The sequence below is a fragment of the Gekko japonicus genome, unplaced genomic scaffold (assembly GCF_001447785.1).
Source record: "Gekko japonicus isolate JY-2015 unplaced genomic scaffold, Gekko_japonicus_V1.1 scaffold862, whole genome shotgun sequence".
NCBI classification, from domain to species: Eukaryota; Metazoa; Chordata; class Lepidosauria; order Squamata; family Gekkonidae; genus Gekko; species Gekko japonicus.
The window spans coordinates 1-54,913 of record NW_015173699.1 but is presented as its reverse complement, the minus strand read 5'-3'; the positions used below and the strand labels follow the sequence as shown (position 1 = coordinate 54,913).

The window sequence follows — 54,913 nt, the reverse complement described above, 5'->3', positions numbered from 1 at the left end:
ACCAGGATGGTGAGAGGGTTGGAATCCAAGTCTTATGAAGAAAGGCTGAAAGAGTTGGGTATGTTTAGTCTGGGAAAGAGAAGGCTTAGAGGGGACATGATTGCAGTCTTCAAGTATTTGAAGGGCTGTCATGTAGGAGCAGATCTATTCTCTCTTGCTCCGGATTGCAAGACTAGATCTAATGGGTGGAAATTACGTCGTTACCAGCTAAATATCAGGAGAAACTAGTGGTTGAGCAGTGGAACAGTTTGCCTCGGGAGGTGGTGGACGCTCCTTCACTGGACGTTTTCAAGCGGAGGCTGGACGACCATCTTTCGGGTATGTTGTAGGTATGTAGAGCTATCTTTCGGCAGAGTGCAGGGGGTTGGACTAGATGACCCACATGGTCCCTTCCAACTCTAACATTCTATAATTCTATGATTTTTATGAACTATGAAGTACAGTAGCCACAAATCACAGTGGGGCTGCTAAGAGCCACTGTGGGCTTCCTGACAAAGATTCCCATGTGACCCTGATCCCAAATAAATAAAACAAATCACTTGGGTTTCTGTTACTGTGAATAGAATAATGTTCATTAGGCAAGAACATGTAAGGAAAATGAGCAGGATGATTAAAGAATAGATTTTACTTAATTTTATGATTTATACAGTGCACATTGGAATAGGATTCAGTGCAGATCTCTCCCGGAAACCCACAGCAATCAGGAGCAAGGAGATTCAGGAAGACTCCTTACCAAGGGCCTTGGTAGAACACAGGGTTGCCATTCTCCAGGTACAGCCTGGGCTTCAATCACAGCTTACCTTCAGTCTTCAGAGGTTAGTTCCCCTGCAGGAAATGGCAGCATGGGAGGAAGGAATGGAATCACATACACGCTGAATTCCCTCCCCTCCCCAAGTGTCACCCTCCGAACCGCTGAACTACTGACCTTCCACAGCCTGCAATTCAGCGTCTTAACCACTTGAGCCACCGCAGCTCCACGATTAAAGAATAGATTTTACTTAATTTTATGATTTATACAGTGCACATTGGAATAGGATTCAGTGCAAATCTCTCCCGGAAACCCACAGCAATCAGGAGCAAGGAGATTCAGGAAGACTCCTTACCAAGGGCCTTGGTAGAACACAGGGTTGCCATTCTCCAGGTACAGCCTGGGCTTCAATCACAGCTTACCTTCAGTCTTCAGAGGTTAGTTCCCCTGCAGGAAATGGCAGCATGGGAGGAAGGAATGGAATCACATAGACGCTGAATTCCCTCCCCTCCCCAAGTGTCCCCCTCCCAAGGCTCTGCCCCCAGATCTCCAGGAATTTCCTGAGTCAGATCTGGCAGTCCTACCAGAATACTTAAATATAGGTGAGACAGAAATTACCTGAGAATAAACCCTATTGAATAAAGTGAGACATCACTTTTAGATACCCTGATCCCAAACCATGTAGGGCTTTAAAAGTCAAAATGAACACCTTAACCTGGGCTTGGAGTGGGGTGGGGGGGGGGGCGGATCTATAGCAGGTATAATTGATGTAAACTTGAGGTCCCATGCTCCCAATAGCTGGTCTCGACTGCAGTCTAGTCACCGTGTTCTGCACCAGCTGCGGCTTACTAACACTCTTCACGGATAGCCCCAAGTACAGAACATTGCAGTTAGTCCAGCTTAGATAACCAAGGCATGGATCACTGTAGCTAGATCAGACTGAGGCAGGAAACGGGCACAACTGGTGCGCCTGCTGAAGCTGGGCTGAAGCCCTCCGAGCCATCACAGCCACCTGGTTTTCTAAAGTGACTGCTGTGTCAAGCAGCACTCCCAAGCCGCAAGCTTGCTTTTCAAGGGGAGTGTAACCCCATCCCAGGCAGGAGAGATGTCAAGTCCTTGGTCTGCCTTCCTGCTCACCCAGAACACCTCTGTCTTGTCAGGATCAACCTTGAGCTTGTCCACCCTCATCCAACCCACAATTAATGTCAAGCATCAGTTTAGAACATCAATAGCTCTGAGAGATGGCCCAGTTGGGTACATAGTTGATGTATCAAAGGTCACTGAGAGGTGGAAAACCCAACCCCCTCCTTTCCCCCCCCCCCCCCCCGCTGCCACAGAAAGAGAGAGGGAGAGGGGGAGGGAGAGGGAGGGCGAGGGAGGGAGGGGGAGAGGGAGGGAGAGAGAGAGAGGGAGAGAGGGAGGGAGACCGAGAGAGAGAGAGAGAGAGAGAGAGAGAGAGACCGAGAGAGAGACCGAGAGAGACCGAGAGAGACCGAGAGAGAGAGACCGAGAGAGAGAGACCGAGAGAGACCGAGAGAGACCGACCGACCGACTGACCGACCGACCAGGGGCAGACTGGCCAACTGAAATGACCCTGGATATAATTTCCAGAGTAGCGGATCAACAGTTACAGAATGGACTGAATCTTTAGGGAGCAATCCTAAGCAGGTCTCCTTAGCAATAAGTCTCAGTTTAGGCAATGGAGCTTATCCCCCGTCTTCTGTTTCCCTTTCATATGTGCTTTCTAAAATTTCAGGTATGATTTTAATTAATTAAAAGGTACCATAGCTGCATACTACACCTTTTAATGGAAATTATAACGGCGTTCCTTCCTTGCAAACATTGGTAGACATCAATATGTGTCTGTAAATATAAAATTAAACACTACACATTTGGATACAGAGAGGCACAGGCTGTGAACGCTGAGTAGATAATATAGGGCATTCTCAAGGGCTGATACAGTGAGGACAGGGGAGTTTTCAGGATCTTTAATAAACAGAAGAGGAGGGCATTTTTGGCAGGGACAGTTAGGACAGCCAAAGGAAGTACTATATCACATGCTGCAAAGTTAATTTATTGGTCAAAGTACTATAAGGGGTGACATCCACTGGTTTAGAAGACTTTAAAAGGGAATTAAACAGAATTAGACAGCAAGTGGACAGGTCCATGAGTGGCCATTACATATGACGGGCAAATAGAACCTCCATATTCAGTGGCAGTATACCCCTGAATGCCAGCTGTTTGTGGCAGCTGTGGGGTAGCTGTTGCCTTTATATCCTGCTGGTAGGATTCCTAGAAGTATCTAACTGGCCACCATAGGAAGCAGGCCATTGGACTAGAGAGGCCTCCAGTGTGGTTCAGCAAGCCTCTTAATTTATGAAAGGTACAGGGCATGTACCCTTATCCTCATTTTTATTGAGGGATTAAAAAATATAATTCAGTTATCCCATTGCTGCTTCTGCATGTTTAAGTATGCTACTGCATGTTTAAGTATGCTACTGAATTATGAAAGTGTGTGGAAAGAAAAAAGACTGCAGTTTTTCAATGCTGAGGAAAAGGCATTCTGTGTATGGCTAGAAGTATTTTTCTTCCAGAACTCATCTTGTGCTGAAAACAAACTCTTGGGCTAACCGCTAGTGCAGTCTTGGCACAAACTGAGTAAACAGAAGAGACAGATTCTAGTTGCCATGTTAATCTGTCGTCAGGGGTCATTTGGGGGGGGACGCGGGGGGACGCCATCCCCCCGGGTGAGGTGCGGGAGGGCGGGGCCTGGAGCTCCCGGCTGGTGCCCGCTGGAGGTCGCCGCCGGCTGTGGGGAGGACACACTTCCGGTGATGTCAGGGTGTGTGGCATAGGCTAATGAGTTATGCTAATGAGTCCCCCTAGCTCTTTTTCTACGAAATGACCCCTGTCTGTCGTAGTAAAACTAAAAAGGACGCTTGTGCCACCACCGTAAAAAAAAAAGATGTAGTTTCAGCTTTTTGGGGGCTAGAATCCATTTCATCAAATTTTCAGTCTGCAGATACAGCTACCTATACACATACTTTTAAAAGCCTCTTAACTTTGTTTCAGTGTTTGCTGCCTGCGCACAATTCTAATTAAAATGTGGTTCATTTTGGCTTGGACCTTAACAGTGCTATGCAGTTTCTGCTTAGCAGGTAAGTTGTACCATTTCTATATTTATTAATATTAAGCTTGAATTCTAAGCTGAAGAAAATTGTACTGAAATAAGTGTTATTTGCTTCAAAGTACGGTTGCTTGGTTTAGGCAGTAAGGAAACCTTTTGCTTGCATCTCCTGAAAAGCAGACTATGATAGGGCTGCCAGATCTGGGCTGGGAAATACTTGGAGATTTTGGGCGGTGGGGCCTGAGGAGAGTGGGAAGTTGGGGAGGGGAGGGAGCTCAGCTTGACGTCATGCATAGAGACCACCTTCCGAAGCAGCCATTTTGTCCAGGTGAACTGATCTCTGTCGTTTGGAATTCAGTAATAATTCCAGGAGATCTCCAGCCACCACCTGGAGGTTGGCAACCCTAAACAGTTAGAAACTTTCTAATTTTTCCCAGCTGAATCTCAAATTAAGGTGCCTCTTGTCTCTTTTAGGGACAGAAGAGAGGCCTGTACTTCATTGTATATGTTATTGAAATCCATTTGCCATTTCACTTGTTTAAGCTCCATTTAAATGAAAGGGGAGCTTCATGGGAGCTTGAGGAAATATAGCTATGGGGCCCTAAACATAGAAGGAGGAGGAGGAGATTGGATTTATACCCCGCCTTTCACTACCCAGAGGAGTCTCAGAGCGGCTTACAACCTCCTTTCCCTCCCCCTCCCCACAACAGACACCCTGTGAGGTAGGTGGGGCTGAGAGAGCTCTGACAGAAACTACTCTTTTTCAAGAACAGCTGTGCCAGAACTATGGCTTGCCCAAGGTCATCCAGCAGGTGCAAGTGGAGGAATGGGGACTCAAACACGGTTCTCCCAGATTATAGTCCGCTCACTTAACCACTACACCAAACTCGCTCTACACCAAACTACACCAAAGTAGAAGTAAAACAGACTCCTAATTTAAATAACATGTCCTTAATGCTTATAGCTGAGTAGTGGCTATATCTAGGGTCTGATTCTTCACCGGTTTCTTCACACACACTGTAGCCAGTCAATAAGCATGAACAGCATAATGTGAAACTGGAATCCCACTGATAGCCAAATCATCACCTGCAGCCACTGTTTAGACTTCACAGGGTATCATGTAAATTATAGAAAATATAAAAGCAATACATGTGAACTGCAGCTCATGTATGACATCACTCATAAGTGCAGGGTGTTTGTGAGTATCTGGGGAAAGGGCTGTAACTCAGTTGTAGAACCTCTACTTGACATGCAGAAGGTCCCAGTTTCAGTCCCCAGCATCTTGAGGCAAAGGGATCACATAGTAGCTGATGTGAAAGACCTCCGCCTGGAGAGCTGCTGCCAGTTAGACAGCACTGATAGGGTTGCCAACTTCCAGGTTGGTGCCTGGAGATCTGGGATTACAGCTGATCTCGAGACTACATAGATTGCCTATGAGAGCCAGTTTGGTGTAGTGGTTAAGAACACGGACTCTAATCTGGGAGAACCCGGTTTGATTCCCCACTCCCCCACATGCAGCTGCTGGTGTGACCTTGGGTCAGTCATAAGTTCTTTCAGAGCTGTTCTCTCAAGGACAGTTCTCTCAGAGCTCTCTCAGCCCCACCTTCCTCACAGTCACAGGGTGTCTGTTGTGGGGAGGAGAAGGGAAAGGAGATTTTAAGCCACTCAGAGACTCCTTCAGGTAGTTAAGGGCAGGGTATAAATCCAATCTCTTCTTCTCTTCTATTATTTATTTATTTAAAACATTTATTCCATTTCTCTGGGAGAAAATGGTTGCTTTGAGAGGTGGACTGTATGGCGTTATAACTTCAACCCCACCCGTCCCAGGCTCCACCCTCAAATCTCCAGGTATTTCCGAACCCAGAGTTGGCAGCCCTAAGTACTGGCCTTGGTAGACCAGTTATGGTGTGATGCCGTATAAGGCAGCTTCATGTGTTCATGTGTGTTTGACTTCAAGAAAGCAGGCGAACTCATTCAGCCGAAGTCTAAATGAGTCCGAAGCATTTTCATGGCAACATTTTGCAAGATGCAGTAACTTGGGAGTATATAGTGAAGTCATGTTTGTGCCAAATCAAAAGTTATGTTTGTGCCAAATTTAGCCAATAAGGAGTCTTTCATGGGGAAAGAGTAGACCCAGGTACACATAAATGGAGCGGATCCGCGTCACTGGTGTAAGTGTATTTGCATGTGTGTGTTTGTTGTTACTCTAAATGTTTCTAATCTAAGTGATTTTCTTTCATAGATGAAGATGTGGGACATCATCAAGTGTTCCCGTTGTCCCCTGTGATCGAAAGAGGTTCAACCCTGGAACTTTTTTGTAGTCTTGGCAAAAAGCTCTATCCCTATAAAAATGCAAGTCATATAATCTGGACACTGAATGGGGATAGGATTGCAAAAGAAAACTATATAATTGTCAATGATTCCGTCTCTGGAGTTGTTATCCATAATTTCACTTATGAAGAGGCTCATGTGAAATGCTATGTTGATTTTCCCATCGAAAAGCAACATCTGGCTCGCACTGAAATTAAATCAGGGTGTAAGTAAGCTTGAATGTTTTGAATCAGAGATGCGTGTTATAAGAAGTGTAACATTATTTATGAATATTTAACAAAAGTATGTGTGATGGAGTAAGGGCGGGAGTAATGTTTATAGCCGTGGAGATAGTAAAGGTTTAAACAGTTCCATACAATGAAGTGTTTTCAATGTGAAACTGTCCATGCATTTCTGTTATACTAAATACAAATTAGTGCCGGAAATATCCACTCTGTTCCTTGTTCCTTTGATTATAGTTCCACCATCAGCACCTGAAAATATTTCTTGCATTGATAATGGGGGCAAAAATATTACTTGCAGTTGGACTTTTGGACGCGATACATACATTGAAACAGATTACACAATTATCGGAAAACAGTAAGTGCTAACTGATCAGCCATTATGATATACAAAACAATAACAAGTCATTTATAGGTATGTGAACTGGACTCAATTGGTTACGGACTCAGCAGGCAGTCCCATAATTATCATGTTGCTTGTTATTTATTCATTTATATATGAATTCGCTTCAAGGTGCTGGGGCCTCCTTACCTGAGGGACTGCCTTTCCCCACATGTTCCCCAGAGAGCCCTGAGGTTGGGGTCTCAAAATCGCTTGGCCCTCCCTGGACCCAAAGACGCCAGGCTGGCCTCTACCAGGGCCAGGGCCTTCTCAGTAGCAGCTCCATACTGGAGGAATAAGCTCCCAGAAGACATCAGGGCCCTGCAGGACCTTTACAGTTCTGCAGAACCTGCAAAACGGAGCTCTTCCACCAGGCCTTTGATTAGGAGCCGCTTCCAATAACAACTGAACTGTGGTAAGGCCCTCTATGCCATCACCAGTAGCCTGTGATATACTGTTCATGGCTCCAGTATCTGGATTTAAGTATCCACAAATGGGGCCATGTTGAAAATTAGATATATTGCTGTTCAACCTGCATTGTTCTTTTCTTTCTGTTGAATCTGGAATAATTTTTACTCAACAACGTCTTTAAATTTGTTGAGCACTTTTATCCCACAGATAATGTTTATTAATGTACTATTTTTCAACAGAGGCCGCGAATGGAAAAAAATATTTTTAAATAACACCTGGAAAAGCAAGAATGGTTCAAGATCTCATAATTTCCAAACTACAGTGTTTTATCCTTCATTTTGTATTCAGTTGAAGCTAGAAAATCCCTTGGGGAAAGCAGAGTCACAGTGTGTTTCCCAAATATCAGAGGAAATATGTGAGTTATAAAATAAACTATTTCAAATAGTGATGTAAGAAACAGACAGAATTTGTACACTTCGACAGACATATTCTATGCAGAGCTTTTGTAACAGAAGAACTTCAGCAAGATTTCTGTGTGGTAGAAATTGTGAGGCAAAAATCATAAGAGCACTTTAAACCACTTTAATTATCAGCTGATCATTTCTCCCTCTCCCCCTTCAATCAATATACATTTTCTTTACACGTAAGTCATACTTAGTTTACATATCACCATGTACCCCTTCCAGCAAGTTCAGGAGAACATACACAAAAGTAAGCAGCTATATTTTGATGTGTCATACCATTGGTCCATCTAACTCAGAATCTCAAGAAGAGTGTGTCATTTTAATCCTTATGCTTCTGGTTGGTTCTGCAGTCCTAATCTATTGCCCTGTTTATTGAATATCCCATCCTGTCATTTCTGTGTAATGTGCCTTGAATCCAAGTGAGAAAGGTGGTCTATAAATAATGTAAATAAAATATATTTTTTTTAAAGTGGAGATACCAGAGATTGAACCTGAGATGTTCTGTATGGCAAGCAGATGTTCTGCTACTGTCTGTCTGTTCCCGCTGCCGCACGTCTCTTTTGATGTGGCTCAAAAAAGCCGCACTTTGGCCACGCCTATTTCCCCCACTGTGACCAAGGCCCAAGGTGATCAAGGGGTTTGGAACTTTAGGAACGGCTGGGGCTTTTAAGTTCAAAGAAAAGAATACTGGGGAGACACGATAGAGGCTTTTAAAATCATGCACTGGGCGAGGAAAGTGGATAGAGAACACTTTTTCTTCTCTCCAGTAATACAGAATTCGTGGCCACCTAGTTTCAGGAGGGTAGCCATTCTGGTCTGCAGTAGCAGAGCTCAATCTGATTCCAGTAGCACTTTAGAGACCACAAGATTTTTGGGGGTGTAAATATTCAAGAATTAAAGCTTCCTCCATCAGATATTCCCATTAAAGCTGATGGGCAATAGATTCAGGACAAAAAGACTCCTTAAGTCAGTGTGGGAATAAATCTCTGCTAGTGAATGTTGTGATGGGCCACTGGGACCACTGGGCATCTCTTACCTTATGTTCTTACGCAGTGGCAGTAGTGACAAGAACAGGCAAATCTGCAGAGAAAGAAAGCCCTTGGTTCAGCCCGCTCATTTGCCTGCCCCCTCATTATAGTGGTGGAGCAGCCACTGTAGCTCTGGCTTCCCTGGTGATCCATCCTTTGACTCCAGCACTACAAGCTTCCAGCACTCCAGCTTACTCCAGCTTCCTAACCAGTCTCTGTCTCTCACTCTGCCACCCCAGCCTCCTACTCCATCCCCAACATGGCTGTTGGACCATGTCCCTGCCTTGGAAATGGATAAAACATCAGACTAATTACTGAGTAATGCTACCTCAGACCTACAGGTGTCCCCCCCCCCCCATACATCTGGATATACTCTGAGCAATTAATCTGGATGGCTGGTTCTCTACAGCTGAACACAGAAACCAGACATCTTTGATTTGTTGAAATCGGCATCACAATCTTCTGTTGTATTCCTAGTGCTTCCAGTTGTTCTTTGGTTGGCTTTGGTTAGCTAAGGATACCTGGGATAAGCTGATATCTAATTCTCTGACTTCCAGGATGGTATAGAGAACCTTTATCACACACAGCAGGAGGGCTGTGACTTTGTCTTTTTCCGTCCTCCCCAAATTCTACTTTGATGGAGGCATCTCAGGGAAGAGGGGGACAAACACCCCACTCTACACCGAAAGATGGAGGGAAGGAAATTAGATGGCATGATTTGCAAAATCTGTAACTCTGTAGCCATGCCCTTTCAATATGGCCTTCATGACCTGCTACCAGGACTTCTTATGGGAAAAAGTGTCACCCACTCTCAACCACCACTTAGAAAAGGTTAAACGGATCGTCACTGATTTTTAGAGCTGAGGCACTTCATCTCACCAAGCAACAAATTCTAACATCTAAGTATGTTATGGTATGTAGCTCTAAGACTATGGCCACTGCAGCTATTTTCCGGCATCATACATGGCTCTAGTCCTTATCTCCTGAGGCACTGGCTAGGATAGAAGACTCACCTTTATTTGTTCAACCGCAAGACTGATGTAGAGCAGCTACCTGGATCCAGCCTTCCACCTTTGTGAAGCATGATTCCCTTGATGTCAGAGCCAGAGCAGATGCATCCTTTGACAGGGCAGTGCTTAGGTCCTAAATGTACCTTCTCCCAGACAGGTCAAACTTTCTAGTTTGTATGCATCAGAGTAATGAAGAAGTAAAACAGGTTGCTTAATATAAATGTTGTTCTTTGAGTGCTCACCAGTGCGTTCATATAACACACCCACCTTCTCTGCAACAAGTGCTTTTAACTTGCTGCATTGTACAGTCAAGTTTTGAAAGGGACTGGTCAGGAAAGTACAATTCCTCTCCCTTGACCATGTGTCATTGGAGGTGCATCTTGGAGGGGACAGTACTTCACTAGGCTTGCCAAGTCCCCCCGAGGGGCGGGGAAACCCCTACCCCAGAGGCCCGTTCCCCGCCGCCAGCGGATCGGGCCCCAGGGGGAACCCCACCCCCAAAGCACACTATGTGCACATCACCCGGAAGTGACGCAACCACGCCGGGCACGCTGGGGGCGGGGCCACGGTCATCCGAGGAAAAACTCTATGGTTTCCCCTCGGATGGTCATGGCCCCACCCCCAGCGTGCCCGGCGTGGTCGCATCACTTCCGGGTGATGTGGTTGCGGCACTTGCGCGCTTTGCGCACGTGCACTCTTGGAGCAGCACTGGAGTCCCCCGCTCCAGCGCCGCTTCGGACTTGGCAACCCTATACTTCACTTAAATGCTAGCTTTGGGAGTTTCCAAATTGCTGTGACTCAAGAACGCACAGATGACCCCCTAAAAAAACAACTGGTAAGCAATTTGGTTTGTTTGTTTTTAATTGCCCTGAAGAGCAAAATTTGGTTTTGGATCTGTTTCCAGGACTCTCTGAGGGATCTAACTACTGACTCACTGTGGTATTTTTCCCCTGTACACTTTGATGAAGAAGTTGCTCAACTCTAGTCTGACTTGGATTGTACAGGAAAGGCAGGGACAGTAACAGTTGACGTTATCTGCTTGCTGCATTCACTTGGTTCAGTATTAGTTTGAAGTTGGTGGGGAGGCAGGATGTTCAATCCTGCTGTAGTTCTTGCAATGTGAACAGGGGAATCTGTTTGTGGCACAACTGGACCAGACCCTTTCTTGAGCACATAGTTCACCTTTTTTGCTGGCATAAGGTTACTTTTGTACTAGGTGAATAAGAAATATCCACTGGTTCTTGAGATTTCACACTAAGGATCCTGGGCCTACCTCCTCTACATACTCCCTACCCAAACAGAGTCTTTCCTGTTGCACGCACCCATTAGATTAGTGGACATGGTATGTTGCTTAATATTAGAAGGCATGAGAGCTTTGTTTTTCTGTTCCAGTGAAGCTTGGACCAACTCCTGTGAAAGTGGGAAAAATTCCAGGGATGAAGAAAATGCTAAGAGTTTCCTGGGAAAGAGATATGGATAGAAACAAGTGCCGGATTCGATACAGAAACATGAAACAAAATGACTCTGTGAGTTGTATCTTAATTATGTGGTATTTTTCTAGATTTTGTAATCTAATTTCTGTAGGTCAATTTTCTGTTAAGATATGATTCAGAATGCTGATATTTCTGCCTGGGAAATGTTAAATAACCCTGCTTATCCTCTCCTTGATGCCTTAGTGCTTTAGCTTAAGCGAGCAACAGAGGGAAGAAACCTACAGGCAAAGTTTGATCCCTGTGTTGCCTGGAGAGTATCTTTGTTGAGCACTACCTGGACATGTGCAGAGCACAATAAAAACCCTACAGCAGTTAATTGTTCGGGGGGGGGGTGTTATTCAGTGTGGAGAAGGGGTACGGGCAGGGCTCTTTTTGTAGAAAAAGCCCCGCAGGAACTCATTAGCATAATAGGCCACACCCAACAGCAGAAACTCATTAGTATATTAGGCCACACCCCTGCCAGCACAGCTTATTAGCACATTAGGATACACCCCCATGTTACCAGAAGTGTGGTTATCCAGCCACACCCACCTTTTGCTTGTTATTCTGTTTACCTTGTTTGTTCTCAAAACCCAGGGGTTTTTTTGTAGCAGAAACTCCTTTGCATGTTAGGCCACACACCACTAATGTAGCCAATCCCAATGAATTTCTGCTGTTGGGTGTGGCCTATTATGCGAATGAGTTCCTGTTGGGCGTGGCCAACTTGGGAGACAGCCGGAACTCTGTTCCTGTGCGTTCCTGTCCAAAAATAGCCCTGGTACGGGAGATGGGAATTATACAGGATATCATTTTGATTAGAAAAGAAACCAGTTATTATACACATCCCAGGGCTTTTCCACATGTTCAACTTACTCCTCATTTCCTTGGCAGGCAATCCACAGCCACTGGAATCAGTCTGGGTAGTTTTTCAGCATGTCTGCCCTTCCTCTGCATTTTCACAGTTGTGGAGTCAGTTTATTTTTTTCCACATGTGCCTTCAGTGATGAGAATTTTTAAGGGAGGGTGCTGTTGTCATTGGTGGTATCACAGTACTGTCCCCTTTTTAAAAAATGGCACTAAAATATTGATATATCACAAATCATTGTAATGATAAACTTAGCAAGTTCTGTGAATTCCCAGCTCTCTCTGTGTTTATTTAAAGTAATGCTAGGTTGGAAGTACCGGTAGGTGACAGTGAGTGGGACAAAGAAAACCAGCAGAAACATGATGCACAAGGAAGAAGCTGACTCAAAATCAACTTCCAGAAAAAAGATCAGGGTAAAAGTGGTCTCAAAAGAACTAAAAAAACCCTATGGGAAAACTGGGGAAAAAACCCAAAGTGGAAACCAAAGGCCCAGAAATGCATGTGGAAATCAGGGGATAAATGAAGCAGTATGAGGCCAGAACTGACTAAAAAACTCATGTGGAAAAGCCCATGGTCAAGAAAAACAGACAAAATAAAATTTAAACAGGCCTGACTTTTACTTCCTGAAGCAAAATGCAATACCTACATCTCCAGGGTCTTCCTATCTTTTGGGTGTCCACCCTGGGATATGTGACTAAACTGGTTGCTCATCAGCAACACTACATAGAACAAGAAGGAAGGATTCCAGTCTGGTGTAGTGGTTAAGTGCGCAGACTATAATCTGGGAGAGCCGGGTTTGATTCCCCACTCCTCCACTTGCACCTGGCTGGATGACCTTGGGCAAGCCGTAGTTTTGATAACAGCTGTTCTTGAAAAAGAGCCGTTTCTGTCAAGAGCTCTCTCAGCCCCACCTACCTCACAGGGTGTCTGTTGTGGGGAGGGGAAGGAGTTTGTAAGCCGCTCTGAGACACCTTTGGGTAGTGAAGGGGGGTATAAATCCAGTCTCTTCTTCTTCAAAAAAAAGAATACTTGTGGAATTTCTATAATTGGTTTAAATCTTAATGCATTAGTATTGAATTGGGTGATCTGTTCTTGGGTTTAGGGTCCCACTAGAACTCCCTCATCCAGTAAGGTGTGGGTTTTGTTACAAGCTTGTTACAAGGTATAAAAATACAGATATCTATATTAAGAGCTCTGGCCAATCTCTAGTACCCCGATGTTTTTCCCAGGCCATCTTGCTCCACTAGTCCTTTTTCATTGCCCAAACTAAGCACAGCTGAGATTGAATACATGCATAAAACAATGGGGTATGTAGGGATATTTTGTCAAACATCAGAAAAGGAACTTCTTTGGGAAAAACTTGGCTGGATGTTTTTTGGCTCATCACAATGACCCATTTGGTCTTTCCCTCACAGAGCTACTATTTCCATTCTTACCTTTGGTCCGATCATCTGTAGTCTCTAAAAGTTGATCTTTGAAATTATCTGATCCCATGTTACATCTTATCACTTCTGTCACTGAGAACTAAGCCTTTTTTAACCTTTCTTTTTACTCTTCTTCCATTTTAACATACCTGTCATTCTAGACAAGATCATACTTGGGGGCTTCTTATTTTCTTTTTGTTCTGCAAAGTTTGTTTAGGATTTTCCACACCTTTCTTTAAGATTCCTTTCTTGTACCACTTCCAGAAGCATTTAAAAATATTTTGTCCATTGTCCTCATGAGATGAGTTGGCTGCAGAAATAGCTTTATGGGATGCTGTTCATCAGGCACTTCTATACCAAATCCATTCAAATTAACAGTACCTTGTTCTGTAGATTTATCAATTTTTTGGAGAAGATTTCTTAAAACCACAGTATTTACTTAATATTTACTATTATACCCACTATGGTTCATGGTTTCCTCAGTTCCTTTTCATTTGATAGTTCCGCTAAGAGATATAATTCCAAAGAAAGAAAGAAAGAAAGAAAGAAAGAAAGAAAGAAAGAAAGAAAGAAAGAAAGAAAGAAAGAAAGAAAGAAAGAAGGAAAGGAAGGAAAGGAAGGAAAGAAAGAGACTAACTTTTGATTTTGATAAGTTCGCACCAATTGAGAACTTCTTGTGTTGATATGCCTTTTACCAAATTAGTTGAACTTAATCATTTAGAGGCATCAGATGATTATATCCTGATTCACTATGTATTGGCAGATGCCCCATTCTTCTTCAATTGGTTCTTTTCTTGAACTCTTGCCTTCCTAGGATATGTCAATATCTTACCCATTTGTGCTACAAGGAATGATCTAATTCCATATTGAGTACTTCACATACCATTTTCCTGTGTCATTACAGGGTCGGTCTGACTTGTGTAAAACCTTATGCAAGAGGTTTCGATAAAGCCCTTAGTCATTAGCTTCCAAATTAATTTGGCCGTTAATTAAAACACTCAGCTCATCACCACCAGTCTTCATTAACATGGCTCTTATATAGGTTCTTTTTAAAACCACAGTTACAAAATATCTGTATAGTAACTGTACAATCATGAACAGAGCTACACTCATTGTAAGTTCATTAAAGGCAAAGAAGACCACAGCGCTGGCAGCAATCTGGCTTTATGGGCTTGTGTTTAGGTAGAGCTTGGAGATATGCAGCCAACACTGATTCCGCAGACACACATATCCTTGCAAAGATTAGTATTAGATGGGCAAGGAAGGTGAGGAAGAAGGAAAAGCAAAAAGGAAAGATAGGAAAGACTGAAATAGCCAAGAGGCTTAAAGATAAACAATAGAAGCTTGTGCTGAATACCAGAGGGAGAAGGAAGCCAGTGTAAGGCTGGTATCTTCATATGATCAAAGCAATGTTCAGGGAATTGTGACTTGATGTGTCCAGTGTTCCCTCTAAGCTGAGTTAGTGTGAGCTAGCTCACAGTTTTTTAGCCTCTGGCTCACACATTTTTGTCTCAGCCCAGGAAGGATGGCTCCAGAGCAAACTAATTTATGCAGTAGCCAAATCACTCACTCACAACTTTAATGCCAGTAGCTCACAAAGTAGAATTTTTGCTCACAAGACTCCACAGCTTAGAGGGAACATTGGACTGTGTCCCCTTCACATTTTTACATTTTTCACATTTCCACCTTCCAAAGTGGCCATTTTCTGCAGGAGAACTAACCTTTGTCACCTCAAGGTCAATCTTAAACCACCTGGAGACTGGCAACCCTACTCATGTATTCTTTCATATAAATAACATTTTTGCTTTTTTTAAAAGCACAAATGGTGTTCCTTTCCCCATTTTTAGAAAGAAGCCTACAACTTCACAGAAATGTATCAGCAAAATTATTGTGATCTCACCAATCTGTGGAGTTTTACTGAATATGCTGTTGCCATTCAATGCATTAAAGAGGGATCAAAATTCTGGAGTGAGTGGAGCAGAGAGCAGATTGGAACAACAGAGGAAGAAGGCAAGGAAAACACAGCTGTTATGTTTTAAAATTAGCAGATGTTTTTTATTTTCAATTAAATTTAATCCAGGTTAACATTGGGTTTTGTAATATACATGAAAAGGTCATAAAAACAATAGCTTTCATATCATTTCTGTGTACCAGTTTATAATCAACTGAGTTAGTTGTTAGCTGTAGGGGAAGGGCCTAGAAAAGAATATTTTATGTGTATGGTAAATAATAGAAATAAAAGAAGGACAAACTGTAGCAGTGGGGGAAAAATATTACTAAAAGAAAACAAGAAGATCCCCCCCCCCAGTAAGTAATTAAAGCCAGAGGAGGCAGCTACATCTTTAAAGAAGCAGGAAGAAAATTTTGGCAGCTACAAACAAATGTAGAAACGATAGCCGCAGAAAAGACAGTGAGATGGAATGATACTTGTGCTGGCTTCCTTGCCTGCTTATTTTTATTTATAAAATTTATATCCCATCTTTCTGCCCTTACAAAGGCCACCAAGGCAGCTAACAATTTAAAACATACATGATCATATTTCATTATAAAACTATTACATTCAATTCCTCTCCCAAATGTTTATATTAAAACAATTTTTAAAAGAGTTAAAAAGCAAATAGTTACAATATGTACAAAACATAAAAACATTGGCTAGGAAAGAGGGATCACTGAGGAAAAGCCAAATGAAACAGGTCTTCACCCACTGGCGGAAGACATCAGAAGAAGGGCACAGATGAATCTCCCTGGGGAGAGAGTTCTAGAGCTTTGGCGCCATACCCTGTCCCAGTAAGGTTGTCAACATCCAGGCGGCACCTGGAGATTTCCCCCTGTTACCATTGATCTCCAGACAATCAAGATCAGTTTCCCTGGAGAAAACGGCTGCTTTGCTCTGGAAGATGGACTCTATGACATTATACCCTGATGATTATCCTTCCCTCCCCAAACCCCGCCCTCCCTGGGCTCCATTCCCCAAAATCTCCAGATGATATTTGATACCGCTGTAACCATCTTTTAACTTGAGCAGCTTGCAGTGACCAAGTTAATCTCTGGTCAAACCCAACCCCTAAGTATTTAATTTAGGGGACCTCCTCAATATCATTATCATGAATTTTCCACGAGGTATACTTGAGAACGCATCCCTGGTTGCAGCCATTTTGACAAGGCGTTATGAGAAGGCGGCCTGTGTTTTTCAACTTTCTTTTTCTGTTTTATTAATAGTTCCCTCAAAAGAAGTAGATCTATGGAGAGTACTTGAAAAATGTCAGCCAACAGGATCCCGACTGGTTCATCTTTTCTGGAAGGTAAAGATGCCATTTAAAAAAACCTTAATTTTTATTTGTTCAGCAACCAAATGGCAAATTTTGACTGCTTTATTTCTTAGTAGATTTACCTCAGTTTTATTTATTGAAGAATTGGTATTGTTCTCATGTCGGAAATCCACTGGATTGCAAAAGCCAAACCCTAACCGTGTTTTCCTTGACTCCTGTGACCTCTGGATGGATGCCGTGTTGCTTTTGCATGTCCTTTTAGGCAACACTCTGTTTTTGAAAGCAGGTGGGCTGAATATTTGCAGCAATTTAGGATTTCTTTACCTTTGAAAGAACAAAAGGAGGTGTTCATCTAACCTATTTCTCCAGACTATATCCCAGGAAAGGGTGACAGAAACATGGGATGTTTGTTTTTGTTAGAGGTGGGTGTTAAGTCGTGGGCTTAACAAGAGTCGGAGAGTGATTTCAGCAAGAATGCGGCTTTTATTCTTCAGTTTCAGTACTTCTCCAACACAGTACAACATCAGTCAGCCAGAACAGCTTTAACATAGCAGCTGCTCTGTATTTAAACATTCCCGGCTAATGTAGCCACACCCACTGTACAAATAACAACCTATCAGGTTGAACAGATAATGACCAATCACAAGCGCCCCCGCTCTGTCAGGTGATTGGATGACACATCCTGGGCTAGTGCTCCTATTGGTTACATTAGGATCCTAGCCCAGGCCGAAGCTTTACATTACAAGTCAATGCAATGATTCACACACACCAGTGCAATGCATTCAGGTCACTATGAATACATAACAGTGGGACACATGTAGGCAGCACAAGTTCATGATCCTTATCTGAGAATGCTGTCTTTCTCTGGAGATGGATATTGTGGGGAATTTTTCAAAGAAAATTTCTCCATACCTCAGTTTCCATACCTCTCCATACCAAATACTTTAACCACTACACCGGCTGTCATTTTGTTAATGGCTCTAGGACATCTGTCCTTCTGAAGTAAACAAACTGAAGAAATGCTTGCGTTTGTGTACTCTGACGTTCTAGTATTGTTGTCTATGCTCTTTCATTGCTGCCATGTGCTTTTTGTTTGTTTTTTGACAGCAACTTAAAGAGGATGAATCTTTAGGAATAATAAAAGGTTACAGAATAAAGTGCTTCACCCAAAGCAATCATTCCCTTGTGTGTGCAAGGAACACTACTGACGAGTCAGTTACTGTCTGGGTAATGGAGCAAGCCTATGTGATTAGTGTTATTGCTCATAACGCAGCTGGAGATTCCCCGGAGGCTGTTTTGAGAATTCCTTCATGTGCTGAAGAAAGCAAGGGTGAGTATATGTGTTCAATATGTGTCCCTTTCATCTAGTACAGTAGACCCTTGCCATCTGTAGATTTGTGACTCACAGGCCCTATTACGCACGCACATCTTACTGCAGATTTTCAGAGCAGTAAGCCTTCAGTCTTAACTTCATATTCTGTGCCCACCTTATGCACCATTCTTTTTCCTCTGGTGTATTTATTCTGCAGCTACAATTTTTTAAAATGCCCTTTTCTAAATCGGGGTGGAACATCACTTGTGACATGTGGGGGGTGGAGTCCAAAGTTTTTTTAAAAAATTTACACAATATTCCTATCGCAGCTGCGCAGTAGCATCCAGCACCCTTCCATTTAAATCCTTGTGGTTCAGGTTTTGCGCATGCATTTTCTCATTAGTTCCTTGAATACAAGGGAACAGAAAGGTACTCAGGCAAAGGGGAAAACCCACTGTTGAAACTGAACAGACTTTTTCTGAAACTGATAAGCAGTTGTGAAACCCCATTTTCCATATTGCTGAACACTAGGGGATTCTCTGCTGTGTTATCCGCCACTGTGAAAAATGGGAGAGTCACACGATCTCATAATATGGGGAAACATGTTGAGTGTACAGCAGGTGTGTCAAACTCATTTGTTATGAGGGCCAGATCTGACATAAATGGGACTTTGTCGGGCCAGGCCATGTGTGTCATAAAATGTAATGCCAGGTAGCAGAGATACAAACTTTATAAAAGATATAAACACAATTAAAGATATTATTTTTTTACTTAAAATACAAATATGCTCAAAACAGTAACACTCTTGCCATATTTTGTTTATTTAACAGTCTTTGATTACTGTCACCTCCCAAACATTCCCCCCCCCCGGCACTTAAAAGATGCCTACTGGAATGAACCTGTGCTTGTCATTTCCCCAGAAAATGCTTTCCTGGGGACACCTTCTTTGGGGGAGCCATAACTCGAACCCCATAAATTCAATCCTCACCAACCTTGGCATGTAGGTAGAGGAGGGTTAGCCGGATATCCCTTGTGAGTTTGGTGTCTCTATCATGCTGAGGGGTGTTCTACCATGTCACAAACCTCACAAATGAAACTGGTTTATTTGTGATGTTTCATGGTTCATGAAGCTGGCATACCATGAACCATACCACATTTTCCCAGTTCATGCCCATCACTACTCAACACCAGTTCTCTAGGTGAAATCCATCTGGTTGTCCTCATGAATTACCCCTGCATTGACCCATGTGGATCTATAAGAACCAGATCATCACTGAGACAGTACCCTAAGACCACAATTGTACCTTTAAAGATTGACTACCTCTTTCAATAGTCTTTCAGTAGTCATGTATGGCTGCGAGAGTTGGACTATAAGGAAGGCCGAGCGCCGAAGAATAGATTCTTTTGAACTATGGTGCTGGAGAAGACTCTTGAGAGTCCCTTGGACTGCAAGAAGATCAAATCAGTCAATCCTAAAAGAAATCAACCCTGACTGTTCCCTGGAAGGCCAGATCATGAAACTGAAGCTCAAATACTTTGGCCACCAAATGAGAAGGGAGCACTCACTGGAGAAGACCCTGATGCTGGGAAAGATCGAAGGTCAAAGAAAACGGGGACGGCAAAGGATGAGATGGTTAGACAGTGTCATCGATGCAAAGAACATGAAATTGAGCAAACTTCAGAGGACGGTGGAAGACAGGAGGGCCTGGCGGGATCTGGTCCATGGGGTCGCAAAGAGTCGGACTCGACTGTGTGACTGAACAACAACAAAAATAGGCAGGTATATAGATAGTCAGGTAAATAGGCTTGCCAGCCTCCAGGTGGAGGCTGGAGATCTCCTGGTATTACAGCTGGTCTCCAGATGACAGAGATCAGTTCCCCTGGAGAAAATGCCTGTTTTGGAAGGTGGACTGTTTGGAATTATATCCTACTGAGGTCCCTCCCCTCCCCAAACATCACCATCCTCAAGCTCCACCCCTATAATCTCCAGGTATTTTCCAACCAAGAGCTGGCAACCTTACATAAAGTCACCCCCCCCCCCCCGGCTGTTTGCTAGGGTTCGTAGGCAATAGTTCTTTTCTGTTTTGTGGACTCAGACCATGAATAAGGACAGAAGTAAACAACCATGAGATGGGAACCTCACAAGAAAACAGAGTCTTCTCTAAACTATAATAGGGCCAAGTTTCACTCATACTCAGGTATGTACAAATGACCCAGATACGTACACATGACAGGAAAAAGCCTGTGTGGTAAAGGAAATGGCGAAACTCAAGGTCTGCAATCCATCCTAGGCCACCCCCTCAAGTAATAAGTCCTGCTGTGCTTGATCGATCTTGTGCTGAATAAACCAGTTTCGAATCAGGCTTCAGGCTTTCTAAAATACCATGACAGTAGTAATTCTGAAAACTACTGCCAGAAAGTTACAGAATGTCTATGCAAAAATATTTTCCTTTCTCTAGCTGCTGGTACAGTAACAAAAAATGATGGTGGGGATTTCTTTATTGAAAATGAGGGTACTATAAAGTTGCCTTGGCTACATTCCACTGTAATGACAAATTATGACTTGGTGGTCTTGTACGCTCCACTCCTTTTGCATTTGACTTTACACGTTAGTTAACCATTTCTGCATTCTGAGCAAATGATAGGTTTGCTCTTACATCCAAACCACAAGTGATGGATGGTTTGTTCTGCTGCCTCCAAACCAGGATGAAACTCCTTGAGAATATGGAAGCGATTAACTTCTGATCCACAAATGGGTAGAGATGGAGCGTGTAAACCTAAGGACTTCCTTGTTTCTGTAACTGTAAAAGTGGTGTCTGAGTACCAACATTAGGATACCGTGTCCACTTCTGGTTATATGTGAGCAAGGATATTGCCAGTGCCTAGCCGCAGAACCATTATTCAAACTGGGCTTCATCTTCAAATATATGCACTAAATAATCTCGGTTAGCAAGCAACCACTTCGGGTTCCTTTGGCGGGAAAGACAGGTTAAAGGCTAAACATACGAACAAAACCCCCAAGGTGACAGAAGGCCTCAATGTCCTTCTGTTTACATATTGAACTCCTGTTAGCAAGGACTGTGTTACGCAATTTGAACCTTTTAAATTGCACTCTTTTTTTTTTTTTGCATCCTGTATTGGTTATAGATAAAGTGTACAAAAATGCTCCTATTGGTCTGATCATGTCTTCTGCTACCCTGTCGATGAACGTTACATAACTTTTCTTTTTAAAAGATGAATAAATTGTTATATAACTCTCAGGCTCTTCCTGCTTTTCCATGTGACTCACAATTCAAGAATGTTATTAGTCACAAGTTTAAAATGCTGACCTGTTGAAATCAACAGTCCTGATATTTTTTTCATTTGCAAATTATTGTTCTCAGATTATCCAAGGGTTGTTATGCTGAACGCTTCTGCTTTAAATGAACAAATGACTGTGGAATGGCAAACATCAGATTCAGATATACACAGCTATGTTGTAGAATGGTACGATGTGTTAGAGATGAATGCATCTGAAAGGTCATGGCATTACGTAAGAGATGCCACCAAGTGGACATTTCAGAAAGGTAAGTTTTAGTTCTTGGCAACGTCTGTAGGGTGGAACACATTTTATTTACAGTCTTGATTTTTATTGTTATTAACAGCCTCATTCTTCTGCCTTTCCTTTGGTTAAAAATATACATCGTGCTGAGATATTTTTCACTCAGGAATTACTAGTGTGGTCCCTGCATTGGTGTGCTTAGTGCTGTTTGCAGGTATCCTTGAGTAATAAGCATCAAAGAGGACAGGGCTGTTCTCTGGTGCTACAGTTCTTCAGGCGAAGGTTGGTTGAATTATTGTCGAGTGTTTGTTTGAGAGATCCTGATCATAGGGGAAGATACAGGTGTGGGGGTTTGTTTTATTTTTAGTATTATCTGCTTAGAGGAAAGCCAGAAGTTGATATCAGTTAGAGAAACATTTGAAGCAGTTTTGCAATTCTTCGAGTTGGAAAGAAAGCTAGTCTAGAGAGGGAGGAAGCATTCAGTCCCTTAGCCTGTCCTTCTCTGCCATTGCCGCATGTGCTGTTCTGCATGTGTGACTCTCTCATGCTGACCCCTCCCTTTCCCCACCCTACATGTGCACAGAGCAGAGGATGGACCGGATTGCCCTCAAGGTTATTGGAGGCAAGGCCATGCATTTGGAAGCTTTGTGCAGTGCCCCTTTGTTCAGTTTTCCAACCCATTCCTTCTCTTGGGTCCCAACTAGTTAGGGAACAAAATGAGTTTGTAAGTATTTTAAATAAACAAATACAGCAGTCCGGTTTGGGAGCAGGATGCTCCATTCGAGTCTTGGCAGTCTCATGTGCAGCCTACTTTTAAGTGTGTAGACTTTCTCTTCAAACATTTCCTGGAAAACATGGTTCTGCACAGGCATCCCTTTGGCTGGATGGGGGGTGCTAATTTGTGTGGGTGGGTGCTCTCTGGGAATAATGGGGCAGCGTTGAGAGTACTTGTGTAATGCAGTGAAACAGAAGGAGGGTTGCACAAGGGGCTCAGCTGTAGAGGGGCATTCACTGTCAGAGGGAGATAATGTGTTTTAAGTTTTTGCTACATTTGAAAATGTTTAGTGCAGACGATGGAGCTTTGAAGTTGTATAAATCTTTGCTGGAATCAGACTGGTCGTTGCAGATTTCTAAGTGGTGTAATGGGTGGGGCAGGTGTGGGATTGCTCCTGCAGAGTTCTTACTCTGTGTTTGCTTGGGTAGTATCTGTTGTAAATAGTCAAAAAATTGTTTAATACTCAGACTATTTGATGGATCTTGCTCTATTGGAAAGAAGAGATTTCTTTGCTTTTTAAAAATACTTTATTCTAAGGGAAAAGGTACACGGGATTGCTACAAATTAACAAAACACTAAGAGCTACATTTCTAAGCTTCCTATACTGAAGACAAGCACACACGTAATGGTGGAGATTTCCTCCTTCTTCTTGACCCCTAGAAAGGAAGTCACCTGGAACAAATGACCAATCTGCATCAAAATAGAAGTTACTTTTCCCGGGCAAATCCCCCATTGGCTTAGTGCCAGGTATCCCTTCCAGGTCAGTCTAAACAATAGCAAACTAGGAATACAAGTTAACCCTATAATGACTGAATCAGACCTTGTAAACACATACATTTCCAACAGTATCTGCCACCAGGTTCACCATTATTTCAGTTTCATGTGTTACCCTCAGACTCTCCATCAGGTGTCAGTTCCGCTCAAGGAGAATAAAGTACACAGATATATTTATTATTTATTTTATACATATGTTAATGAGTGGTATGAGAGCAATTCTTTCCCATTGTTGCAGAACAAGAATTCTTGGCTCATGTGGAGTTGGATTAGAGACTGTCACAAAGTGTTCATTTCAAATTCTCAAGAGTTTATTGAGCATGCATGCGTATAAGGAAAGGGAAAAGGGAATGAAGTTTCAAAAGAAAATTGAGTTTCTAGCTAGGGCAGGCATTAACCTTGTCATTCTTAGAATACTTACGAAGAGTATTTCCCTCTTTTCCCCAACTCTTTCCAGGGTTTCAAGAGGATTTGACCAACCAAGTCAGGGGGTAGAAGCAGTTTTTCCTACCTAGGAGGGTTAGAGTCCATAGCAACATTTTTTCCAGGATTAAGCAGGGGTTGTACTTGGTTGGGCACTTAGGTGTGCAAAACCCTGACCTGATTTTGGAAATGTGTGTAAAAAAGTGCTGATTTGGACCAGCTGCATCTAGTTGGGCAATCAGTTGTTGATGGATGTTTTATACAATATGGTGGGGGAAAGGTATGTGTCCAGTTCCTCCAGCTTGGGGATGGTGGCCAGAACTGTAGCACCCTCCAGCATTCTTTTCTTCCCTGGCAAGGTCTTAGGAGGGCCTTTGACTGGCGGAGAGGAAGGGTTTTTGCTTCCACCCAGTTCCCTCTCTTTCTGGCCTGCTCACATCCTCCACCCTTGCAGTCTAGGGAGTGGTTGAGCCCTTGCTCCCCAGCCATTCCTGTGGCTGCCTTTCGAACAGTTCTCTGGGAGACGGACATCTCCAACTTCTCCCTCTTCCTTCAGTCAAGGGGCTAGATGCTGGAGACTGGCAGGAGCCAGGGCCAATGAGGCTTCTTCCTGGGTCTTGATACACCTTGCCTTACTCCCTGGCCTCCTCTAAAGGAGTTTGTCTTCAGCTTCAACTGGGACTGCCTTTCCCCTTTGCCCTCTCACCAGGTTGTTAGCCAAATTGCCTTATTTATTAAAAAATGCGGGGAATTATGAATATTAAATGGCAATAGGCATTAAATATAGGATCAGGCCTGTGTATACAGGAGTTTGATTTCCCAGTCCCAGAAATAAACACAGAGGCTGGATTACTAAAGCAGTGATTTCTTTACTGAAGGATTCTTAAACATACAAGCATTCACACACACAATACAGAACAAAGAAAGCAGAGGTGATTGATAGCTAATAGAAGGGTCCGTTATGGGGTGATACTACCTGTCCAGACATGCAGAGGTCCATGAAGAAGGGATTATGGCCTAAACCCAGAGGTTTAGGGGTGGACTGCTAGTTGGCATCAGGGCAAGGCACACAGTCTGAGGCCATGTGCCTGGACAGTTATAGACATTGGAAAACAATGCAGACCAATGGAAGGCCTTGGGGGCTGGTCTCAGGTGAGAACAATAGATTACCTGGACCAATGATGAGACCCGGGGTGCATGACATCAACAAGGCACTCTCCCCTATATCCTTGTCTGGGCTCGCTGGAGTCCCACGATGCCTCCTCTGTTATTGCCATGGCCCTGGGATCCGTTGGGCCTGGCTGCTGGCTCCTGCAGGGCCTTTCTTGCTGCAGCTGGCCCTGGGCCACTTCCAACTGAGTGGATAAGTGCAGGGACACCACCTCCTGACAACACCATAAAATGAAGTTTCTAATGGAGTGCAAAGTGATTATTCTGGTGTTTTGTTGTGCTGCCTTTCATCGCTGTATGAGTACATAATGCTTATGTATAGTGTGTTTGGGTATATAATATGCCATGCTGAAAGAGCCATGATCTCGAAAGAGCCATAATCATGTGTTTCTGTTTTGTTCTTTCCAGGAGCCTTCGAACAATATAAATGTTACAACATCTCGGTGTACCCTGTGTATAAAGATGAAATAAAAGCTCCAAGTTCCATAAGGACCTACTTTAAGCAAGGGCGTATGTATAAGTGGTTATGACAGTCCTGTAATGAATTCATTCTGTTAATAGAATCTGCCCGAGCTGTGGACTCCTGAGGATTTGCAGGGAACATCTCATTTCCCCCTGTATCCCCCTTCCCAGTTCTTCTTTCTCTCCCTCTGGCAGCCCCCTGCTTGATGTCACTCAGTAGTAATGTCATTGGGCAGGGCACGTTGCAGGGGACGCTCTATCATTTAAGGAAAACTCTATGGTTGTTCCTTAAATGATTGACCCCCCCCCCTGCAACATCCCTGCGCGATGTCACCTCTGGGTGATGTCATTGCGCCGATTGCATTGCCACAAACAGGGTGCTTTGGGGGTGGAGTTCCCCCTGCCGGCCAAATCTGGGCTGGTGGATCTGGGGGCCCAAAAGCAAGCAAACCCCTTCCCCCATCAGGGGAATGGCAGCCTTACTTTTTCTGCTCTCCTCTTTTCAGCTTCCCTTTTTTCTTTCCCCTTTCTGTACTGCTTCCCTCCCTCTCATTTTTTTTCTTTTTTCAGTCTCCTCTGCCTTTGATAGAAAGTGAAACTTGAAAGGCTCAGCAATATTGTTGTGGTTGCCTAGCAACCCCCAAAATTGCCACTGAGATCTCAGTACATAGTCTAATGAAATCTCTTTGGGCGTTCTTCTCTTCCAACTATACATATCGCTTCTATTATTTGGGTTTTTTTGACCATCTAATTTTTAAATTTTGAATTTTTCTGCAAACCTAGGATTGTAGACCCCCCCATTTTTGTATCTGGATCCATTTTGTGGATTTTTATATCTACAGTCTAGGTCCTGGTTCAGAATTAGATATGATGATGATGATATGCTTGGGAACGTAATTATCAGGAAGCAGCTGTAATACAAAAAATTGTGCTTAGTCCTTTATGTCTGTTATTTCCATGTTTCTATGATCCCTCCTGCTGCTTCTCTTAGAAAGATGAGAATGAAGGGCCACACCAGTTGGAGCAAATAAACAAACCAATGGTGCAGTGGGAAGAAAAGCTTTATTCCAAATATCGATACCCCTGTGTGTTTTGTGTCAAGGTTCTGTAAAACAAACACAATAGTGCTTCTACTGACCCAGCACACATGTCCATGTGTGCAAAATGCAGTTAAAGTGGTTGAGGTCTGGTAGGCTGCTTCCCTAGATGGAATGGCTGTTTGCCTCACCTGAGTAGGTGGGTGATTAACTGCAGGAACAAAGACTGACATAAAAGGCACTGTTTTCTTTCTTATCATTGAAGAAAGTACTTTGGTAAGATCTAGCAGAGTGTTAGATCTCCTGACTTGCATGGTATGAAACCACAGGTTTGACTTGTGAAATATCAGCTAAACGTTTAGCACCACTGCTTAGTAAAGGGGCATGTCAAAATAATTCAAGTTTTTAAGTGTTTTTTAATGTGTGTGTACTTGATTTAGGTCCCTCAGACGGCCCTGTTGCAGAAGTAGAGAATGTCGATAAAAATGAGGCTACCATAAAGTGGAAGGAAATTGAAAAAGGGAAAGCAAATGGTGATATTATTAACTACACTATATTCTACATAACAGAAGGTGGGAAAGAGATAGGTATGTATACACATGTGAAGCAGAATATACAGACACCATCTAACACTATTCTGTTAAGAATGTTTTGACGCTAGTGTGTGGTTTCTGAGAGTCCGAGATGGCACTCTAAAGTGAGGCATTGAAGTAGAATAGCTATCAAACCTAGCATCTAGTTTTATTTATCTGGATTTGATTTAGCACAGGCATGTCCAACTTCGGACAGGTAGTGATCTATTTTTTACGGCCAAGAGTGCCGGTGATCTACCACCATGAAAATAAAGTTTCAAATTAGTTTCAAATTAGATTTTAACCCACTAAAGTCGGGTTCCACCGCCCCGCCCCCCCATTTATAATGCACCTTCTGTCAGGAGACCAAGTGGGGCTGGTGATCTACCTCTGACCCCTCCGCGATCTACTGGTAGATCACGATCTACCTGTTGGACATACCTGATTTAGCAGATCCTTTTAGCTGGAGGTGCCAGGGGTTAATCCTGAGACCTTCTGCATGCAAAACAGAGACTCTGGCAACTGATGTAATGAGATTAACAAAATATTAAAAATGAATTTGATACCAAAATTGGCTTTATTATGTTTATTTATTTATTATTACATTTATTTATAGAGAAAAGTAAAAAATTTGGCATGCAGACCTTTAATAAAAATTCCCTCTACTAGCACCATGATCCATTGTATCTGAGCACCGGAAATCTGTAACAAAAATTACGGTCAGCATGTGGCATGAACATCTTTGTAAAACAGCTCTATTACTAAAATTAAGTCTCCAAATTAGATTGGTAAAAAACCCCAAACAATTGCTGATGCTTTCTTTATTTTTGGAACCTATTTATATCTTGTGTCAACTCATATTCTACAACTCATTATCTTTAATCAAGTGCCAAGAACCTATGGAGAGATGTAATTTAATATAACCACATCAAGTTAAGTTTGAGTCCAGTGGCACCCTTAAGACCAACAAAGTTTAATTCTGGGCATAAGCTTTTGTGTAGATGCTTATAGTCAGAATGAAACTTTGTTGGTCTTAAACTGGACTCAAACTTTGTTCTTTTGTTTCAGACCAGCACGGCTACCCACCTTAATCACGTTAGGCTGTAAAACGAATTTTAGAGCCATCTCCTTACTTCTCCTTTCTGCCTCTCTTCTCCTTGTTATCTATTACTGTCTGCATTTAATACATAATTTGTCTGTATTTAATACATAATTTGAATGCAATTTTTTTTTAAAGCAGCAGATGCATATTTTTAAAAAGCAGCAGATGCATATTTTGCATTCTACCTGAAAAGAATTTACTGAAAGCGCTTCCATTGTATGGGTATATACAGAATTTCCTCCTCTTTTTTTTTTTTTGGTTTGTTCTGTAGTGTTATGTAGCATATGCTGCCCTCTATTGTTGATTAGTGGTATAAGGGCAGCTTTGTAGCAAAAGTGACTTTGGGGGGTTTCTTTGAGTTCAAAGGAATTGTATAAATTCTACTGTGTCTTAGATTAGCTTAACAGTTAATGCTAAAAAATTTTTCATTTTAGGAAAGACGGTGAATGCTAGTCTGCTACAATACCGACTAAAGTCCTTGCAAGCTAATGTCCAGTACACAGCTTATGTTATGGCAAGCACCATTGCTGGTGGAACCAAGGGGAACGATGTCACTTTCATCACCAACCGACTTAGTACGTTGCTCTGTGTAAATTGCTTTTCCCTTAATGGATCATTTTAATGTGTGCTGAATTAGGCCTTGGAGAAGATGGTGCTGGTTTCTTATAGTGAGTTAACTTTGAGCAAAAGCCATAGAACCTCAAGCTAAACATGAACCTGCAGTGCGATGTGGCTGTGAAGAAAGCTAATGCAATCTTAGGATGTATAAACAGAAGCATTGTGTCCAGATCAAGGGAGGTGGTAGTTCCACTCTATTCTGCTATGGTCAGGCCTCACCTGGAGTACTGTGTCCAGTTTTGGGCACCACATGTTAGGAAGGATGTTGACAAGCTCGAGCGTGCCCAGAAGAGGGCAACCAGGATGGTGAGAGGGTTGGAATCCAAGTCTTATGAGGAAAGGCTGAAACAGTTGGGTACGCTTAGCCTGGGAAAGAGAAGGCTTAGAGGGGACATGATTGCAGTCTTCAAGTATTTGAAGGGCTGGCATGTAGAAGATGGAGCCGATCTATTCTCTCTTGCTCCGGATTGCAAGACTAGATCTAATGGGTGGAAATTACAAGCGAGTCGTTACCAGCTAAATATCAGGAGAAACTTCCTAACTGTAAGAGTGGTTGAGCAGTGGAACAGTCTGCCTTCGGAGGGGGTGGATGTTCCTTCACTGGACGTTTTCAAGTGGAGGCTGGACGACCATCTTTCGGGTATGTTGTAGGTATGTAGGGCTATCTTTCGGCTATGCTCCTGCAGAGTGCAGGGGGTTGGACTAGATGACCCGCAAGGTCCCTTCCAACTCTAACATTCTATGATTCTATCATTCTGTTGGGTGAAAAATCTCTCTGGCTGATGAACATTAGTATGAAATCTGTGTCTATTTCCACAGAGCTAACTGAGGTATATCACGTTTACCATTTTACAGCTTAAGAAGGCCCTCACAGATATTCCTCTGGCTAAGAGTTGGTACATGTTGTTATCTCTGAGAAGCAACGTGGGGTACTGTTTAGTTGCTCCCAGTTTGGTACAGTCAGGCTTGGATGGCAACTAGGGATGCTCAAACACCAGCCGGTTCAGTTCACGTCCTGCTCACCAGTCAGGCAGAAGATTTTTCAATTGTTGGTCCCACTGCCAGAGCCAGTTTGGTGCAGGCCCGTAGCTCACGTGGGGCCCACATGGCCCGGCCTCCCGTGGGTTTTGTGGGCCCCTCCCCCGATCCTCTGCTCCCCCTCCCCCCCGGCCCGAAGATGATGAGAGGCTGGTGGCGGCAGCACTGGAGGCCGAGGCGGCATCAGGGGGCTTGAGGGGCACGGTGGCCTCCTCTCCTCCTCCTCCCCTTCCTCGCCATGCCCAGGTGGGTTTGTGGACGGCCCAGCAGGCGGGCTGTGGCTGTTCCCGGTGGGCTGGGGGGTGGAGGAGGGGAAGCGGGAGCTAGGTCTTCTTCACACACAACTAACCCCATTTCCCCTCCCTGAAAGTCCACACCGCCTCCCCGCCGTCCAATCGCCCCTGTTTGCGTGTCAGCTTGTCTCACAGCTTCACTCTTATTAAAAGTACCGTTTCTTCCCGCGGCTCCCTCCCCGCAAGGTCAAGCCGGCGCCCCAGCTGAGCCTCCTCTAACCCAATCGGCGTAGGCGGGGGTACGCGGGCGGGATCCGGTCGAAGCGGAGCCTGCGTGGGCCCCCTGCCTGTCTGGAAGCCACCGCGGGCTCCTTCTGATTCAATTCCACGCTGCCTGACCCCGGCCTGCCGGCCGGAGCGGCAGCACTTCTCTTCACAACTCGCACCAATTACAGAGGTATGAAAATGGACTGCTTCCCATTCGGAGAGGCGAGCGCGCTTTCCAACGGGGCGCAGCAGTTTGCCGGTGAGAGGCGGCGCAGGCAGCCCTCACTTGCAACAGAGAAGCGGCTGCATTTAGACGGGACTCTTCCTCGGAGCCGGTGAGGTGTTTCCCCTTGTATGGTCGTGGCCCCGCCCAGCGTGTCCGGCGTCATTACGTCACTTCAGGGTGATGTGCATGCGGCGCGCGGGCGCACGCACACACTCCGGCCCCTCCACTTTCCCCAGGGCCCCCCCACTAGAAAGGTCCTAGCTACAGGCCTCGGGCCTGGTTTGGTGTAGTGGTTAAGTGCACGGATTCTAATCTGGGAGAACTGGGTTTGATTCCCCACTCCTCCACTTGCACCTGGCTGGATGACCTTGGGCAAGCCGTAGCTCTGATAAGAGCTGTTCTTGAAAAAGAGCAGTTTCTGTCAGAGCTCTCTCAGCCCCACCTACCTCACAGGGTGTCTGTTGTGGGGAGGGGAAGGGAAAGGAGTTTGTAAGCTGCTCTGAGACTCCTTTGGGTAGTGAAGGGCGGGGTATAAATCCAATCTCCTCTTCTTCTTCTTCCGCTGACATCCTGTTTGTGGCTGTTTCTGTAGGCCTTCTCAGCACATTACAGCATGATTGACCTTCATGCATATGTATAACCACACAGTTCAATGGAGTTCTTCGCCCCCCCCCCCCCAGTCATTGCTGCATACTGCTTCACTCTGCAGTCAAAACACAGAGTTAAATCAGTCATACAAACTGTCAGCAAATCAATGCTTTAAAAAAGTTCTAGGGTCCACTGTTCCTTTTTGCATTCCTTATTGGTGGTAATGGTTACAGGTTTGCTTGAAATGGGAGGGTTGTTGTGCATGTGTGTTTTTGCAAAGCACCATGGGAGTAGTAGTCCCCCTCATATCTACTTTTCACATCTTAAAAAATAAAGTTAAAAAAAAAATTAAATTATGTGAAACTTGACAAAAAGGAAAAGGATATCTTTGGAATTGGTTCACCCTCATTGCAGCCATTGAACAGTAAATTTGACTGTTGAATGTGTACAGGCAGAGCACCGCACAGAATGAACTTTTCTGGGGATTTGTGATGCCATGGAGGAAAACCAAATCACACAAACAAATTCTAACTCTGAAACAGATTCAAAAGAGAAACCACACCACACAGATTCCCATGTGGTGTGGCAAGGATAGAGTTGCTCTGCAAGCAGTTATTGAACATATGCAGGGGTAATTTCCTGCAGGAGCGCACAGGAGTGGAGCTCCGGCAGTAAGGAGCCTAGGGGGCGGGCACATGCAACAAGCCCCACCCCCTGCTTCCAGCAGCCCTCAGTCAGGCCACGAGAAACAAGAAGCAGCCAGGTAAGTTGCAGAGGGCTCCCCCTGCCCGCCTTCAAGCTCTCCCTCCTCTGTGAGGGCAGATCTGCGCGTTCCCCCCCCCCATAGCTAGCAATCCAAAACAGTCCAGTGGAGCCTGAGTGGTGGGTGTTGCCTTCTGACACACTTCCGGTGATGTCAGGGGGTGTGGCATATGCAAATAAGTTATGCTAATAAGTTATGCTAATGAGCTCCTGCACCTCTTTTTCTACGAAATGACCCCTGAACATATGAACACAGTGACATCTGTGTGGATGGTTGCACTTAGGAAGTGACACATTTCAACACCCCCCTCCCCATTTCTATGTATGCATAAAAAGTGCAAAACATGAGACCTTGGGTAAATTTGATCCTGCATCTCATATACGACATGGTTGTAGTGAGGATGAAATGGAGGAGAGGAGAGTGATGCAAGCTGCTTTGGGTCCCCACTGGGGAAAAAGGCGGGGTATAAATAAAGTAAGTAAATAAATATTTACTGTCCCATATTCATTTCCATGCATCACTTTGAATTATATATATATATATTTTGGTTCCCCGAAGGGGAATTTTTTATTTGCATTTCTATAAAACTACAACAGAAATTGGGGAGGGAAGATCTACAATCTATAAAAAGGTAAAGGTTCCCTTGCTCAAAAGCCAGTCGAGTCTGACTCTAGGGTTGCGGTGCTCATCTCCATTTCAAAGCCGAAGAACCAGCGCTCTCCGAAGACGTTTCCATGGTCATGTGGCCGGCATGACTAAACACGAAGGCGCACGGAACGCTGTTACCTTCCCACTGAAGTGGTACCTATTTATCTACTTGCAATTTCTTGCTTTCGAACTGCTAAGTTGGCAGGAGCTGGAACTAGAGACGGGAGCTTACTCCGTCATGCGGCACCCGGGTCTCAAACTGCTGAACTACCGACCTTCCACAGCCTGCAGTTCAGCATCTTAACCACTTGAGCCACCGCAGCTCCCTACAATCTATAGGAGAAAGTAAAAAAAACCTAACTAAAAACCCAAGTATGGAGGTTTTACAATGCTTAAAACTCTATGTTTTCCCCTCAAATGGCTGTGGCCCCGCCCCCAGCGTGCCTGGCGTCATGACGTCACTTCCCTGTGACGTGCACGTGGGGGTGGGGTTTCCCCCGGGGCCTGATTTCGCGGGGGCGGAAATCGGGCCTCCAAAGCGGGGGGAAATCCACCCCCCGGGGGGACTTGGCAGCCCTAGGGACTGATCAAATTGTGGCAATGGACTGTAGCGGAGAGTTTTTCTGAAAGAAAGCTGAGCGTTTAAACAGACCTTAGAGACATAGAGTTTTCCCCTCAAATGGCTGTGGCCCCGCCCCCAGCGTGCCCGGCGTCATGACATCACTTCCCTGTGACGTGCATGCAGCGCGTGTGCGCTCCGCGAGCCACCCCAGAGTCCCCCGCCGGCGAGGTAAGTCTGATTTGGCAACCCTATCGGTCCCTCCACCTGTGCTTTCACATTTGCTTAAAACGTCGGGAGATAGGGCGTCCCCTACCCCCCTCCATTTATACGCTTATAGTAGGGGGACTTCACATCTAGGCTTTGGTGTCTCGTTTCAACGGCAACTCACTCATCAATCCTTGAATCAATCCACCAGGTCCTGAGACGGCCCCTGGGATCACGCCAGGCAGAGAAAATTGCTAAACCTCCAAATGTTTGTCCCGATGGTCGCTTCTAATCCAATGCTGGGAATCAGGGCAGGACCTTCAGGGCAGTGAATAGCCCCCCTGTACCGGCTACCAGCCGGAGGTAGGGCTCTCCAAAGCCCCCTGGCTAGAAGCCCATTGCACAATCACGCTCCCTCCTAATCCCCGATTCATGGCACACGTCTCTTGGAGGAGCCAAGGGATGCAGCCATCGTTGAAGCGCCAAAACCGGAAGCTCCATCACTCTGAATTATAGAAGCACAAGCAAGGGACCCACAATGACTTGTGGGGAGCATCTCATTTTCTTCACTCCTACTATTTCTTCTTTTCCTTCCCCAAAAGCCCCTAAAGACTCTCTCTCCGCTTCCTGCTTCCTGCTCTCCTTCCCAGCTACAGCCAGTCTACTTTTATCTGTTCCTCTGTCTTCAGGCTTCCCTCCTTCCCACTCCCTGGCAGTCTCTCTCTGGGAAGAGTCTGGCTGAGTTGCATGGTGACAACCTCTGGGTCAGCCCAGTTACACAGTGCTGGCCTGGCTGGGCCAAGCCCATTTGTTTGGGTAGTGAGTCTCCAGTGGTTGCCACAGGGCCTGTCTTCAGCAACCACTCATCCTTCAGGAAACATGACAGGGTGGGTGGACAGGGCTTTTCAGGGTTGTTTTGGCCCCAGGGCTTTGTTTTATAGAAACCAAGGCTTAGAAAGCTCAGCAATATTGTCGTGGTTGCCTAGTAACCTCCAAAGTGGCTACTGAGATCTTGACATTCTTTTCTTAAGTGTACATGTGTAGTTTCTGTTATTTTTGTGTTTTTTAAAATTCCCTGATGTATTTAATTCTCTGATGTATTTAGATTTAATTTTTTTCTGCCAACCTGGGCTTTTTTTAGATTTGTAGAGAAATGCCACATCTGTCCTTCATTTCGTGGATCTATTGAAGAGAAGAGAAGAGATTGGATTTATACCCTACCCTTCACTACCCAAAGGAGTCTCAGTGGCTTACAAACTCCTTTCCCTCTCCACACAATAGACATCCTGTGAGGTAGGTGGGGCTGAGAGAGCTCTGACAGAAACTGCTCTTTTTCAAGAACAGTTGTGCCAGAGCTATGGCTTGCCCAAGGTCATCCAGCAGGTGCAAGTGGAGGAGTAGGGAATCAAACCCGGTTCTCCCAGATTAGAGTCCACGCACTGAACCACTACACCAAACTGGCTTCCCCACCAAACCAGCTTCCCTACTGATCCATACGCTATGGCCTGGTTAGGAATTAGATCTATAATAGTAAAATGCACATCTGCAAATATGCTCAAGAAAAAAAAATCTGGGACATCAAATACCTGAATATTGTTATACTGCATTTCTTACGAATTTTTTCTTTAGAACACGTCGGCCGTTAACTGAGTTGATTGTATGTACAAAACAAATTTCACCTTTTTGTGCAGTTCTCATTGGAGAAATCATGTCTATTAATGTTCTTATTGAGCTCAGTAGATTTCTGGTGTAGAAATAGGATAATTGCACTAATTTACTTCCTTCTTTGACCACCGTCCTAAATGCAGATCCTTCTGTATGAGTCTCATTGATGTTTTAATATTATTTTCTGTTTTCTCTTCCCCCTCCTCTAGGTCTAGTAGAAATAGTCCTTATAAATGTCTTTGCTGGACTGTTAATCCTGTGCCTGTTAATTTTTGGGTTATTGTGGGCCCTGAAAAAACGCATGTGAGTAAATGTTTTACAGCAGTCCTTTACGGGGGGGGACGGGGGACGGGCAAGGCATTCTTTGCTATGTAAGCACAGTAAAATAGAACCTTCTTGTGCCAGTCTGTACCAGAAGAATTAACCAAAAGAAAAGCAGAGGCCCTTGGTGAGCAGGTAATTCTTCTGATGGTTTGGTACAAAATGTACACATTATCCTAAAGCACTATTGGGTTCTCCTTGATAGTTGCCAACAAATTCCATTTTTAGCTAACTAAAACCTTTTGTTTGCTTGTGTGTCCCCCCCCCCCCCGGCAGGTTAAAAAGGATTTTCTGGCCGAAAATACCACATCCTAAGTTACCTGAGATGAACCAGGACAATCTGGTAATGACTGCATTCAGAAATGATTTTTGATTAAATTTCTGTCAATTTCTGTCCTACAGCCAGAGATTTCACTAGAAAGAACTTTCTGCGGCTGGCAGGGGTGGTTGAGCCTAGATTTCATGATGGGACATGTGTGAGCCTGTGAACATTAACCATGTGCATTTGTAATAACATTAGCGGAGAAGAATGTTAAAGACTCCTAATTTGTAGGTAGTTTCCTTTCACAATAACTTTGTGAGGTAACCTCTGCAGTTCCCATAGGTATTGTGAGGTAGTGCAACATTCCTCTAGTTAGTAGCTGAGTAGGGATTTTGTATCAGATACTGCCAGGTATAATAATAATTATAATAATACCTTTCGATTTATTGATCGCTCAATCCGGCGGAGCTGCTGGCTCTGAGCGATTTACAGTTACACGGTTTCACACAAGGGACTTACAATTTCATAGGGGTAAGGGAGGACAACATATAATTCTTTAAATCGCACACATTTTGCAGCCGATGGGGATTTTTGTTCAGCTGTAGGCTTCAGACGTGTTCCAGAGGCATTCACTTTTCGGCTTGGCTTGATGACGTTGGTTCTTCCTGGGCTGCTTTGAATCGTAGCGCCGCACTGCCACCACCTGGCCGGATTGGCCCATTACAGGCTTCTTAATGCTGAAGAGGTCTTTTTATCAGGCTTCCGAGCTTACGAGCTGGGCATTCCATTTCGCCGGCTAACACCTCCCCTACGGGGGTTTAGTGTGCCCACCCTCTCTAAGGAGTGGTACCCATTTTATCTACTCACTAAAGCTTTCGAACCGTTGGGTGGACGGCGAGCTGGGGACAAGGCTGGTAGCTTACACCAGCACGGGGCTAGAACTGACAGCAGCTCTGTTCAGCTCAGATGTTAACCAGAGTATAAATCCTCTGTGCCACCGGTGTATTGTGTATTGTGCAGCCACTAACATTCACACTTTACTACTTGCTGCATTATAGGGATAACAATAACTTGTGTACAAGCCTGATGAACGAGTCACAGAGAGAGTGGCTTGTATCCCACCACCTATACATGAAGGACACCCAGAGCATTCCTGTGTTCCTCTCTGTTCCTGCAGCCTCTTTCTGACCCACAGGAAGATCATTCCTGGGGTTGCAAGACATGTTTGCAGGATTAGCTGAGTGTGGAGGGACAAGGGGATGAAATTGCCCCCCCTTCAGTGGAGGAATAATTTCAGACACTTGTTGCGCTTCACTTTTCACAACAAAATACTCTAGAAGTATCTGGATCGTAACTCTGCACAGGTACAAAACCCATCAGTGTGAATGTACAGCTCAAAGAATAAGAATTACAGGTAACCAGTTGGGGGGGGGGTTGTGTACAGATGGTTGGATAGAAGCCAATGGGTTGCATCCTGCCAACTTTTTTGTTCGGTTTTGTCCTATTCACCTCCATACTATAGCCCCTTGTCCCGCATGCATTTTGTCCGTTCAGGTCCTATGATCCCCAACATTGCTTTTTTGGGTGGTCACAGAGGACCACTTCTCCCTTTTTACCAGCAGAAAAGCTGTTTGGCTGCAACTCGACATATGTGAAGTGCTTCGAATACCCTAAAGCTAATCTACTATTACTAGTGCTCCTCACTTTTTCTATAATCCACAGAAAAGTTACAGAGGTAGCCTGAGGCTTGCAGGTTGAAAATGTTAAGAAGCTGATTTATTGATCTTAGAACCAAGTAGGGGAAAAGAGAATGTCAGTCACAGCACTGGTGTGATTGGCCTCTTATTTATATCATATTTATCCCAGACTCATGCAGGCAATGTTTGTCTTACTGAAAACATGCAGCAAAGACTACGGGCTCATAGTCTTTTACCTTGATGTTTCCAGTATGTAATTTATGCATATACTTCCCTCTGCATACAGACTGAAATAAGTAAGAACTGCACATTTAGTTTTCCACTGGTGGAACCCAAGAGAAGTTTACGTTTACTGTTGCGTGGAATTTCTTTCCCCAACAGGAAAAGCCATTGAAAGAACCACAGTCTGAGGAGAACACAGTCATCCCTGAGGTCATCAGTATTTTGAAAGTAGACGAAAATGACGAGTATCAGCTACTGAAGCTTGAGGAGTGCTTGGGACAGTCCAAGGTCACTACAGAAGATGCTGTTTGCCAGCATGAGGCTTCAGGCAGTGGAGAACACGAAGCTATGAAACTTCTCTTACAGACAGCGCCCTCCCCTAGTCAACATTTCAGGAGTCAACGACTTCCAGATCCAATGGTCCAACAGCCACTTTTACAAAAACCAGAAGAAAGCTCATCTGAAGACTCTCCGAATTCAAACTGTAAAGATGAGGAAAAACAAGATCAGACAAACGTGAAAGAAAAAACTGAATTCAACTCCTATTTAAAAAACTCTGTCTGTACAAGGGAGTTTCTGGTGTGCAAGGACTTGTCAGTCCCAAAGAAGAAAGAAAGAAAGAAAGAGACCACCCCCCCTTGTGTGTCAAGTGGCGACGGGCAACAATATGTGGCACTGGATGCCATTGTCCTGACTCAGCATTAGTGGAATCGCAGAGGACTTGAAGCGCTTTGGATCGGATTCCTGTTGACCTCGCAGACTAAAGAGAGAGTCACGACTGCTTCTTCAGATAAGTGTTTCCTGTGAACACTGGACTTCTGTCAAATATTTCATGGCTTTTCTGCTAGGTTTTGTGTTTCATCAGCAGAAAGGAAATCGTACTAATTTATTCCATTCCCCGCTGCTTGTGCAGACTGTTTGGAACGTACCCCTTTAAGGCAGCGGGTGCTGATCCCTCTCTCCTGGGGTCTCAAAGAAAGATGAGCGACCAGGGACCAGAGTGGACCGGGAAACTTTAAAATGCAGAACAGAACTGCTTTCTTTCTAACCTCCTTCTTGAAATATATAAATAGGCAGAGAGACATATCATCTATCTACCTCAAACATTTCATTTAACCCAGGGCAGTGAAGTGTCCTCCTTTGTCCACTTTCTACAAATCACCCTGCCAGACTTCCCCCACCTACTTGCTTCACTCCCGTTCCTTACTTCAGCATTTCACTTTTCACCTCCTTTCAGTCTTCACATACACTGTATGTTCTGCAGCGAGTACCTCTTATCCTCCTTCCCCGTTTCCTTCTCCTGTGCTGTCTCTAGCACCCGCCACACTAATCCCACTGATTTGCAAAGAGATGGCTCATGGGAAAGAAGGTGGAGTCAGCTCTTCTTCATGGAGGCCTCTTCCACAGAATCTCCACTTGTTACGTGTTCTTGCTTGTTTGGATGTACTCCGACTTGGAAAGTTAGATTCCAGATGAGGGGAGGGGGGGGGATTCTTTTGACAGATGGAAGGTTAGGTCTCATATTGCCTGTTGTATGCTTTTCAAGTGGGGATGCTTTCTCACCTAAGTGAGCCCTGCATGGGATGGTCCAGTATGCCTCCGGGGACTTTTCTGCCTGAGACGTGTTTGAACTGTGTGGCCTTTTCAAGCCACATAAAGGTTCTTCAGTTAGTTACATCCACTCAGAGGTTTTGGATGTTGAGCTGCCATTTGGATTTTTAGGGGCCCCAGCTGTCTGTAAATGTTAATCTGGACCAGACAGAGTAGTTGAGAAGAGAATGCAGTCAAGAGCCTGATGGATTCTAGGGAAGTTGTATATAAATGACGTTAGGAAACTATCTAATATTTTAAATGGTCTCCCATTTTCTCTTTCTGGCTGGTATCTCATGCCAGGATGCATATAGAGAGCGTTACAGTGGCAGCAGCATAGCAACATAGCACAAGTAAACACAATTTTAAGGACACATATATACGGCTTAGATACACACTCTCTCTCTCTCTCTCTGGTAAGGTAAAGGTAAAAGTTCCCTTGCTCGAAAGCAAGCCGAGTCCGACCCTAAGGTTGTGGTGCTCATCTCCGTTTCAAAGCCGAAGAGCCAGAGCTGTCCGAAGACATTTCGGTGGTCATGTGGCTGGCATGACTAAACACCAAGGCGCACGGAACGCTGTTCCCTTCCCACCGAAGTGGTACCTATTTATCTACTTGCAATTTCTTGCTTTCGAACTGCTAGGCTGGCAGGAGCTACTAGGAAAAAAGTGGAACAGTTAATTTGTAAACAACCAACTACAGAGCGCAAGTGAAAAATATCCCTTAGATCGGTTAGACAAAAAACCCAAATACTTCCACACAGCAACAGCAACGTAAATACATCAGACTCTGTGTCGTTGTTCAGTGTGGACACACAGAGCTGTGTGCACAATAATATGGACTTGTGAGCCGGTAAATAACCTTGGCTGCCCTGACCTGGATAACCCAGGTTAGACTGACCTCGTCAGAACTCAGAAGCTAAGTGGGTCAGCCCTTTGGATGAGAGACCACCAAGGAAGCCCTGGGTCACAGCGCAGAGGCAGGCAATGGCAAACCACCTCTGAACGTCTCTTGCCTTGGAAACCCCACAGAGTTGCCTTAAGTTGACCACAACTTAATGGGAAAGAAAAAAATAATCCTTGGATTGGGTGTTCAAGCCCCAGGTCAGTCGCACATTCACCCATAGACTAAACCTGATGGGGGAGGGTCTTCCATGTTTTTTCAGAACTAATACCCCTGCTGTCTGCATTGTGATTAGCAGTAGGTGGTGGTAGAGACAGGTAAAATTACCTGTACCTGTCTTTCTCTTAGAGGAGTGCTTTAAATTGTAGACGCAGCGTGGGATGAAGATGCCACAACACCCTATTTCTCCCAGTGACCCTTTCCTGCTCCTTCAAAGCTGCTGTCAACTGGGACCGCAGAATAGTTTTTAGAACTCTCTCATTACAGAGCTTTTGCCTCCCATCTGTTTTTAACTCGGGCTCAGCTAGGAAGCGATTTCCCTCATAGGTCTGTTAGCGGGAGAGATGTGGTAAAGGCTGCGAAACTCTTTCACTTATCAAAAACTGACTGTCCAGAAGTCACACAACTGCTGAGATGCATGAACAAGACCAGTCCTGTTCGACCAGACAAGTGCTAAACAGGGCTCAACGTCTGGACTTTATGCACGATCCTGTTCAGAACAACCCTGCCTACAAGGAAGTTGTTACTCACTATTAAAGCATTAAACCAGTTTAATAAAATTCTATTGTACTCTGTCAGTGGAGAGAGCAGGGTTATTGGAGGAGAAGAAAAGTTCATAGGGCTTGGTTTTTTTTAAGTATTGTATTATTTTTTAATCTGCTTCTTTCTCCAAGGAACTCAAGGCGTGCACAATAGTCCCATTCCATTTCAGTATCTTGTCAGGCCTGTGAAGAAGGTTAAGTTGGGTGTGACTGGCTTAAGGTCATCAAGCCAGGAAGCTTTATGACCAGATGGGCTTGAATCAGGTCTCTCTCTGGCACCCGTGTTGGGGGCTGGATTGGAATTGTTCATCCTTGTCCTGGGGGGGAATGCAATGCAAACTGGGGTCAATAGCGAGTGTCTGTGGGTTAACAAACCTTCCCTGTCATGACTAACTCCATTAGAATCAGACTCCACAGCTAGCAGCTGCTTTGAGATGGTATAGTAAGATGTGACCATGGGAGAGTTTAGGCCTGGGAGAGGTAAGGTAAAAGTAAAGCCACAAGGTATCAATTTGCTTTTAGTGCTATTACGTTCAGATAGTCTTAAAGATAATACCGACAAGTACTGAGAAACAAGTAATGCCTATTTCTTTTAATGGATACTTTTATAATTGTGTATTAGCTTTGTTTTCTTTAAAGGCCACATACATATACAGCAAAGGGCAGTCACCTCAGAAAGGTATTTACTAATACAAAGAGTAACAATATAGCTTTCATAACATGTACATGACAATGAACATGCACCTTGAAGACAGGATGACTACCAGACATTTCTGTGCAAATGTACAAGTACTTGTCTACACTTCCCATTTAATGCCTGACTGTGCTTAGTCGAAGTAACTATCTAGAAAAGACCCACGGAGGTGTGCTTGCATAGCTCTGCACGGGGTGGGAGGGCCCCACTGAGGCCTATCATAACTGAAAATGTGTTGAGACAAATACAGAACTCCAGGTAAATACCTGGCCTTTGCTCTTTCCTTTCCTGGCCGGCACAAAAGAAAACCATCTATCAAGCTAGGTGCCATTTTTGTTAACACTAAAAACAAAGGGTAGGATCCATTACCAAGGCACTGAAACCCATTTGCCCCTTGTAGCAAAATCATTTAGCACAGAATCTCCCCACCCCTTCTGCAAACAGGGTTCTCACTTTGGTGACAGTACATGCTCGTGCACAGAGACAGTGCAACTACTGTAAATATTTGCAAAGCGGTTGTGCTGATTTGCAGTGTAGACAAGCCCTGACACAGACTTAAGAATTTTGCATAGATACATCAAATAACACTGGATATGTAACCATAATGAGCAACAAGCCATAATATAGGCAGTAAACATGAAATGTCAGAGATTTCTGAAACCAAATATTTCCCTGTGACCTCTTTTTAAGAAGGCTCACACTGCTCTATCCACAAAACAAACAACATAGGCTTTGTCTCCAAACATCCAGTTGGCCAAGCCTTGAGCCACAAATGGGACAATTTAGCTTGCCGTTTCAGCCCACAATCAAGCTACAAGGAGCCTTATTTGAGGGAGGGAAACATACAGTCATGCATACTTCCTGGTGAACTACAGAGCCTATGTAAACAGGTGCCGAGGTGGATTGCTTCAGTGCCTTCAAGACTCAACAAGGAGGAGGTCTGGGTCTCCCTTAAACTGCATGAATTCCAAATGCCATTAAGGCTGCAATTGTGTCCACTCTCATGGGGGGGGGGGAGTTCCATTGAACGCAGTGACACTTCAGAGTCAACATACACAGGATTGGGCTACATAGGGCTTAAGGCCATGCAATATGCTAGTTAAAAGTTACATTCAGCGGCACATCATTTAGCTTGAAATACAAAATGCACAAAGTTGCTTATGTGTACAATTTTATTACACAGTCCTCAGGCACAAAGGAAACGAGAAAAGTTAAACATTATGCTTTAAACAAGTGTACTGAAAACTGGCTTCATGGCTGAGGTTCACTGATTTTCTAAACTACTTTCAATGAAAAATGGGATCTCTCCCCCTGCCGTGACCACCCTTGCAAGTCAGTTTTTCATTACAGTGTGTCTTGTGAAGGGGAAAAAGGCAACCACCATAGGATTGGGCCGATACCGTAGTGTGAAACAGGTACAAGGGAAATGTAACTTATATTCCTGGTACCGAGAACTACTGTTGGGTCACTTTTCCTCTAAGTTGCTTTAAAGAAGGTTCAGAAGTCTCAGCATGTAGCCTAGGTTTCTCCAACTGCCATATTTAGGAAAGGGAGGAGGAAATAAGACTCCCTAGAAAAGACATTAATGCTAGGAAAAGAGGAAGACCCTCCATGAGATGGATTGACTCAGTAAAGGAAGCTATGGTGTGCAGTTTGCAAGCACTGAGCAAGGTCGTTTTGGAGGTCATTAATTCATAGGGTTGCCATAACTCCAAGGCAACTTGATGGGCTCAGATCTCACATAAATCAACCGCCCTTCTCAAATAACTTGAACATGCCATTTACACTTTTTCATGCCAAGCAGCACAATAATGCTTGTAATTCCAGCAACAGTTTTATTCCAGCTATGCAGAACCCATTTGTCTGTTAGTGAGATTATGCAAAAGTGAACCAATATAATAGGACCAACCTGTCCATGTACCTACCCCACTGCTTTCCTGGCACGTTAACTATTCCTGGAGTCATAAAGATCCCAATAAGTTTTAAAATGTAGTCTTTCTTTGCTGCTTTTGATCAGTGGGAGTGAAGGCAGGAGCTGAGCTGCAAGAACAGAGGGATGGATTTACTGGAGTATTTCTGTGGCTGGAATGATTTCCATTTGTGGAGTGCAACTTTCTTGCTCCCACCTCCCCGTTGTGGTCCAAAATGTCTCTCAAACCAGTCAGTCTGATTTCTACTGAGACCCTCCCTAAGAATATACAAAAATAAAACCCTTAGTACAATGGGACCAACCTTTTTAAAACACAAGCATACAGATATCTGGACATTTTAGTAAGGGAACCAGTAATTAGAATTTTTGTATGAGAACAGCCTCCCATTTCTATATTTTGCTATATCGCTTTTTAATATTTTGTGTACCAACTCAGCCAGAAGACTCCTGCTACCCATAAGAAGGTCCTTGCTCACTGCTTCCTACTGGTAAATTTTCTAGTGAGAGCCTACTAACCCACACTGAACACATGAAGTTGCCTTACACAGAGTTAGACCAATGGTCTAACCAAGGTCACTATTGCCTACTCTGACTGATAATACCTCTCTAAGCAGAGCTCTCACATTCCCTACTACCTAATACATTTTGGACTGGATATGCTGGGGATTGCATCTGGGACACTGCACCCACATTTAAAATGCAGCACCATTAAGATGTTCATTTATGTAACAAGGAACTATACGGAGATTTAATTAAGATTGCCAATTTCTTCTATCTCACCTGAGGATCATGGCACTACAACGGGATCAGGGTAGACTGCTTTTAAAAAAGACCTCTTCTATCAACCCAACCTACATGTGAGACAGTAAGGGACGCATCCCTTCTAATGTAGAGCATGACAAGACCACAAACAAAAGCCCAGTTGCTCATGAATCCAAAAGACATACATTTATACTGCTTTGAAATGTTTTTGTGATACATTTTCGGCAGACTCTGATGTGCTATTGTACAGGAATCATGACAGTTAAATACTGGAATCAGGCTACGAGCTGATCAAGATCAATAATATATTAAGTATAAATATCAATATACTGTGATCACTATATGGCACATAAAAATTCTTGAAAAGAGAATGTGCATTTAAGTTGTTAGAGAAGGTAAAAGAACACATGAACAGTATGACTTGAATAACAATGTAAGGAAGACAGGCATTTCTACATTTATACAAATAAGTTGAATCTCCGAAGACTCTGAATACAAACTTTTAATAAGCTACTGGCAGAAACATCACAAATTGATTCAATTTTTACAAAATTAATTTGGGAATTAATGACTGTTTCAAAATCAGTCTGATGTTCAGAATGCCTCACCTATGATAGAAAACTCTGAACTAGGAAGTTCTAGAACAGGTTTCAAAAACGTCAGAAGTAATCAAGTAATCAGAACTTGGTAGGGATGGAGGACTACGGTATTATAAAATGAACACTCTTTCCAGGGCTATTTTTGGACAGGAACGCACAGGAACGGAGTTCCGGCTGGCTCCCAAGTTGGCCACGCCCTGCAGGAACTCATTAGCATAATAGGCCACACCCAACAGCAGAAACTCATTAGGATTGGCTACGTTAGGGGTGTGTGGCCTAACATGCAAAGGAGTTCCTGCTACAAAAAAGCCCTGGGTTTTGACAACAAGGTAAACAGAATAACAAGCAAAAGGTGGGTGTGGCTGGATAACCACACTTCTGGTAACATGAGGGTGCGGCCTAATGTGCTAATGAGCTGTGCTGTGAGGGGTGTGGCCTAATATGCTAATGAGTTTCTGCTGTTGGGTGTGGCCTATTGTGCCAATGAGTTCCTGCTGGGCTTTTTCTACAAAAAGAGCCCTGACTCTTTCTATTAAAATTCTTTTGGGAGACACTTTAAAAACGTGAGACTCTACTGTGGAAATAAGTAATCAGAGCAAGAGAAGACCTGTGGCACAACCCTGTGCAGTTACTTCAGTCTAAGACACGTGGCTTCATGAGCTTGGACCAGAAAACATCTAATAGGATTGCGCTTAACATTTTTTGAACAAGATGCATTTCCTTCCACGCCACACTGTCACCCCTTTTTACTCCAGTTTTACAACGGATTAGCATCCAATCGTTTTGCCAGGGCAGAGTAAGCTATTCACAAATAGCATTCTACACGCACTAGTCAAAGGCTCCTCAAAAGAGAAGGCAAGCGTGAATTGCCAAAGCAGAAAAGTGCTACAAACTAAATGAGAAGGCTGCCTGTCATTACATTTTTACAAAAAAAATGGCTGGAAATATTACTACAATACATACGAGGAGCAGTGAAGAAACCCCAGCAGTAGAAGCCAGAGGAGAGTAAACACATCCTAACCTAGGAGGACTCATACAAGGTTATGGCCCACATTATCACCCCCTTTATTGATAATAAACTGAAGAGCACGGCTGTAATTGGAATAGATTTGTAGATAAACTCTGTAAGGGTTTAAAAGTTATTCATGAATATCCCTTCTTGGAGATGACAGTGCGATTATCCAGCTATCCAAATGAGACTTTCCAAATAGGGTAACATCTTGGGAAAGCGACAATGATCTACAGAGATGATGGCTCCCTAGTCACAGAGATTTCAAAGTGTAAGTTGCCACATCATCATTAAATTTTGGAGGAACAATCAAAAGGAACCTTTATTTCTCTTTAAAACAGCTGTAGTGTTTTTGGCTTTTTTCAGAATGAGTGTCAGCTTATTAATGCTATAATGCAAAACAAAACTAATCAGATGCAAGTCAGTTTATAGGAACCAAACTGTCCTGGATGATTTTATTATGAAAATAGATAGGACTGCAAGAAATGTTTTTAGGAAAAGTTTTGTCATGAAATGAAAAGTGCTGAGGCTTTGTGGTTCTTCCTGGTGCTCTTTTAAGTAGTTTCCTCAAAATGCTCTAGAGATCCATGATGGCGGCCAGTGGCAGCAAGAAATACTAGAACCTGGTACTGGCAGATTGTAAAAGAGCAGCAGGCTCTCTCACTAACAACACAATGCTTACCTTATAAAACTTTATTATACAATATTAATTTAAATGTTGATCTTACTAGAGCTTAACCGGGTGAGAACTAAACAAAAGGAAGTGTGCACATGTAGAAGATTTTCAGGTAGTAAAAATGTTCACGTTCAAAACAGAACATCCACAATTCATTATGGTTTGGCTCCAATTAAAAACAGGCCTAAACAGAGGGGTGCAATATTGAAACCCTAACCCTAACCAGCATTCAGGCTTGTGCAATAACCACGCTTGACTAGGTGGTAAATATTTTACCTGGCTCATTGCAGATCTTTACACAAGAACATAAGAAGAGCCCTGCTGGATCAGGTGAGTGGTCCATGTAATCCAGGATCCTGCATCACACAGTGACCACCCAGTTATTCTGGATGGCCAACTGGTACGCAGGGGTCTACTGCCTCTGAATGTGCAGGCTCCCTTCGGTACCCATCAGCTAGTTGCCACTGATGAACCTCTCCTCCATCAATTTGTGTAACCCACTTTTAAAGTAATATCTTGCAATGAATTCCATGGTTTCCTGAGAAGGAGTGTGCACAGAACTGTGGGGGTGGAAGAGGGCCCTTGAATAAATGGAGCCTTTCTAGTCAGTTAATCTGGGAATCTGTGCAGTCCCAACTAACGCATTCTGCCTCAAGCCAGAGACAGCCAAAGCTTTGGTCTCTGGTTAATGTTTTAAAAAGGTTGTTCAAGGTAAGGTACTACAATTCAGTCAGACTCTGGCCTAGCAAAAAGGAAATCAGTCATCGTGTAACAATCCTAATGTCTTCAGAACCTAATGGTAAGACATCATCTACAATCAGGCCCCATCTCTATGCTTTCACTGCTGTGGCCAAATGAAAGTGACCTTCCATTTCATATTACAATGAAATGAGATGCCACAGGGCCAAAAAGCATCACAGATTGCTTTGAAAACTTGACTGAGATATAGCGCTCGAAGGAAGAAGTCTACACCAACCCCCCCAAACCTAAATGTTGTCCAAGTTCCCTTCCATTAAGAAAATGGTTCATCTGAAGCAAGATTTTTTTTCTTAAAAAAATTAACTTATATAGAGGAGGCTGTAATTGGAGGCCTAGCAAGAGGCAGTCTCTCTCAATCACTGGGGCATGTAACCACCCTGCCTCACTGTCTGTGGTAGATAGCATTTTGGCATCTCATCCTCAGTCACTGCCTTTATGCCCACGGTTTCACACTGCCCAGTTTGTCCTTCGGGGCTTGGGTGGAAGGCACCTGCAAAAGCAGCTTCCTGTTCCTCTCTTTCTAGGACAGAGCCACACGTCTGCGAGGCTTGAAGTCCAGCAATATCTTCTTCATTTATTGGAGGAATTTGTTTTACTTTTTCCAAATGAGACTCCTCAGCGAAGGGCTCCTCCCGATTACAATTCTGTTTGAAATAGCGATGCACTGGGGTTGAGCCGCCGCCGCAGCCCCCGTCTGCTACTTGCTGCTCTTCCGGACGCTCCTCCGAATCCAGCAGGGGCTGAGTAGATTCAGACCTGGAAAAGGCCTGAACCGGAGGTATCTGGTCTCTGTAGCCATTGAGCACTACAGTTGAATACTGCACGGTGCTGGAAGTGTTTTGAGCAGGTTCACCTTCATCACTATCTGAAACACTCTGTCGAGGAGAAGACATGCAGGAGGACCCCCCTATACCACTGCTGTGGCCCTCAGAGGCATTCTTCTCCTTTCTGAGCAAATCGAAAGGCTTCAGATCCTGTTCCGAAAAGGATTTCTTGTCATCAGCCTCAATTTCGACAACGCTGACATCAGTAAAGCTGCCTTCTGGATATATCTGCTCTTTGGAATCAAAATGCTACAAAGAAACACAAAACAAGAATTATGGATAGATCTGGTGCAACCTGATCACAAGCAAAGTCAATATCTAAGGCTGTGTTGCCTCGGCTTGGCATCAGCCTAATCTCCTTTTCAAAAATCAAGCTTCTCTTGAATGGGAAGTTAGTGCAATAATCATCCAGTGTTTCTGCATTGCATCCATTCCACGAAGTCCCAAACTGCATTATTCGGAAACATTTAAGGCTCTCCTCACAGGTGCTACCATGTTTCTTATTCAAGTTTGAAAGAGTTTCTCTATAACAAAATTCTGTTCATTCCAGCATACATAATACACCAGATTCATGCTCACTAACTGATTAATGAAATTGCACATGTGCTTTATTACACAAAACATCTACCATTTGTGGGGTTTTCCCAGACCAAAAAATGAGAAATCAGTATATCTAATTCTCAACATGTCCAAACCCACAGAGACTGGAGCCATGAACAGAAAACACTGATCCTTTCTATAAACCTAAAAAAAAAAACCTCCCAGGTTTGCAGAAATACCTGAAATCTACAAAAAGGGTGTGTGTATAAAATTTCCCCAAACAATAAAAGCAGCAGCTGTACCATTAAGAAATGAATGCTCTCAGTTGCTAGGCAACCACATAGTACTGCCAGCATTTGAGTCTTGGTTTCTGTCAGTAAAAGGCAGGAGGAGGGGGCAAGGACCTTGAGGACTCATCGAAGCCAGGCCTGTAAACAACCAATGAGCAATTTGCTGCCACCTGACTTGCATGACTCACCCAGGCTTGGTTGCTTGCAACTGTTCAACAGCAGCCAACCCACAAAAACTAGTGTGGTTTAGTGATCCGGGAGACCCAGGTTCAAATCTGCATTCTGCCATGGAAGTTCACTTGGTGGCTTAGTGTCAGTCATACAGTCTCAAGCCTATCCTACTTCACAGTTTGAGGATAAAATGGAGGTGGGGAGAATGATGTAAGCTGCTTTGGGTCCTCATTATGGAGAAAGGCAAGATATACATGTGAAGTAAATAAATAATATAGCTGAAGACTGGGGGCAGATAAAAAGTTGGTTGGTGGGTGGGTAGGAGAAAAGGAAGCAGGGAAAGGTGGGGATATGGGGGCTGCCAGGAAGATGGGAAGAAGAAATAGTGCGGGAGGGATAAAGGGGAAAGTGCCACCCCCTCAAGTCCCCACCACTTAACTGAGCCAACTCAGCCCAGAATCCAGAAGGCACACAGAGTTTTCCCAGGCAGAGGCTGCCAGAGGTAGGGAAGAAGGAAAAGCTCAAGATGAGGGCAGATAAAGGCAGGTTGGTGGGTGGGTCAGAAGAACTGAAGGAAGTATGAAATCGGGAGAGGTTATGGGGGGCTTTCAGGGAAGGGAAAGATATATTTTATTACACTGTATGGAGTTGAGTGGCCCTTAGCCATGAATAACACAATTATGTATATACACGTGGGAACCCGCAAGGAGTTGAGGGGGGCATCTACTTTCCCCTCCCCTCACTATTTCCTCTTTCCCTTCCCTGAAAGCCCCCCATAGCCTCTCCCGATTTCATACTTCCTTCAGTTCTTCTGACCCACCCACCAACCTGCCTTTATCTGCTCTCATCTTTTCCTTCTTCCCTACCTCTGGCAGCCTCTGCCTGGGAAAACTCTTGATGGGCCTCTCTAGGCGAGACCACATCCAGCCTGCGCTGAAGGCGCTGCACTGGCTGCCAATAGCGTACCGGGTCCGCTTCAAAGTGCTGGTTCTTACCTATAAAGCCCTATATGGCCAGGGTCCAGCTTACCTAAGGGACCGCCTTTCCCCATATGTTCCCCCAAGGGCACTACGGTCGAGGGCGAAACATCTTCTGGTTATTCCAGCCCCTAGAGATGTCAAATATGCTGCAACTAGGGTCAGGGCCTTTTCGGTGGCGGCTCCTATCTGGTGAAACGAGCTCCCGGAGGAGATCAGGGGCCTGCAGGACCTTATGCAGTTTCGCAGGGCCTGCAAGACGGAGCTCTTCCGCCAGGCTTTTGAGTAGGAGCCGCCACCATCACTGTACCATCACCGCGCTGCCAATTTTGGCAATGCGAGTTGGCCCTGGAACTGAAGAACGGACATAGCGCAGACTGATCAAGTAGAGCTAGTAGAATTTTGAAACACTGTATTGGAGTCCCCATCTTGGATGCTGTCTTGTGAGCACCGATTTTAAATGTAAATGTAATCGATTGCCATACATAACAATAAAAACCAGATAAAACAATCGCCTCCTGTCAGCTGCCCTGAGCCCATGAGGAAGGGCGGGATATAAGTCAAATAAATACATAAATAATAAATAGTAGGGGAGGGGAAGATGAGATTCACCCCTGCGGGTCCCCCACTTGTGGAATCATATTCTCACATGTAGTCCAAGTCTTTCAGACTCCTGCATACCGAAATACAGCAAAATAATCACAGAGTTCTTGTGGCTCATTATGCTGGAGCTGACTGTAGTTACTTCGAGGGAGCAACACAAGTTCTCTTGTAGCCAGCATACCCATCTATATCTAAAACAGCTGTGGTACTCAATTCAGTGCAACCATCACTTAGCATTAAAGGATTCTACCTACTATAACTGGCATGGTTCTTGTAGTTTATTACGCCTCTGAAATAGTGGACTCCCAGAAACAGTATGTGAACTGAAGTGGGGATCTGCAGTGTTTGTGGAGGGAGCAGTAAAAGTCTGCTGGCAGATCTGACTGATTAGGACCTACCTCCTTAACCTCACAGAATGTGTAAACCCACCCTTGTCTACCCCTAAATACACTCCTGCTATTCTGCTTATAGTTGTACACAATTGTAATTCAGAAGGGTTTTTATCTTTACCTTAGACGGTGTCTGAGGTGACCACTGAGCAATTACACTCTTGGAAGGATCAGGCACATTAGGCCAGATATGCTTCTTGATGCTGGCAAAGATTGAAAGAGACAAGTCATTGAACTGCCATCACATGAACTTACTGAGAACTTTATGCATCTCTCATGTGCATACAATGATCAGCTACTGTGTTAATGATTTTATGTTCCACTACATTTTAATTTATTTATATTTATTTATACTTTAAATCTATGAATCACCCAATCCCTAAGTGCACAGGGCTCTGGGCAATGTACAACAGAAGTTAAAAACATCAACGTAACATTGTTTAAATTAATAATTCAGTCATTTCTATATTATTAAATAATCTCCAGATGGCATCACTAATTTAGCCTCAGCCCACTCTGGACTGTGCTGCCATCTCGTGGGCAGGGTGAGAAGGCGGCCAAAGCGAAACGATGGAAGAAACAACACTTAATGTTATTGTGTGTGTGTGTGTAAACACCTTTTGATGTTTAATATTTCTGTTGCTGTTACAGAGCTGAAGTCAGGACTACCATTTTTAAGGCCCTGTGTTTTGGTCACACCATGCTTTCAGAGAATAGCATTATGCAGTCAGGCAGAGGCTAGAAAGCCACTCCCCCCTTGTTTCCACCTCAGCGCTATTGCTGTGGAAGAACACTGGTCCCTTGCAAGTGGCACTAACACAGTCCAAGTGACAATATGGAGGTGACATTTTAAACTGGGGAGGCAGAGTGAGGGTAGACAGACTCAGCATTTCGGTGCGCAGAATGCACTGTCATACTGCTTCCTTTTGAAGAGCCCTGCAAGACTTAAGATTAAGGATGGGCCACAAACCTAATTTCATCATGAACATGACCAGTTCATGAGGCCTCAGTTCGTGAGATCACATCACCTGCCCATGAACCGCCATGTTTTTCATGGAGGTCCGTTAGGCTTGTGAGCCAGACACACTGGCACCAATTTATTTATTTTATTTCTTTATTAAATTTCTACCCCGCCCTCCCGCCGAAGCGGCTCAGGGCGGCTTACAAACAATTTAAAACCAACATACGGTTTAAAGCCAGCAAATACAAAATAAAATACAATTCATACAATTGCAATAAATACAGTTAGGCTAAATAAATAAATAAATACAGCGGCATCCTATAATAAAGTGCTAGCGCGGCCCCACCGGAGCAATCAGTTGTTATTGGAACGCTTGGCGGAACAGCTCCGTTTTTACAGCTCTACAGCACTGCTGCAGGTCCCGTAGAGGTCTAATCGCATCAGGGAGCTTGTTCCACAGCGTTGGTGCCGCCAACTAACTAATTGTCAAACCAATTAATTGTCAAAGCAACGGGGGGGGGGGGGCACTTGGCATCACCAGCTGCCCCTGCTTAACCTGCCCATTGACTTGGTTTTCCAACTTCAACTTCCCATCACCCTCCCATGCTAGATCTCCCCCCTTTTGCACTTTGGACCCTAAGATCCTCTACTTCTGTGCCTCTGGACACCTGCCTGCCAGACTTGGCATCACCAGCTGCCCTTGCTGTAACTGCCCATCAACTTGGTTTTCCAACTTGCGACCCTCCTCCTGCAATAGACCTCCCCCCCACTTGTAGAGGGGCATCCTAAGGAAGTCCACTGCAAGTCTGATGCCTTTAGCTTGCAGGGGGTCCATTCAAATCGACACTCCTAGACCTGTGGCTGCTGTTATTTCTCCAGAGAGTAAAAGTAGTACAAAGCAATTTGTTTCCATTTGGTTATACAGTTTAGTTTTCATCCTCAACGGTTTCAATACTCTATCCTTCTTGAGGAAAAAAAACAAACTGAAAATTTAGCCAGTGTTATGAATTAGCAGCACAATGAAGACCTTAAATACTCTGCAAAGAACAAAATCGCCTCATAAAAGCAAACAAGCTTAGCAGGATTCTAAGATGTGTGTGGACAGCCTGCAGCAAATAAGATACTTTCAAGCTGTCCCCATTCTAAAGCACCAAACATTCACAAAAGGATAGGAATACATATTATTTATATACAGTTAAACCACCCTTATGCCCTCAAATGTCCTGCTGATCAGACATGGGTGTGGATGTAATTCAGCAAATCCTTTCTACACTGTTAAACCTCAGGAGTCCCAGCTGGGCAAATCTGCTGCACTGTGCCTGATGCTAGGACCCCTTAATATCTCCCCTTCAGAGATAATATAGCACATTATACAGAATCTTAGTAAGAAGACTTACACATCTCGTTTGTTGAAGCAGAACAGTACTCCCAGGAGAGTAACAATCAGGAATGCTAGACACACAGGGACAACTATTGCTTCAATTTCTCCTTCTCCTATAAGGTAAACACAAAAAAAGAATTCACACTTCATTCCCTTGGTAATGTTACTTAATAACAACATCTTTAAAACATTAATTAAATTAAAATTCTATAACTGAATGGCAGAACATTTCATTATAATATGGTCAGGATTTGCCGCACAGGCACTAATAGAAGAAGCAACTATTGCAGATTCAAGACATTTGGGTAAGCGATGGAACCAGGACATAGCTTGAATGAACTGAACTTTTTTGCTTTTGCACTTCTGAGTAACGCTTGAAGCAGGAATTCCATGGGGGTGGGGAGCATACACACATGGGATTAATGTTCCCTCTAAGCTGTGGAGTCTTGTGAGCAAAAATTCTACTTTGTGAGCTACTGGCATTAAAGTTGTGAGCAAGCAATTTGGCTACTGCATCAATTAGTTTGCTCTGGAGCCATCCTTCCCGAGTGACTACAAAATGTGTGAGCTGGAGGCTAAAAAACTGTGAGCTATCTCACACTAACTCAGCTTAGAGGGAACACTGCATGGGATCTCTTAGTATTTGGCACTTTTGCATGCATGATCAAAACTTGAATAGCAAGAATATCACACAATGTCACCAATATTTATTGATATTTTTTTGTGTGCTTTCCAGTAGCATTTTCACTTTAGTGACCATGCAGCACCCAGGGGGAGGAAAAAGAATCCAGAAACTATTGCAGATTGTTTTCAACCAAGCGTTTCTTGCTTTCTGATGTACCGATGTTCCAAGGAATACTTTAAGAGATCCATTAAGCAAACCCTGGCTAGAAATCCTGTGTATGTATGAATGTCCCTACCATAGTTCATATATCTGTTCTCCGTGATCCTCCTACACAAACACAGACTGAAGGTCTGCATGGACTGCACATGCACCTGTTATGAACTAGCTAGACATTTCTAAGAAGTGCCAGTCATCCATTTCAGCATTTAGAATATAAAAACTAAGAAATTCCAAATTAGCCCATGTTAATTCTCTAACAGAAGTGACTTGTAGCCATCTAAGTAAAAGCAGGTGATAGCATTCTGGGCTCTGTTCGTCCGCTTCCAAAACATCCTGCTAAGAACAGCCTCATCAGGCTAAAGCAGGGGCACTTCTCCATTGGTGAAGGAAACAAAAGTCCACTGGCATCTTGAAGAGTAACAGTGCTCATTTCAATATTAGCTTTTGTGAGTCACATCTCATGTGGAAACCAAACTTGGAATCCTTCTTAAGGAAAATTACTGGAAATGGGGGAGGGGCTAAGGCAGACAGTGAATTCCCTCATTAACCTGTCAAGTATAAATTCTCTCTGTAGAGAAAAAGGATGTAGAAATGTCAGGTGTGAATCATAAAACTTCAAAGTGTGAACTCTGTGTCTAAAGCATAATTAGCTGTTACAAATAAGTGATGATGAGAGAGGTCAGAGGTTTGAACGGACAGGCAAGGTGGTATGCTTCAGTGAAAATACAAAACAGAACAGCCAATCAAAACTTCTATAAAGTCAATCAAGGTTTATCTGACCCACAAGAATTTAGGAACAGCAAGTGGGCTGTTGCGTTCTCCAAGTGGCATTCAGTGTCTGTTCTTCATGCTGATGCTATTCCTTTGGCACTGAATATATGGCCTCCTTTGTGCTGACCTCCCTAGTAATTGTTATGCCCTTCCCACTATAGAGTCTCCATGTTTATTTCACCACAACGCTGTTTTGACACAGGATACTACAGCACTTATTTCCTATTGTAACGATATGAGCTTATGT

General features: G+C 43.9%; 2 protein-coding genes across 2 annotated transcripts; one reads left to right on the top strand and one right to left on the bottom strand.

Moving 5' to 3' along the window:
- The first annotated feature begins 6,022 nt into the window (after positions 1 to 6,022).
- On the top strand, positions 6,023 to 37,939 carry IL31RA (interleukin 31 receptor A). Its single transcript, XM_015423213.1, has 15 exons — positions 6,023 to 6,062; positions 6,118 to 6,411; positions 6,665 to 6,785; positions 7,460 to 7,635; positions 11,115 to 11,248; positions 15,331 to 15,493; positions 16,703 to 16,785; positions 17,860 to 18,082; positions 21,448 to 21,630; positions 25,156 to 25,257; positions 26,687 to 26,833; positions 28,355 to 28,495; positions 34,942 to 35,035; positions 35,330 to 35,396; positions 37,394 to 37,939. The coding sequence occupies exons 1-15, from the start codon at positions 6,023 to 6,025 to the stop codon at positions 37,937 to 37,939; spliced, it is 2,514 nt and encodes an 837-aa protein (XP_015278699.1).
- A 6,993-nt stretch (positions 37,940 to 44,932) lies between these two features.
- On the bottom strand, positions 44,933 to 53,164 carry IL6ST (interleukin 6 signal transducer; the record flags this gene model as incomplete). Its single annotated transcript, XM_015423212.1, has 3 exons — positions 44,933 to 47,988; positions 50,831 to 50,912; positions 53,068 to 53,164. Coding segments are annotated over 3 exons (896 nt in total), but the record flags the coding sequence as incomplete, so codon positions are not given.
- Positions 53,165 to 54,913: the final 1,749 nt, after the last annotated feature.

Excerpts from the sequence above, each read along its gene's own strand:
- IL31RA (XM_015423213.1), top strand. The coding sequence starts at position 6,023 with ATGGAGCGGATCCGCGTCACTGGTGTAAGTGTATTTGCAT. Across the intron at positions 15,494-16,702 it reads TGGAACAACAGAGGAAGAAG|TTCCCTCAAAAGAAGTAGAT; the intron begins GCAAGGAAAACA and ends TTTTATTAATAG. Across the intron at positions 21,631-25,155 it reads CAAGTGGACATTTCAGAAAG|GAGCCTTCGAACAATATAAA; the intron begins GTAAGTTTTAGT and ends TGTTCTTTCCAG.